The sequence below is a fragment of the Primulina eburnea genome, chromosome 11 (assembly GCF_022965805.1).
Source record: "Primulina eburnea isolate SZY01 chromosome 11, ASM2296580v1, whole genome shotgun sequence".
In the NCBI taxonomy this organism is placed as follows: domain Eukaryota; kingdom Viridiplantae; phylum Streptophyta; class Magnoliopsida; order Lamiales; family Gesneriaceae; genus Primulina; species Primulina eburnea.
This window is the reverse complement of record NC_133111.1, coordinates 12,546,184-12,618,272: the sequence shown is the minus strand read 5'-3', so window position 1 is coordinate 12,618,272 and position 72,089 is coordinate 12,546,184. Positions and strand designations below refer to the sequence as shown.

Here is a 72,089-nt window from a genome sequence, read left to right as displayed (position 1 = left end):
ACTACCTTCTGAAGAACAACGGCTTGGTGGATGAATCTGTTGAAAATCATTTAAATTCAAGGTATTTGATGCAAAAAATGTTCAGCAGCCAAAGAAAAGGCTGGACATTTCTCCTGAGCAATTAATCAAAGTAAAGAAGGAGATTGGGATGCTGGAAGCTCCCAAATCAATAAAGAAGGCAAAGACCAAGGACTTGGCTCGGAAAAACACAATAAAAAATAAACTGGTTGTCAGTGAAACTGAATCGGAGAAAACTCCACCGAAAATCATAAAGACGCCAAGGTCCCAAAATACCAAGCCAATTGCTGCTGTGGAAACTGTCGCAGCTGAAAGATTGAATCCAATTGGAGCTGAACAGCCTATCATTGCCATACCTATCAGGGCAATTCCAGTTAAATCTTCAACTGAACCTCAGCAACCTCCTCCAACTGCTCCTCAAAAGAAGATTATCACCAAATCTGGTGAAAAACTGAAACCAGTTGTAGTGAGAGCACCACTCATCACCGTAGCTAGACCAACGGTCTTACCAATGGCCATACCAAAGGGTGTGGTGATTCGAGAGGTGGATTCCACCACCTCTGGGCTGAGCATCTCTCATCGCCTTGGAAACAATCATTCTGAAGATAGTGAAGGCTGTCACCATTGCACAAGCGCTGGAGAGGAGGACATATTTCTTTGATCTGATGCGTGTCAAGAAGCTAGCTGAAGTCACAGCTCAGCTACGCATGAACTATGATCCTACTAGTCCAACTGCCTACAACGACATGACAGTGTTTCAGCAGCTGGACTAGAATCTCTATTCATTGCAGATGAAGATCAAAGCTTGGGAAATGGATCAACAGTTGTATATTCCAGTAAATTCCCAAAGTCCCACCTCAAGGGAGCAGGGTGAACCTTAAACGAATCTGTCAGAGTCATCCAAGAAATCAGTTGCTGAACAAACTTAACAAATAACTGTTTCTTCTTTTAAAGATGCTCAACCTTCATAGTCTGCTCCTAAGTCTCCTCCAGCAGGTCTTCGGCTACACACAGATGCTGATTTGTCTTTGGTCAATGTGGACGAAGTGATACAATCAGTTGCCGGTGAAATCCAACTGATTCTTACAACTGATCCATCAGTCGAAGACCAGAGCACTAAAGAACAACCAACCTCAGAGGTTGTGTTACAAGTAGAAAAAGAACCACTTCAGTCGGCTGCCACGACTGAACAATAGAATCCAACTGAAATGGCTCAGTTGAACTCAGTCCAAATTGAAGATGTGCAAGTGCCAACTGTAGAGCCAACCAGCTCTACTGCTGATCAGCCCTCTTCCTCAGTTCAAGACCCTTATAATGAAACAAGTGAAGAAATAGCTCAAGCTGAGATTGTATTTCGCCTTAGTTATTTTCAATAAAGAAGACAAGGAAAAAGAACAAGAAACGTCTGAAACCCTGTGTCCTAAAATACCAGTGGTTACTGATATTATGATCGAAGAAATTCAGTCCAGCTTGCACAATCTTATTTAAACTATTTATGATATTAAGTAAACCAAACTGCTGCATACGTTAAGATTGATTCTACCAAGGAGAGTACTTTGAATTGCCTTAACCAGGTTACCAAAGACATTACTGACTTATTTCTCCAAATGGATCAATTGAAAAAGGACAGAGTGACAGTTCCAGATCTTTTCCAAACTCAAGGCATGCATACCAATAGGATTTATTTCTTACACACAAGCATGACAAAGATAATGGATTTGATGCAGGAAAAAATGTTAAATGCTATATACCAAGTCAGTTTAGAAGTCCGTACTTTATAAAATAAAGTTGGCGGTGTTGATAGAAAGGGAGAAGAAGAGCAGCAACAACTATGTAAGAAGAGACCAAGTCAACCAACTGATCAAGAACCAGTTGATAAAAGAGCTAAGAAATAAAGATCAGTTAGAAGACAGTCTCTAGTAAGTTATTCTTTGATTTGGCGGAATTCTTTCATTTAGTGAGAAGACATTCTTTTATTCTTTCATTCTATGTATGAATCTGTATAGTGAAAGATTTTTCAATGAAAGATTATTTTATCTAAGTTTTATCAAACAACTAAAGGGAGGCAATTGTTGGAATCTTAATTTCGGAGTTTGATAAATTGAGCGTGAAAAGATTGAAGAACTAATCAAGACAGCTGAAGGTAACCAAATTGAAGATATGTAACTGAATGTTGCCCGAACTGAAGATTAATGCACAAATAATCAAAGGCAACTGAACTGATCAAAGCTAACTGAAGCTGTGCAGTCAACTAGACGATCAGTTAAGACTGATCAGTTACATAGCAATTAATTGTTAATCCTATCGGTTATAAAGAGTCAACTAATAAATCAGCTTGACACGTCATCAATTAAAGAGCGTAGCCAACAACCGACAATTTATACAAAGCAGACTGTAACTTGCTGTGGGAGCACCGGATATCAGAAATAACACAGTGTACGATTATCAAAAGAATGTTGACGTGTCTACTCGGGACAAAGCAATGGATATAAATTATTCAAATACATTCAATATTACTTTTGGAAGCAAAGCCTATAAATAGCTGAGAAGATCAGCTGAAGAAGAGTGACACACAACAACAATAGTTACCAACTGATCAAGAACTCTGCGAATATTCATTATGAGTTAACTTTCGATTTAAATATTTCAAAGCTCAGTTGTGAGGCCCGGGGCCGAAGAGGGCGGGGGTTGATCGTCGGTGCCATCAGTTGCACGGACAATGAGCGGCTCCTGGCAGGCTTCTAGGTGGAGGGAACATGAATGAACCGACCCACATAGGAATGAGAGGGATTCCGAGACTGTTCAATGTAATGGACTGTACTGTTGAAGCGGGCTTAAAAGATTTTATTGGTATTACTCATATCACGAAGGTGCATCTTCTTTTCGGTAGCTCATCACATAAGAACTCTAAAGTTAAGCGTGCTTGACTTGGGGTAGTTTTGGGATGGGTGACCTCCTGGGAAGTTTACTAGGGTGCGTGTGAGTGAGGACATAAGCACGCTGGAAAGACTTGTCTTGATACAGTGAGGACAGTCGTCGAATCTAGGGCGTTACAAGTGGTATCAGAGCCTACCTCTCTTAGTACGGTGTGGTTCGGTGACGAACCAAGTGGAAGCTGGTGGGCATGTGAGGCCCGGGGCCGAAGAGGGTGGGAGGTGATCGTCGGTGCCATCAGTTGCAGGGACAATGAGCGGCTCCTGGCAGGCTTCTAGGTGGAGGGAACATGAATGAACCGACCCACACGGGAATGAGATGGATTCCGAGACTGTTCATTGTAATGGAGTGTACATTTGAAGAGGGCTTAAAAGATTTGATTGGTACTACTCATATCACGAAGGTGCATCTTCTTTTCGGTAGCTCATCACATAAGAACTCTAAAGTGAAGCGTGCTTGACTTGGGGTAATTTTGGGATGGGTGACCTCCTGGGAAGTTTCCCAGGGTGCGTGTGAGTGAGGACATAAGCACGCTGGAAAGACTTGTCTTGGTACAGTGAGGACAGTCGTCGAATCCGGGGCGTTACATCAGTTATACAAATCTCACGCTTATCAGATATATTCTTAGCTTTCAGGCTATATTTCAAGAACTAGCACAAACACTTACTGTTAACATATTCGATATTTTGATATCAGTTGTGCGTAGAAAAATACATCAGTTGTGTACTGATAATATTGTATTGATACTAAGTGTTTCAGTTTGGCAATGTTAAGTCCAAACTGAAGTGGGTTATTACAGTTTCTGTAATAATCAAATTCTTTTAGTAAAAATCCTATCCTTGAGACAGAAGGGGTGACGTAGGAGCATTTGAAGTCTCCGAACATCCATAAATCTTCGTGTTCTTTATTTCTCAAGTATTTAATCTGTCCTTCAATTTATTTCTGCACTTTACGTTAACTGATAGACATTGACAACAAGATTATCGAATTCAGTTTATCACTAAACTGATTCACCCCATCGAAAAGATTTGAAAATCGTTAATTGTTTATTCAACCCTCCTTTCTAAACATTTTCACCCGTTCAATCGATCCAAACAAGTTCGAACAACTTCCTTTTTGATGATATCCCACAAAGAATTGAGAATTGAGCCAAGTAGCCATCTAGATTTGTTGTACTATCTGCTGACATAGAGAAAATAAACCTTCCCGATTTCCTCTTCTAGGGAAAAATCGATAAGTCGAGCAATCTCCCCATCCTGAACAATCTTGGGAATAATATCATGGTTAGGCCGATTTAAAGCCAAGTCTTTGTCTGTTTGAAGACTCTCAAATAATTGAACTCCTGATTCTTGAATTTGCAATGGATTTTCTAAATATTCATCATTATTCCAAATTCTGTAGATCTTGTAGATGGCCATCTTTTTTTAACCGTGTTATGGAAAAATATAGTAGTCTTTTCACTTTCAACCAACCATCAAGAAGATTAATTTTGTTTCCAAAATGTCTCTTCAATGGCTAGTGCATTGGCGAGAGCTGCTTGATCTACCGACAACCCCTTATGTCTTTTGGCAGATGGATCAACTCAAAATCTTGAGGATTAGCTCAAGAGGAATCTATGCTATGAGAAACCACAATAATCGAAGCGTCATCACCGGAGGAGTAAAACCCTAGCTCACGAACCTAATATTTTATATCTAGGAAGCTCATCCCTTTTTGTCTTAAAAGAACAAAAAATGAAGCTAAGAGAAGAGATAAAAGATTGAACAAATTAATATGCAATAAATGACCCTTGAGTTAACCAAATTGAACCTTGAGTATGTATAAAGTTTGACCACATTGATGGCATTACTTGGACTACAAGGGGTGGCCAAAAAGGAGAGATGAAAAGGCATTCTTGCACCTACAAACAAGGCATCATATGCTGAAGAAAGTGTTAGAAAAATCTATCCCAAAAAGCCTCTTAAATTTTTGCCCCTCCCTATCAAAACAACTCTCGGCCGACGCAATGAAGGAGGAAGATAGAAGAGTTTTTCTGGCTATTTCGTGCCGTGAATTGTTGTCCCCATTGTCGATAAGTTTTTGTCTGAGTTTGGTCATGATTTATCCACGTTTAACGAACTTCGAATCACAGCTTCCAAAACACTGTAAGTTGGATTTGTTATATATTTCCTTGTAAGTTAACCTTTGCAAAAGTACTTTTATGACATGCTCGTAAGTGTGTCTAATTACTTTGGAAAAATTCTAAAATATCTTTTAAAATCTCGATCGATATACAATATGTTCATTTTGTTTTCGATTTTCTTCGATTTTGTTGAGTCCATTCACCATTCTGATAAGTGTTGTTTGATAAATCCGATTCTGTGGTGCACTGTTACAATTCGAGTTGGATATGGAACGATGATTGTAAATTCTGTCTAGCCTCTATCAGTGGGTATAAAATTGTATTCTGGCTCCCATCAGTGGGTATAAAACTGTGTTCTCGTCTCACCCCTTAGAGGACTAACATAAGGGGACAATTTGACCATGGATAACGAGATAAATAAAAGTGTTTCGTTTGTTCTGATTTTATCTGTTCTGATTTCTTCTGATTAGATATGTTTCACTTTTTGATTCTGATATGTTCTAATATGATAAGTCGATATAATAAGTTTTGAGTATCTGTTTACAATATGGATTTTAAATTTATCTCTATATGTATTTATGAGAATCGATCAACCCCCACTTGCCGAGTGTTTCTCAAAACACTCACCCCATTACATTTCTTCCCAGATAGGAATGAGGAACAATTGAAGATGAGGAACATGAGACGTTTTGGGAGGTGATAAGAGTGATGGTCCGAAGACCATTCGTTTACTTTCAGTATTACAACTTTTGTATTTCGCTTCCGCAACATTATTGATGCAATTTCCATTCCATTGTCATTGTATAAGACAATAGTTATTTATGAAAATGAATGGTTATTGGCTACGAGGTTTATTGTTATTTAACAATTCCGGATGTCACCGATGCCTCGGCCCCTGGGCGTGACTTTTAAGTAGTATATGAACCGCCAGGTTCATTATCCTGCTTGGATTTTGATAGATAAAATTTGATGAAGGCAAAATCCTTATGCGTTCCTATCTGAGACAATCTTACAAATCAAATTCATTCACGTCTTGTGCTATCATCTCATCCTTCAATAGATTGTTTTAAGAAAATTCTATCTCATTCGATCTTTCTGCAGTTCCAATTTCCTCAAATTGAAAATTTCACAAAAATATTTGTTCCAAGCCAAATTTTGCATTTTACCATTCTATCCTTTATAAAGTTACTTGATGCTATTCTAAAATTTTACCTCGATTTATTCTATGAAATGGCGGCTCCCCGTACTCGTGCTCAATCTGCCCTTCGCATGCGACATCTCACGATTGACAATCAAGCTAGAGAAATTGCGACCCTGAAGTTTCAACTCTCTAGGGAGAAATAATAAAAGCAAGAACTTATAGAAACCAAAAATCTACTCCAGAATAATGTGCAACGACTCACCCATTACCTCGACTTGGCCGAAAAAAAACTTCTTATGGTCCCTACCGATTCAGCCCGTATCGAGTGCCTAGCCACCTTGAACCGAGAGCTGCTAGTGAGAGTTGAGACTGAGAAAGACCTCGTTGTTCGTCCTCATCACCAACACAAAGAAATCGCTAACAAGCAAGAACGATATATCTCCAAGCTTCATATTGCTATGGATAGGCTTCAAGATCAAAAAAACTATTTGCATCTCATAGTGGAGAACATGGAAGAGGAGGAGGAAGAACCTTTGGATGTATTCGATGATGATAATGAGGATGGAGACATGATAGACTAGGCTAGACTAATATTATGATAGTAGTAAAAATTATGCTATGAAAAAAATAAGTGTAATAACTTATTCCTAAATAAGAACTTTATCCTTCTAAAAATTATTGCATTTACATATTTTAAATGATAAATATTTTATAAAACCTATGAATTAAAATTTTTAAACCTTGATAGGAAAACGAACATGGATCCCCAGATCATTATAGCCGAACTCCGAAGACAAATCCAAGAAAAAGAAACATAAATAGAAACATTGAAGGCAAGAAATGACAAGCTCGAGAGAGATAACTACCAAATAGATGTAAATAATATATTCTTGGATAATGACATTTAGGAGACACCTGAAGAAGCAAAGAAGTTACAAGAAGATGTTGGACGCTATACCGCCTACCGTCGCTAAAATCATAATCCATCGCTAATTAGCGACGGTTTGTCGCTAAATGACAACAGTTTAAAACTGTTGCGAATCTGTTGTCGTTGGTACTAAAAGACAACAGTGTTAAAGAACAAATCGAGGAACATGAAATCAATGAGAAAGTAAACCAATCCATAATTTAGCAGCTACAAGAGGAAGTAGAAACTTTGACGGATCACAACACTCTTTTAGAACACCACATCAATCAACTAAAAAATGATATGATCAATATGGAAGACATCGTGAGTGAACTCGAAGAAAATTGAGAAGAAAACCCTATGGAAGAAGAAATTGACAAAGCTGTGGGGATGGGGAAGTATTGGACGAGTAGATTGATCCCTAGAATAATAATTGATTGTATTTAAGCCGATTAAGCTGGTAACTTTTTCTATTAAAAGAGTGACCGAATGCACTTTAAAAATTAATTGATTATGCATTATTACAAACAACTTAATAAACTATATGTTTATAGGAAATGGCGGTAAGACCACCCGAAAACAACCGTAACCCACGTAGCGCCAACTGTTTCAATCAAAATGAAAATGGAAAATAGAATCCACCACCATCACCAAGTATAAATCTTAGCCAAGAGGATATGATGGCAATAGCTACTATAGTAGCTAAAACACTACAAGGAATTGTGAACCCAAATGCTAACGCCATTCAGCCACCACTAGAACCACAACATCGTGAAATTAAGTATCACTACGAATCCTTTTGAAGGAACCGGGTCCTAACCTTTAATGGAAATCCTGATACATAAGTTAGCCATAAATGGCCTAAGAATGTCGAAACCCAACTTTATTTACTAGAAGTACATGAAGAACTGAAAGTGGAAGTAGTGACACCGTTTCTTGAAGGTCGGGAACGCAAGTGGTGAGAAACAGTATCACCATCTTTGACTGAAATTTAACAGATCACATGGCAAATATTCGGAAGGGAATTTTTGAAGCAATACTATCTAGCAGAATTATGTCTACAAAAGTTAAGTGAATTTGAAAGTTTCAAGCAAACGTCATACATGATAGTGATGAAGTGTAACGCTCGAAAATACGTCCACTCAGACCGCATGTATGAAAATTATTAAATTTCTAAATTTTTTTAATTAAATAATTTTGGATGCATGAATGATATATTTTGAGTGACTAAATGATTAATTGTGTAATTTTGATAGAATTCATAATTTTAAGTTTTCAAAAGAATATCGGTGGTTGGCCGGAACGGAGGATCGGAGAAGATAAAGCTTTTAAAGATTTAAAAAGCTACATTTTTATTTAAGAAAATATTTGTTTTAAATATTTTCAGAATTATTGTATTTTTAAGGTCAAATTTGAATTAACTAGTAGGAGTAAGGAATTTTATATAATTTTTAAAGGATTTTTTTTCGTAATAAATATTTTTAAATCCTTTTAATTCAAGCCTAATGATTTTATTAATCTTAATGGGCTTAATTAATTATTTAAAAAACTTGGCTTAATTAAGCCCATTAGTTAAATGTTTAGTAAACCTTTTTAAATTCTTTTTAAAAATGTCCTACACACACCTAAACACCTAAACACATTCACGCCCCCCACGAAACACACAAAATCACATAAAAAAATTGAAAATAATGGAAAATGTGCAGCGGCCATAGGATTATTGGGCAAGGGAGTTTTCGATTTTTTTTCTCCTTCGTTCTCCGGTTTTCTTCTTTGTTCTTTCTTCCAACAATGATCACCCGACTCTCTCGCATCCCAAGATGAATTTTCGAGGGATTTTGACAAGAAAAGGGTAGAAACAAATAGAAATTGTCCTCTGTTCGTCACTGACGTTCCTCCGCTACGATATTCGTATTTCGAGCATTTTAAAAGCAAAGACAAGTCTTAATCTTCTTTTACTCATATTTCACACCATATTATGTATGTTTAATCATTTGTGCATGAAAAATATATATCCCTCCATGTATTTCGTTTTTATGGCTTCTGCATACCAAAACTTTGATTTTTATGCATTAAAACTAATGCTTATTATGCACAAAGGGACTGCAATGGTAGGGCTATGTGAAGAGACATTTTTCCACATGTTTAAGGGTCCTTAGGTGCATGTTTAAGGGTTGCACAAGATAGGATAGAAATATGAGCGAAAAAAATGAGTTTCACGGGCAAGGGTTTTTCGGCTAGGGTTCCTAGAAGTGTACGTCCTGGCAAGGCCTTGAATGCTGTAAAATATGTTACAATGTTTATTTCAAATGTTTATGAAATTTTATGATGAAACGAGAACACCAAAATATTTGTTGCATGCTTAGTTTAAAAGAAAAATGATTTATATGTATATATATGAATTTTTATAAGTGATTAAAATATGAAACATTGGAGGATGTGAAGTGATTGTGACTAATACGACGATACAATGATATGATTGGAGATATCGTGAGGGAAAAGGCTCCAGAGGGAGCCCGTTTACGAGAGAAGGTCCAAGGGAAAGCCCAACGACCGTATTTCCATTGACATGATATGATGATATGATAAGCCAAGGCTCAGTTGACGGGTGAGTGTCGCTGATGTCCCCGCCGCCAGTACTGTGGTTACACGTAGATGGATCTATCGACCTTCAGCTGATAAGAAAATCACAATTGACAATCTGAATTCAATAAAAAGAAAACGTATACGTAAATGATGAAAAAGAGAAATGTATACGATGAAAATAAAAAATTTTAAGCTATTAATGTTCAGGAAAAGCTATTTTAAGTAAAAGTAGTTTCACTGTTGCATGTGGATGTATATGTATTATTTATTATCATGATTCGGGTTTGCTGAGTCAATAGACTCACTAGGTGTGATTGATGCAGGTCAGCTTGATAATAATGGAGGTCTTGATGTTGATCTTACTGGACTGAAGGTGCACATAACCCAATGATCGCCGCTAGTTTTCCGCAACTAAAATTAAGTTTATGATTTAAGCTACTTTAAGGTTTTTATGACGTTAATGATTTATGCTTTTGAGGGGTTTTGAGTGATTAGGATGTTTTATTCTTATTTTGAAGAATGTTAAATTTAGGTTTGGTTGAAGTTTTACGACTTTATGCTTTGAATTAATTTCTTATGGATTTTGAAATAATATTTCGTTGGTTTATTTTTAAACGGTGCAAAATATTATTATTTTAAATGCTTAGTGTTTCAACCGAATGAATTAGAAAGAAGAAAATCTAGTACTTTGTTAAGAAAAACGAGTAGTGGATGTTTCAGTTGGTATCAGAGCAACGTTCCTGTAAAGGGTTGTGCCACCGCCAGTTTTGGAAAGTTCATTCGTCAAGCCTCAAGTCTGTAAGTTTAAAGATTTTAAATGTTTTAATATTATCACATGTATGTTTACATGGTTTATACGTTTAAGGTACATGTTTAAACAATTTTTGAAGTTAAATGGTATTTATGTTCAAGTTTGCATGATAAATAATTTTTAGGATTAAACCTGTATCGTTGCATGATTTTTCTTAAAGTAAAAGATTAGATGCTTTAGAATTTTGCGCATATTACAATATGAAATAAGAGATTATATTATTTCCATGCATGCTGATTTTGTGGTGGAATTGGACATGTTTAAGAATTTGTTTAATGGGCCTTAGGAAAGATTGAAAATGATTGGACTATATTGATTTTTGGGTTTAGTACTGATGTTCTACTTTTTGGATCATAAGTTAATCGTAAAGATTATGAATGCTTTTGTGACATGTAAATTTTCTAAGAAAATGCTGAGGATTCGTGGTTACTAGTTGAGTTAATTTTAGGGAATTACATACAAGGAATAATGATTCCAAGACGGAGATGATTTTTAGAAGTATAAAAATGTATAATTTGGGATTTTAGGTTTTGATAGAAAGGTTAGATTGGTTACGAGAATTGATTTTGGGTTTAATAAGCTTAAAATTATTGAACGTTTTGCTACTGGAAACCAATAGAATGAAATGAGGAATGCCAAGGACTTATGGGTTAATTGTAGAATTTTCGAAATTCAGGACCAAGTGGATAATTTTCGAGGAAATTAGGAAGTTATTTTGCAATTGTTAAGGAAATTATGGACTAGTTTAGCAATAAGTAAGAATTGAATGGTTTAAATGATAGGAATTTCTGATGATTTAGGCTTGAAGGATAATTAGAACCTTAAAATATCTTAGTTATAATGCTATAAGAAATGGTAATCAAGGGTCTTGTAGAATGAATCAATATAGGGTTTGAAAATCTAAGAGTTTGTGGAATAATGTTGTGGCAAATTAAGAATTTAGACCGAGGACAATCTAAGGTAGAGTTGATAAATTAGTTAAGTTTAGGGAAGAAAATATTAGGTTTCGAATTTATTCGGGTTAAAAAGCGCTTCATGGTTTAGTTATTAAATCGAAAGGTTCGGGTTTACGTCTAAGAAAAATATTAGAAGTCAAATTTAAGCTACAGGATGATTTGGGATAAGCTCGAGTCAATAAAGGTAAGAGAAAGTCAAAATCGAGATTTTTTTTGAAAGTCATTAAGAAATTTAGAATTAAGTGGATATGTGGGTTGAAATTAGGTTGTGTAAAGACCATATGGGTTTTGTAAGTTTGAATTACAAGTTATGAGATGTGTGCTTATATGAAAATTTTGGGTCGAAATTTAAGATTTGCAATAATTTTATATTTGGGATGTACTTGTAGATAGTTAAGCTACAATAGGTTGGTGCCGTAAGATAAAGATTCTATTCAAAGATCTTAGACTAGTATTATGATGAAGTTGAGATAAGGAATAACTATTAAAGGTATTACCAAGATAAAATTCTATTAGTAAATTTCAATGCTAAGATATCTTAAGTTGAACTGCATCAATCCTAATATTTTGGGTCTAGAGCCTTAGCATACATTGAGTTCAATAAATTTAAGAAATGATGCTTAGATTCTAATGTTGAAATATAATAGGTTGATGAACATCTTGGGTATAGTATAAGTAAAGTAAGATACGATAAGTTTGGACCTCCATTTTTAATACTGGAATGGAGAAAAGTCGAAATTCGATGTTATAATAAAACAAAACTAGGTCATCATAGGTTGTTTTAATTCACGATTCGCAAACGAGGATCTAGAAGGCAAAGTTAATTAGGATTGATGAGATATAAGGATAGCCTAAAACTTATTTTTATCAGAGTGGCGAAGCGGAATCGTGGATTATTGGGATACTAGAATTAAGAGTTTAAACTTTTTGATTATCGAGAATAAGCGAATTTCGGAGAGAAAATTCAATTTAAAGGGGGTATATTGTAACGCTCGAAAATCAGTCCACGCAAACCGCATGTATGAAAATTATTAAATTGCAAAAATATTGTAATTAAATTATTTTGGATGCTTGAATGATATATTTTTAGTGACTAAATGATTATAATTGTGTAATTTTGCTTGAATTCATAATTTTATGTTTTCAAAAGAATATCGGTGGTTGGCCGGAACGGAGGACCGGAGAAGATTAATGTTTTAAAGATTTAAAAAGCTAAATTTTTATTTAAGAAAATATTTATTTTAAATATTTTAAGAATTATTGCATTTTTAAGGTCAAATTAAATTAACTAGTGGGAGTAAGGAATTTTATGTAATTTTTAAAGGATTTTTTTTGGGAATAGATATTTTTAAATCCTTTAAATTCAATCCTAATGATTTTATTAATCTTAATGGGCCTAATTAATTATTTAAAAAACTTGGCTTAATTAAGCCCATAAGTGAAATGTTTAGGAAACCTTTTTAAATTCTTTTTAAAAGAGTACTACACACACCTAAACACCTACACACACACCCCACGAAACACACACACAATCATGTAAACAAAATTGAAAAGAATGGAAAGTGCAGCGGTCGTAGGAGTCTTGGGCAAGGGAGTTTTCGAATTTTTTTCTCCTTCGTTCTTTGCTTTTCTTTCTCGTTCTTCCTTCCAACAATGATCACCCGACTCTCTCGCATCCCAAGGTGATTTTTGGTGGGATTTTGACAAGAAAAAGGGTAGAAAAAAAATAAAAATCGTCCTCTGTTCGTCACCAACGTTCCACCGCTACGGTATTCGTATTTCGAACTTTTTAAATGCAAAGACACGCCTTAATCTTCCTTTACTCATCTTTCACACAATATCATGCATGTTTAATCATGTGTGAATTAAAAAATATATCCCTCCATTTATTTTTGTTTTGATGGCTTGTGCATACCAAAACTTTGATTTTTATGCATTTAAAATTATTGTTATGATGCACAAAGGGGCTATCATGGTAGAGCTATTGGAAGAGACATTTTTCCACATGTTTAAGGGTTGGACAAGATAGGGTAGCAAAAGGAACCAATAAATTGAGTTTCATGGGCAAGGGTATTTCGGCTAGGGTTCCTAAAAATACACGGCTCTTAGCTATTGTTGGCATGTGTTCAAAGGCCCTAATAGAGTCTAGTCATGGTCCTATACGGGCTGTGCAAGGGCTGGAAGGAAAGGGTGAAGGGTGCTAGCCTTTTTAGTGTCATGGATGGCATTGAGGGACGTGGGTAGGGCTGTGCTTGCATGGGTTGTAGAGACTGCTCCAATAGGTGGTTAATGGCTTTTTCATGGTCCTAGGAAGGATACAAAAGGGCTGGTTGGTTCGGCCAAGGGCTAGTGTCGAGGCAAGATAGGGTTCGAACAAACTAGGGCTTTGAAAATTAAGTTTAGAAAATTCAGTATCTTCCTAGGCTTGTTCAAGGGTTTTAAATGGCTTGGTATGGGTTTTGTATGGTATAAGTATGTGATAATAAGCTTTGGCTCAAGTTTGGTAAAGTTTGGTTAAGTTTCGAGTCCATTCGGGTCAAAACCGGGATGTACGTCTAAGTTGTTGAAACGAATTGGAAAATTAGTCGAGGGACATAAGTTTACGTCTAAGAAATAAACGGGTGTTTTTTAAGGTGACATGTTAAGTTTGGACTGATTTTGGTCATCGTTTCGAGGTCTAAGGATAAATATGGAAAGTTTGGCTTCTAGGGGCAAAACGGTCATTTTTCATCTGAAAAATGTTAGACATCCTGGCAGCTCCCTGAATGCTGTAAAATATTTTAGAATGTTTATTTCAAATGTTTATAAAATTTTATGATGAAACGATAACACTAAAAGATGTGTTGCATGCTTGATTTAAAAGAAAAATGATTTATATGTATATATATGAATTTTTATAAGTGATGAAAATATGAAAGGTTAGAGGAGGTGAAGTGATTGTGATTAATACGATATTACAATGAAATTATTGGAGATATCGTGAGGGAAACGGCCCTAGAGGGAGCCCATTTACGGGAGAAGGCCCCAAGGGGAGCCCGACGACCATATTTCCATTGAAAAGATATGATGATATGATAGGACAAGGCTCAGTTGACGGGTGATTGTCGTTTATGTCTCCGCCGCCCAATGCTATGGTTACACGTAGATTGATCCATCGACCTTCAACTAGTACGAAAGTCACAATTAACGATCTGAATTCAATAAAAGAAAAACGTATATGTATATGTTGAAAAAGGGAAATGTATATGATGAAAAGAAAAATGCTTAAGCTATGAATGTTCATTAAAAGCTATTTTAAGTAAAAGTGTTTTCACTGTTGCATGTGGATGTATATGTATTATTTTTTATCATGATTAGGGTTTGATGAGTCAATAGATTCACTAGGTGTGATCAATGCAGGTGAGCTTGATAATAATATAGGTATTGATGGTTGATCTTGCAAGAGTGAAGGTGCACATAACCCGAGTACCGTCGCAAGTTTTTCGAAAATAAAATTAAGTTTATGATTTTAGCTACTTTAAAGCTATTATGACATTTATGAGCTTATTTTGAAGAATATTAAATTTAGGTTTGGTTGAAGTTTTACAACTTTATGCTTTGAAATAATTTCTTATGGATTTTAAAATAATAGTTGTTAGGTTTATTTTTAAACGGTGTAAATATTCATATTGGAAATGATTAGTGTTTTTGGCAAATGAAGTAGAAAGAAAAAAATTCTAGTGCTTTTTTAAGAAAAACAATTAATGACATTTCATTGAGTATACATCAAGTTTAATGATCTTGGAACCTATGTTCCAACCATTATCTCAAATGAAACTCTAAAGATTCACTTTTTTGGAAATGATTGAACAACCAAATTCACTTAGTTTTGGCTGTATTTAGGCCTACAAATTTCACTGACTTAATAGGTGCGGCTATTAGCACGAAAACCGACATCAAGCGGTGAGAAGAGGAAGACAAAAACAAAAGGCCTTTCATCAGTCAATGATTGAGCAAAACTTGCACTGTAAAATCCTTAATAATAATGTATGATATTCAAGCTCGAAATAATCGCAAATGCACGATGTCAAGTAATAATATAATGTACTAGAATACGAGTATCGTTCCACTAGAGATTGTATTTTGCAATTATTATTTCAAGTTATCAAATCCTTAGCAACGAAATGTGAATGATTGTTTTCTACTACTGTATTAAAAAAAAACTCAAAGAGAAATTTCAAGAATTAAATAATGAGATATGTAATTTAGAATGGTCAATTAAAATTCAATGAGAAATGAATTTGGTGGTAATCTCGGTTCACTTACCCCTCGTTATTTACTTAATTCACTTGACAGTGATTTACGCTTTTGACAGGATTTCCTACACAATTGAACACGCCCTCTCGAGCTATGCCAAACTAATTCTACTCAGAGAAGTATTTAAATTCCTTTAATTACTTATCAGAGGTGAATCACATACCGATCTATGAAATCCCCTAGTTTTCGACCCTTAGGACTATAACTATCAACATGTATCCAACTTCATATTTCTATGTAAATTGTAGATCCACGGACTATGCTACTCGTTCCTATCACAAGCTATTCTCTCGAACTCACTCGGGATATGAGATGATTATTATTGTTAATTACACTTTAATAACATAATGAAAACAGTAGCATACTCAAGAATAAATCGATAGTCGAAACATAAACTACTTAAATCAAAGTTCGGGGTAGGATCCCCTTAATCCCAATAAATATAAAAGTTTGGCTACTAGAATCCAGAGTAAAAATAAGCAAAAGAAAGTTTAAACAATAAATTCTAAATTAGAAATACTATATTTGAAGAAAAACGTGAAGAACGATGCTTGGAATCTCGATAATCTTCAACTCCAAGCTCCTTTTTTCTACAAAACTTTTATCTCTTTCTCTAGACCCCTTGGCTGCTCAATGACGCTAAATTTCTTCCTTTCACTTTTACATAGAAGTCATGGCCTCCAAAATAAGGAAACAAATCGACCCTAGAATCTTTCCAAAAATCAAATGCGCCCGAGCGCGCATAAGTTTCCTCCTGGGCTGATGTCCCTCGTAAATTTTCTCCAATACACATTTTTCAGGATCCTGGGAGGCTGCAAGTTTCCGCAAGGGCGGATATCTCTCGGCCCTCTCTTCTTTTTATTCACGAGTTGCCTGCATTTTCAACCACGAGACATATGAACAACTAAAAACATAAATCATGACAAAAACACCACAAAATGCATGAATCTAACCGATATATGCAACATAATGGGACATCACATAACATAAAAATCACCTAAAATCCACCTGTATCAGTCAATCTGCTCAAAGCGGTCCCAAATTCAAGCGACCAAATCATTCGAGTGGCCCCTCAAAAGAAACCTTTACCAACGTTGTCAACACGGAAGCAAAGTTTTCCTATACGGGCTGTGCAAGGGCTGGAAGAGAAGGGTGGAGGGTGCTATCCTTTTTAGTGTCATGGATGGCATAGAGAGACGTGGGTAGGGTTGTGCTTGCATGGGTTGTATATAATGCTCCAGTAGGTGGTTAATGGCTTCGTCATGGTCCTAGGAAGGGTACACAAGGGCTGGTTGGTTCGGCCAAGGGCTATTGTCGAGGCAAGATAGGGTTCGAACAAACTAGGGCTTCGAAAATTAAGTTTAGAAAATTCAGTAACTTCCTAGGCTTGTTCAAGGGTCTTAAATGGGATATGGGTTGTGTATGGTATAAGTAGGTGAAAATAAGCTTTGGCTTAAGTTTGGTTAAGTTTCGAGTCCATTCGGGTCAAAACCGGGATGTACGTCTAAGTTGTTGAAACGAATTGGAAAATTAGTCGAGGGACATAAGTTTACGTCTAAGAAATAATTATGGGTGTATTTTAAGGTGACATGTTAAGTTTGGAATTATTTGGGTCGTCGTTTCGAGGTCTAAGGATAAATATGGAATGTTAAGCTTCTAGGGGTAAAACGGTCATTTTACACCTGAAAATTGTTAGACGTGCTGGCAGTGCCCTGAATGCTGTAAAATATGTTAGATTGTTTATTTAAAATTTTTATTAAATTTTATGATAAAACGATAACGCTAAATGATGTGTTGCATGCTTGGTTTAAAAGAAAAATGATTTATATGTATATATATGAATTTTTATAAGTGATGAAAATATGAAAGGTTGGAGGAGGTGAAGTGATTGTGATTAATACGATGATACGATGAAATGATTGGAGATATCGTGAGGGAAAAGACCCTAGAGGGAGCCATTTACGGGAGAAGGCCCCAAGGGGAACCCGACGACCGTATTTCCATTGACATGATATAATGATATGATAGGCCAATGCTCAGTTGACGGGTGAGTGTCGTTTATGTCCCCGCCGCCCAGTACTATGGTTACACGTAGATTGATCCATTGACCTTCAGCTAGTACGAAAGTCACAATTAACGATCCGAATTCAATAAAAAAAAACATATATGTATATGTTGAAAATGGGAAATGTGTATGACGAAAAGAAAATTTTAAGCTATGAATGTTCATTAAAAGCTATTTTATTTAAAAGTATTTTCACTGTTGCATGTGGATGTATATGTATTATTTGTAATCATGATTAGGGTTTGATGAATAAATAGACTCACTAGGTGTGATCGATGCAGGTGAGGTTGATAATAATGGAAGTCTTGATGGTTGATCTTGCAAGACTGAAGGTGCACACAACCCGAGGACCGTCGAAAGTTTTCCGCAAATAAAATTAATTTTATGATTTTAGCTACTTTAAAGCTTTTATGACGTTTATGATTTCACGCTTTTGAGAGATTTTGAGTGATTAAGATGTTTTATGCTTATTTTGAATAATGTTAAATTTAGGTTTGGTTGAAGTTTTACAAATTTATGCTTTGAATTAATTTCTTATGGATTTTCAAATAATAGTTGGTTGGTTTATTTTCAAACGGTGCAAAATATTCATATTTTAAATGCTTAGTGTTTTGGCCAAATGAATTAGAAAGAAAAAAACTTCTAGTACTTTTTTAAGAAAAACAATTAGTGACGTTTCATGGAGCATACATCGAAGTTTAATGATCTTGGAACCTATGTTCCAACCATTATCTCAAATGAAACTCTAAAGATGCATCGTTTTAAGAAAGGATTGAACAACCGAATTCACTCAGTTTTGGCAGTATTTAGGCCTACCAATTTCGCTGACTTAATAGGTGCGGCTATTAGCGCGGAAACCGACATCAAGAGGTGAGAAGAGGAAAACAAAAACAAAAGGCCTTTCGTCAGTCAATGATCAAGCCAAACTTGCACTGTAAAATCCTTAAGAATAATGTTTGATATCAAGCTCGAAATAATCGCAAGTGCATGTAGGGGTGATCACGGTGCGGTTTTTTTAAAAAAAATCAAACCGAATTGCCATATGCGGTCGGTTAGTATTTTGAAAAATTAATCGCGGTTTTACGTAAAAAAACCAGCCTTGCGGTTTTGAGTGGTTTCAAGCGGTTGCGGTCGGTTTTACGGTTTTTTTAATGAAAAATATTAGAACACAGATTCTAATTTATTTGAAAACAATAACAATATATTATTTTCAAATATAAAATATAATTCAAAGCATATAACAATCAAAATAGATTAACCAATAATTAAGATTCAAAACTAAGTTAATAATTTAACAACACATTCACAACAAAAATGACATTTACACTATTTTATCATTTTTTTACCTTCAGACTACAAACACAATATTGTAGCAAAAAAAAATACTTTAATAAATGACTAATATAAAGAATAATTAAGAAAAAGATAAGTTTTATTTGTAAGAATAATAATTTTAAAGAGAGTTAGGATATAATGAATAATGACTTCTTTATTTGAATATGTTGTTTACAAATTATTATAATTCTAGGCCGAATATTATGGCAAGCGGTTTAGGCGGTGAGATTTGGTGCGGTTTTTGGCAAAAAAAAATAACCGAACCGCGTATGCGGTGCGGTTTATGATTAATATTTTTAATCACGGTTTTTATAAAATATTATGAAAAACGGTGCGGTGCAATTCGGTTCGGGCGGTTCGGGCGGTTAATAAAAATATTTGATCACCCCTAAGTGCATGATGTCAAGTAATAAATAATGTACTAGAGTACGAGTATCGTTCTACTAGAGACTGTATTTTGCAATTATTATTTTTTCAAGTTATCAAAATCTTTAGCGACGAAATTTGAATGATTGTTTTCTACTACTATATTAAAAAAAACTCAAAGAGAAATTTCAAGAACTAAATAATGAGATTTATAATCTAGAATTATAAATTAAAATTCAATAAGAAATGAATTTGTTGGGAATCTCGGCTCACCTACCCCTCGTTATTTACTTAATTCACTCGAAAATGATTTACGCTATTGACAGGATTTCCTACACAATTGAACACGTCCTCTCGAGCTATGCCAAATTAATTATACTCAGTGAAGTAATTAAATTCCTTTAATTATTTATCAAAGTTGAATCACATGTCGAATATCTATGAAATCCCTAGTTTTCGACCCTTAGTATTATAACTATCAACATGTATCCAACTTCATATTTCTATGTAAATTATAGATCTACGGGCTATGCAACTCGTTTTTATCACAAGCTATTCTCTCGAACTCAGTCACGATATGAGATGATTATTATTGTTAACTACACTTTAATAACATAACGAAAAACAATAGCATACTCAATAATAAATCGATAGTCGAAACATAAATTACTTAAATAAAAGTTCAGGGTAGGATCCTCTTAATCCCAACAAATATAAAAGTTTGGCTTCTAAAATTCATAGTAAAAATAAGCACAAGAATGTTTAAACAATAAATTCTAAATTAGAAATATTAGATTTGAAGAAAAACGTGAAGAACGATGCTTGGAATCTCGATAATCTTCAACTCCAAGCTCCTCTCTTCTACAAAACATTTCTCTCTTTCTCTAGACCCCTTGGCTGCTCAATGACCCTAAATTCCATCCCTTCACCCTTCCATAGCAGTCATGGGCTCCAAAATAAGGAAACAAATCGACCCTAGAATCTTTCCAAAATTCAAATGCGCCCGGGCGCACATAAGTTTCCGTCCGGGCGGATGTCCCTCGTAAATTTTCTCCAATACACATTTTTCAGGCTCCCGGGCGGCTGTAAGTTTCCGCCTGGGGGGATATCTCTCGGCCCTCTCTTCTTTTTATTCACGAATTGGCTGCATTTTCAACCACGAGACATATGAGCAACTAAAAAATGAATTATGAAAAAACACCACAAAATGCATGAATCTAACCGATATATGCAACATAATGGGACATCACATAACATAAAAAATACATAAAATACACCTATATCAATCAATCTGCTCAAAGAAGACCCAAATTCAAGCGACCAAATCATTCGAGTGGCCCCTCAAAAGAAACATTTACCAACATTGTCAACACTGAAGCAAAGTGGTCCTATACGGGCTGTGCAAGGGCTGGAAGGGTAGGGTGAAGGGTGCTAGCCATTTTAGTGTCATGGATGGCATAGAGGGGCGCGATTAGGGCTGTGCTTGCATGGGTTGTAGAGGCTGCTCCAGTAGGTGGTTAATGGCTTCTTCATGGTCCTAGGAAGGGTACACAAGGGCTGGTTGGTTCGGTCAAGGGCTAGAGTCGAGGAAAGATAGGGTTCTAACAAACTAGGGCTTCGAAAATTAAGTTTAGAAAATGCAGTAGCTTCCTAGGCTTGTTCAATGGTCTTAAATTGCTTGATATGGGTTGTGTATTTTATAACTAGTTGATAATAAGCTTTGGGTCAAGTTTGGTAAAGTTTGGTTAAGTTTCGAGTCCATTCGAGTCAAAACCTGGATGTACGTCTAAGTTGTTGAAACAAATTGGAAAATTAGTCGAGGGACATAAGTTTACGTCTAAGAAATGATTATGGGTGTACTTTAAATTGACATGTTAAGTTTGGAATGATTTGGGTCGTCGTTTCGAGGTCTAAGAATAAATATGGAAAGTTAGGCTTCTAGGGGTAAGACGATCATTTTACACCTTAAAAATGTTAGACGTCTGGTTGTAAGGCTTGAGATTTAGTAGTCTTCATTGATGTGAGACTCAGAAGATATGAGTATGCATGTCATGAGATGAGAGTATGAAATGTGGCAAGAAATGAAGACCGCACCCGCGCTTAAACATAGACCGCACCTGCGGTCATTAATTCTGAATTTTTGAAGGTGATGCCGAAGCTACACCGCACCCGCTGTGAAAGAGTTACCGCACCCGCAGTTGATGGCCAGTAGGGTAGGAATTTTGGTACGAACAGACACCGCACCCGCGGTCACAAAGGCACCGCACCCGCGGTCGTCGAATTTGAAAAATGAAAAGACTTGCCGAAGCTTGAGCGCACCCGGGGTTATTAAGGAGCACACCCGCGGTCACACGTGTTAAGTGAAAAATAATGACACTTGCTTTGAGCATTCAATATAATGCTGAATCTTCATTTTCTTCACTCATTCAACAGCTGAAAGAACCGAGAAGCTCCAGAGAAATTCCTCAAAGCTTCAACCATCTTAGAACTTTGATTTTACAAGATTCAACCATAAGATTTTCGATCCGAATTCATTTCTGTACTCCTCTCATCAAAGGCTTTAAGGGGATGTACGTTTCATTCAATTCCTGCATGATTTGAGATATTGAGGTCGGGGAAATTGTGAATTACAGTAGAGTATATGTTCTTGTGATATCGGAGAGCATATATTTGAAATCAGATCTAAGAAATGGTACCACATGCATTTGTTATGAAATTACAGCATATATGTGATGAGTTTATGTAGCATATTGATGTTATTAGATGTATATGCTTGTGCTACAAGTTGGTGATATGGATATATTGATGTTTGCCTTGTTAGCATTACCGGTATCTTGAGATTACGCTGTTATGCCGTCGAAATAACATCAGGATTGAGTATTACACTTCACATAAACAAGTTGAGTTATTGATTGATAGAATGTTATCCGACATTGATATTTCAGATTTGATATATTGACAAATTCGACTTCGAGACTTCGACCTCGGCAAAGACTACGACAAGAAAGGTATAATTCATGTGACTTTGGGGAGATATAACTCAAATGAGATTCAATTTGAGTTTCCCAACAAAATCACATACTAGAATAGTTGTTTATCTTCTGACGTGATTATGATTTGTTTATAGATTTATATACAAATCTTTTGATATGATTATGCATTTATAGATTTATATTCATGCATTTAAGATAGGAGAGTCATTGGCAGATTTTCCAAATTTCTAGATGTTCGGTGTATCGACGCATAAGAGCAGACTTTCTCCGATTGTAGACATTCGATACAGACATTAACGAAGTCAAGGAATAAGACGTACCGTCACCCCGATTGGGAGGGTAGGTGGCAAACAGTGACATCTTATTCGCACCGGGATCCCTAGAATTAGAGTGAGTCGAGTCAAGACATAATTTGATTTGAATTGCATGATTATGTAGATTGGTTTCATAGACTATGGAGCCCATTGCTAATGCTTACATGCATGATTTATGATTATGTATTAGCATGCATACATGTTTTATACTAGGATTTGTTCTCACCGGAGTTTCCGGCTGTTGTTATGTCTGTATGTGTGCATAACAACAGGTGGGGCAGGATCAGGTTCACGACAGAGATGAGATCGAAATAGAGTGGTGACTTCGGGCGCAGAAGATTGCTAGTGGTTGTTTTACTAGACTTGTACTACTTATGATTAGTAGTTGATATTGAACTCTAGTTTGTACGGATGTATTAGAACAAAACATGTATTTATGTTTGTTGTAATTAAATAACAAAAGATCTTATGTTTAGTTTATATACATTTGATTTAGTGGTAAAAGCAAAAATTTGACCCACATTTTATAATAAAGATCCAATTAGTCCCGTAAAGAATTGAGTTGGAGCCCGGGTCCCCACAACAGGTGGTATCAGAGCAATAGGTTCTGTGGACTGAGATAGAATAGAATGAGCGGGGTAGATCGAGTCATCTTTCTTGCTATTGTATGTTAGCATGATTTATTGCTTTTCTTATTATATGTTGTATGTGTTATTTGAATTGATTACATCATATACTTATCAAGCCTGAATCAGAACCGATTCTCGATCAGAGGTATATGATCAGAGGAGGGCTGATACAGATTGTATAGACTGTATATTAATCTGTTTGATATTCAGATATGCCGCCTAGAAGAATACCACAACAAACTGCAGGTCAAGTGCCAGAACAGGGTAGTACGTCCGGTACTCAGATGGACGTGACTGCTACACCAATGGAGACTTTTTTGAAACGGTTCCAATCTTTTCGACCACCGACTCTGAAAGGGACAGAAAATGCAGTGGATTGTGAGAGCTGGCTAGACGATATAGGGATGTTGTTTGAATCTCTTGCCTATACAGATGAACGAAGAGTGAAATTAATTGGGCATCAGTTGCAAGAAGTGGCCAAGAGCTGGTGGCTTACAACGAAACGAGCATTGGAGCATAGAGGTATCGATATTACTTGGAAAGTATTTAAAGATGAATTTTATCAACGTTTCTTTCCAATGTCATATCGGAAGGATAAAGGGGCATAATTTACAAATCTATGACAAGGGCAATTGAACATTGAAGAATATGTTTCCAAGTTTTCTTCCTTGCTCCGATTTGTGCGACACGTGGCAGGAAATGACGAGGCGGTCGCGGATCAATTCATCAACGGTTTAAACCCTGACATCTTTACTTTGGTGAACACGGGGCGACCCAATACTTTTTCTGATGCACTGAACAGAGCAAAACGAGCAGAGGCTGGCTTGATTAGGCAGCGAGGGGCTTCTTATAGTGTTCAGAGTCAGAGGCAGCCACAGCCCGCCGTAAAGTTTCCACCACCTCCTCCTCGATTTGATAGTGGAATCAGTAGTAGAGGCAAGAAAGATTCTTTGAAGGTTAAAGGCAAACAGTTTAAGAAAGCAGGGAGCAGTTCATCGAGCTCCAGTGGATCCCGACAGAGAGGTCAGGGTCAGAGTTCAAGGTATAGTGGTGTTTATTGCAGTTCGTGTAGAGACAAGCATGCCACTGAGCAGTGTCAGGGAGTCATGGGACGCTGCAACATTTGTAGACAGGGTTTGTCCCAAGAGAGGTGCACAGCGATCCCAGATTGTCGGGTCATCGGCATCAGTGCCTCAGATTGAGAGACAAACGTCCGTACATTCATTCCAGCCGCCATCTACACAGTCCCAGCAGAGACCAGGAGGTAGCCAGACCGTGAGCCAACATCCCAGACAGCAGGCTAGGGTGTTTACGCTGACGGAGGAGCAGGCACAGGAGGCATCAGATGATGTTATTGCAGGTAACTGTTTTTGAAACATCTGCCCTTTTTATTGCTATAAAAGTACTGGAAATTTTTTATTTTTTTTTCTTAACACTCGATTTTTGGCCATGACATATAACACATGAAAATATTCTTATAAAATATTTTACCCTTCTAGAATAAAACCTCAAACAACTAGTATCTAAAAATTCAAGTGAAATAGTCATAAAGTAAAATGTCTACTGTTTTACCAAACCTAAAAAGCAATAATTTGAAAATTAAAGTCCATACTAATGTTGGGTCGATAAATTAGAGGATATTATTATTGATTTTGTGCTTCAGTAATATCAATTAATTTGAGAGTGCAGTCTTATCTTTTTAGTGGAATAGAATAAGATTAATAAATTATTTTGATAAATCATGAGTTGATTGGATCAAATTAATTTATTGGAGCTTAATTTAATTGAATCCGATCAGGTCCCTTTGGTGGCTCTAATATAAACTCGGATAAATTATATGAGTTATAATTTATGGTATATGTGGGATAAATTTATCTAGACAGAATTATACATGGAAGTTTATCAGCTAATCTTCTAGATATGGTATAATATATTCTGTCCATTTAAATTTATATTTTAAAAGATATTCTAGTTATCTTTTTGTTACAAGATATCACAAATATATTGTATATATATATGTGATATTGTAACTTGTGACCACACACAATCCTACGTTTAGAGTTTGAGAGAACACCAGAGAAGGCTTGGAGGTTTGAAGCGTAGATCCAGTGCAGAGGAAGATCGTAAGCACGCTTCAAGGGTAATCTCTAATTTCCTGTGTGTTGTAATTAATTGATTCGTGTTAAATACGTAGAACAATCAATCCTGTGAAAAAAAGAGAAGATTGAAATCACAAGAAATTAATTTTTGTGATCCGATCTTCTCGGTCTTGTCTAACAAGTGGTATCAGAGCCACGGGTTTTGATATTGTTTTGTGTATTTCGAATTAATTAATTATTTATGCATGTTTTAGTTTAAAGCAGTGTTAGTTTTATGTGATTATGGTTTGAATGGATTGATTTATTTAATTTTTGAACAGTTTATGGCCTTAGTTATTTTGGTGAAATTGTATTTCGTATTTTCGAGTCTATAACCAAGGGGGTGGATTACGACTCCATGTTTCCCTTTGTTTATTTTTGTGCAATTTTATTGTATTTTTTCGGATTTGGGCTTTTCTGTTACTGTTTAAAGAAATGGAGGGCCGTATGCAATTTCGATTAAAACTACAAGGACCAGATTGCAATTTCGTCCAAAGAATTCCAGGGACCGGAGTGCACCTTCTTCAAATCGTCAGGGGCCTGTTCTGTAATTTCCGAAAACCACCATGAAAGTGCAAATCTGGATCGCGAAATCTGGAACGCCACGGCCGCGAGGGTGAGGAACGAGTGCGAAGTGATTTACTTCACGTTGGAGTGGGCGCGATTGAGATTCGAAAATCACAAAATTTTTCGCGCTGGATCTTGGAAAAATCGGGCACCGATTTTCGTTTTCGAAATGGGTTTGGTGTCTCGGTGGTTTCCGGATGACTAGCGCGGTGTAAATCTTCGCATTGGCAAGTTTCCGGCGATTCCAGCTGCGGCGTGGGGGCAGCGGCGGCGGCGGCGTTTTTTTGCTGCAGGGTTGAAGAAAAGTCGAAACGGGTTCTGGGTCAAAAGAAAAGTCGAAACGGGTTCTGGGTCTCGGGTTTCGGGTCATGGGCTTCGGGTCGGATCTGGAGTTTTTCTTGGGCCAAACAAGTTGCTGGATCAACTTGGGCTGGACACTTTTAAGAATTGGAGTGTTGGGCCAATTTTTTGGGCTCAATTAGATCTTTAATTTTATTGTGTCTAGGATGGGCCATAAATTTGTTCTTGTTTAATTATTGCTTATATTTTATCATTCATGTATCATGCCATGTAGATTGCATAAACACCGCTTTAGGTACCATATTTTCATGCATAAAATTTTATTTATTCAATTTTTAGAGAATAAATATTTTGATTAATAATTAAACTATTTTAATAGTTAAAATAGTCATGATTTTATTAATTGGATAAAACCCAAAATTAAAGTTTAAATATTAAGTGTGAGAGGGTATATTTTTTAATAAGCCCACGGTCTCCCTTATTAGTCCATTAGTAAGAATTATGTATGCCTCGTGCCAATTTTATTGGTCTCCCTATAGGAGGGCTACATTGTTTCGGTTACTTGATTGGACTAATTATTATAATTATTTTATAGTAAAATTAATTGTGACCACCCTATAGGTGACATAATTAATTTGGTACTTGATAAATAATTAATTTAAGGGTATACACTTAAGTCAATGATATTGTGAGAATTTCCTATAGAATATTTTTACAATATTTTTGATGGCCAAAATCAAGCAATACTAAATTGATATTGCATGAGTTGCTAGATATATTGAATTTAGTGGGAGGGTCCCAGCCTAGCTATAAATAACATGTTTTTTCCTAAAGAAAAAATTATGTATTTTGGAGTTTTAGGTAATTTGCTGTGTTGTAGTAGTTTTTGGGATCTACAAATGCATTTCATGCATAACACGAAATTTTAATTATTGCATTGCTCATTTAAATTTATTTTAATTTCAGAAAAATGTCTGGAAATTCATTGTCTATGATTTTAACCAACAACCAACTAGTCGGAGAAAATTACATTGATTGGAAACGTAATTTATTGATTGTCTTAACTGCGGAGAAACACAAGTTTGTGCTCAATGAACCCTGTCCATTGGTGCCTACGACGGAGTCCACGACAGCTCAAATGCAGGCTTATGATAAGTGGATCAGTTCTGATGAGATGGCCCGTTGCTACATTTTGGGATCCATCTCAAATGTGCTGCAACAGAAACATCAGAACATGGACACTGCTACGAAAATCATGGATAGCCTCCAAGAAATGTTTGAGCATCAAGGACGTCAGGCACGACAAGCAGCCATTCGAACCATTATGAACATGCGCATGAAACCTGGGACGCCCGTGAGAGATCATATGCTTGCATTAATCGCTCAGTTTAACGTGGCTGAGGTGTTAGGGGCTGAAATCAAATCAGAGACTCAGGTTGACATGGCACTTGAGACTCTCCCTGAGATGTTCTCACAGTTTAAAGTTAGCTATAACATGAATAAGCTAAACATGTCCCTGATTGAGCTGATGAAGGAACTCCGAAATGCTGAAAGTGTTCTTAAGACTAAAACTGGTGATGCATTTGTTGTTGCTTCTGCTGGGCCGTCTTATTCCAAGCCGAAAGGTAAAAATGGGAATAAAAGGAAGAAGCCCAACAAGAAGGGTCCACAACAAAATGAGAAGAAAGTCAAGGTAGATGGCAAGCCTAAGGGAAAATGTTTCCATTGTGGAGAGAAGGGTCATTGGAAGAGAAACTGCCAAGGATATCTAGCTTCCAAGAAGCAGGGTAGTGGTGAGTTATCTTTTATTGAGTCTTGTTTAGTGGTTGATTCTACTGATACTTAGATTGTAGATTCTGGAGCCACTAATCATATATGCAATACTTTGCAGGGGTTCCAAGTAACCAGAAGCCTCAATGAAGGGGAAAATACTCTAAGAGTTGGCACAGGGGCTGTGGTGTTTGCAAAAGCTGTTGGAATTGTTTATCTTTATTTTTCGAATAATAAACATTTGGTTTTAAGACATTGTTATTATGTTCCGGAGATTACTAGAAATTTGATTTATGTTGCTTTATTGTTTAGACAAGGATATTATGTCCATTTTTCACAAATGGTGGTTGATATTACCTTGAATAAAGCTCTTATTTGCAAGGGACATTTGAATAACGATTTATATGTCTTAAAACATGATGACAGCTCTTTGCATCACATTGAGTCCACCAAACGAATTAAATTGTCTCCCACTAATGAAACTTATTTGTGGCACTTGAGACTTTGTCATATTAACCTTAATAGAATTCAACGGTTGGTAAAGGATGGTCCTTTAAGTAATTTAAAGGTGGAATCCTTGCCTGTATGTGAATTCTGTTTGGAAGGTAAGATGACTAAGAAGTCTTTTAAATCTAAAGGACATAGAGCCAATGAAATTTTGGAATTAGTGCACACTGATGTATGTGGACCAATTAGTGTACAAGCTAGAGGTAGATTTGAGTATTTCATCACCTTCACCGATGATTACTCTAGATACGGTTATGTTTACCTAATGTCCCACAAATCTGAATCTTTTGAAAAGTTCAAGGAATTCAGAAATGAAGTGGAAAAACAATTAGGTAAGAGCATAAAAACACTTCGATTAGACAGAGGTGGGGAGTATCTATCCAGTGACTTTAGAACATACTTATCAGATAATGGGATAATATCTCAATTGAGCGCACCAGCTACACCTCAGCAGAATGGTGTCTCTGAAAGGAGAAATAGGACCTTGTTGGACATGGTCAGATCTATGCTAAGTTTCTCTAAGCTCAGTACATCCTTTTGGGGATATGCTATCCAAACTGCAATATACTTATTGAACATGGTTCCTTCTAAGTCTGTCTCAAAAACACCCCTTGAATTGTGGAATGGGCGCGTGCCTAATCTAAGACATATTCGGATATGGGGATGTCATGCTTATGTGCTAAAGAGAAAGATGGATAAAATAGAACCTAGATCAGAATTTTGCATGTTTGTTGGATATCCTAAGGGAACAAGAGGATATTACTTCTATAGTCCTCAAGACAAGAAGGTATTTGTAAGTACAAATGCAACCTTCTTAGAGGACAAGCACATAGAAGAGAGTGAATCAAAGAGTAAGGTTCTTTTGGAAGAGATTACTGAATCATCTACTCCAGAGATCTGCACTGAACCTACTCAGTTTGAATTCACATTTCTACCACCATTAACCACTGGCTTCCAAACAAATGAAGTGGTAGAAAACATTGGTTCCAATGATCGGTCACCCCATCATATCCAAATGGAGAATGAAGGAAATGATCAAGAAGAGAACTTAAGACAACGACAATCAATTCCAATCAACCAAGAACCTCCACAGCTTAGACGTAGTGGGAGGGTCATTCGACAACCTTCTAGATACTTGCTCTATGGAGAATCGTTTGATGCGGTTTCCATTGAACAAAAGGAGGATCCCATCACGTACAAAGAAGCTATGGAGGATGTTGACGCTGACCAATGGAGGAGTGCCATGGAATCAGAAATGAGATCCATGTACACTAACTCCGTCTGGGTTCTTGTAGACATTCCTGAAGGTGTGAGACCTATAGGGTGTAAATGGGTCTACAAGAGAAAGAGAGGAATAGACGGAAAAATAGAGACCTTTAAGGCTAGATTGGTAGCCAAAGGTTTTAGCCAACGAGAAGGAATCGATTACGATGAAACCTTCTCACCTGTGGCTAGAATTAAGTCTATTCGGATTCTCTTATCCATTGCAGCTCATTTTGATTATGAGGTGTGGCAAATGGATGTCAAGACAGCATTTCTTAATGGAAATCTTGACGAAACCATTTATATGGTACAACCAGACGGTTTTATTCACAACGGTCAAGAGCATAAAGTATGCAAACTGAAAAAGTCTATTTATGGACTTAAGCAGGCGTCAAGGTCTTGGAACATCGTTTTTGATCAATCTGTGAAAGATTATGGTTTCGATCAAAATCTTGATGAGCCTTGTGTCTATAAGAAAATTTTGGATGACAAGGTGATTTTTCTTGTGCTATATGTGGATGACATCCTACTTATTGGGAATAATGTAGGGGTGATGACATCTGCTAAAAATTGGTTGTCTCAACAGTTTGACATGAAAGACTTGGGAGAATCAAGTTATGTTCTAGGTATCCAGATCCTTCGGGATAGGAAGAACAAACGGATTGCTTTATCTCAATCTTCATATATTGATAAAATATTGGTGAGGTATGCAATGCAAAATTCCAAGAAGGGTGAAACACCTTTCAGACATGGAATTCACTTGTCAAAGGACCACAATCCCAAGAATCCAAGTGAAGTGGAATACATGAAAAGAGTTCCTTATGCTTCGGCTGTAGGAAGTCTTATGTATGCTATGCTATGCACTCGACCAGATATTTGTTATGCTGTTGGGATTGTTAGTAGATATCAGTCAAACCAAGGACCAGAGCACTAGATTGCTGTAAAGCATATTCTCAAGTATCTTCGCAGAACTAGAGGGTATATGTTGGTTTACTCGGCTTCAGAGTTGGCACCTGTGGGTTATACTGATTCTGATTTTCAAGCTGATAGAGATTCTCGTAAATCCACATAGGGATATGTATTCACATTGGGTGGTGGTGCCGTTGTTTGGAGGAGTATCAAGCAATCATGTATTGCTGATTCCACAATGGAAGCGGAGTATGTAGCGGCTTGTGAAGCATCAAAAGAAGCTGTTTGGCTGAAAAAGTTTTTGCTAAGCCTTGAGGTTATTCCTGCTGCATCAAATGCCATTACTTTATATTGTGATAACAGTGGTGCAGTGGCAAATGCAAAAGAACCAAGAAACCATCAGCGTGGAAAACACATTGAACGAAAATATCACTTAGTGAGGGATATTGTTCAACGAGGAGACGTGACAGTGTGCAAGATAGCATCTGCTGAAAATCTTGCTGATCCTTTCACCAAAAGCTTACCTGCTAGAGCTTTTGAGGAACATATTCAAAATATGGGTGTACTAGACACGACTCATTTACTCTAGGGCAAGTGGGAGGAAAATGTTCGATAGTATGATGCCCATTGAGTACTTTTGTTATATGTTGATGACATTTTGAAATTAAAATAATCTTCATTTATTTGTTTAAATAAATTTACTTTGAGCAATGCATATGTCCATTGAATTGTTGTATTATTATAAATTGAGTGTTTAAGTCGTTAAACACGGAAAGATTCAATTTGTAATTCAATCCAAAGTTTTATTGTCCACGATCGGTAAATAAATAAGGACAAATTATTTTGATAAGATCGTCTCAATTTTATTGAAGCCTATCTTTGGTTTGGTAATAAAATTGAGGATACATTTTGTTGTATTGGACTGGACCACGTGAGATTTGAATTTGATTTGACCATACTAATTCAAATCACTTGATTGTCGTACATAACACCTTAATCCTGAGCGGATAATGAACTTTTATTACTAACTTGAAGTTCTTTGATACATCAATGAGTGAGACCAAACCATTGGTCAATATCTCGATGTTTTGGGAATTAAAGTGAAATAACAAAGAACATATATTCGTAATATGGAATCTGTCACCTAGTCAATAGGTATGATCATAAACTCACAAGTTCTTCTATAGACAGTAAAATCTGAGCTCAGTAGTTCAACATTCTTGTTGAATTAATTATGTGATGTGATCACATGGGACTGTCAAAGAGAAGATGAGGGTTGAGAAGCTATGAATATCTAATATGGGTTATATGGTCATGATACCCTGTTTTAGATGTTCTAATTGATCGACATGGGTGATATGTTGGGTCGATAAATTAGAGGATATTATTATTGATTTTGTGCTTCAGTAATATCAATTAATTTGAGAGTGCAGTCTTATCTTTTTAGTGGAATAGAATAAGATTAATAAATTATTTTGATAAATCATGAGTTGATTGGATCAAATTAATTTATTGGAGCTTAATTTAATTGAATCCGATCAGGTCCCTTTGGTGGCTCTAATATAAACTCGGATAAATTATATGAGTTATAATTTATGGTATATGTGGGATAAATTTATCTAGACAGAATTATACATGGAAGTTTATCAGCTAATCTTCTAGATATGGTATAATATATTCTGTCCATTTAAATTTATATTTTAAAAGATATTCTAGTTATCTTTTTGTTACAAGATATCACAAATATATTGTATATATATATGTGATATTGTAACTTGTGACCACACACAATCCTACGTTTAGAGTTTGAGAGAACACCAGAGAAGGCTTGGAGGTTTGAAGCGTAGATCCAGTGCAGAGGAAGATCGTAAGCACGCTTCAAGGGTAATCTCTAATTTCCTGTGTGTTGTAATTAATTGATTCGTGTTAAATACGTAGAACAATCAATCATGTGAAAAAAGGAGAAGATTGAAATCACAAGAAATTAATTTTTGTGATCCGATCTTCTCGGTCTTGTCTAACAACTAAACCTCTCAAAAATCTCTCAAAAGCATTAGTAAATAGTCTTAAAAATCTTTAATCATAAAACATGAGTCAAAAGTCATAATGCGGAATAATAGAAGCGCTGGTCCTCGAGTTGTGTGCACCTTCAGTCCAGTAGTATCACCCGTCAAGTCCTCCCTCAGAACCACCTGCATCCATCACACCTAGTGATTCTAAAAACTCAACACACCATAATCTTTATAACGAGTAATACGTAATACAGTCAACATATAACGGTGAAAAATATTTGTACTTAAAATATCGTTTTCATGAAGATGCATAAATTTAAACATAACATTTTCATAAATATTATCATGATGCATTTCATAAACCTTAACCTTTTTCCTCAACATGACATGACATAAACATTTTTCATGATCATAAACATTTTTTCTTTTTCCTTTGTTGAATTCAGATCGTTAATTGTGACTTTCCTCAATCCTCAAAAATCGATGGATCCATATACATGTAACCACAGTACTGGGCGGCGGGGGACATCAGCAACACTCTCACCAGTCAACTGGGCCCTGGCCAAGCATTATCGAATAGAAATACGATCGTCGGGGCTCCCTCTGGGGCCTTCTCCCATGAATGGGCTCCCTCTGGGGCCCTCTCCCCTCACGATATTCTCATTCTTACCTCAAACCTCATATCCTCATAACCTCATGTTCGTAATAATGGAAACACGATCGTCGGGCTCCCACTCGGACCATCACCCTCACGACATCGCCATTATTAACGAACTAGTCACAATCACTTCACTTCCTTCAACATTTTTCATTCACGTCACTTTATAAAAATCATGAATAACATAACATTTTTCATTTTGAAAGCAAGCATGCAACATGTATTTTAAATGTCTTCTTTAAATCATAAAATTTCTTTAGACATTTTAAAAAAATCATAATTTAATCATGAACAATTCATAAACATTTAAAAATAATCATATTAACATAAAAACAGCATTTAGGGCACTGCCATGACGTTTACTAATTTTTAGGTGTAAAAAGACCGTTTTACCCCTAGATGTAAAATTTCATGTTTTTGATTTTTTCTTAATTCCATTGACTCTAACATGTCCCAAATAATTATTTAAGCTTACATGAATTTTATCATATTTTTATTTGGCATAAGCGATGAATTTTAAATTAATCTTTAACTATAACATATTAACGCGTTTTAATCCCGAATTAAACCAAATCTTAATATAAAATTCCCAAATTAAAAAATTAGACTTTTAATAATTATTTGAGCTTAAATATAATTTTCTATAATTTTATTCCGCATAAATCTAGGCGTTTCCCGATTTGTTTTTAAACTTAGACGTACTTCCCGGTTTTGACTCGCATGGAATCGAAACTTAACCAAAACTTACCAAACTTGGACCAAAGCTTAATAACACATAACTAACCCATATACAACCAAATTACAGCCCATTAAATCCATTGAACATGCCTAGGAAGCTACTGAATTTTTCTGCACAAGAGTAATAGTCCTAATATGATTCGAATCTAGGCTAGCTTCGCCTCTAGCCCTTGATCACCATGTCCAGCCTCTACCCATCCCTCCTATGCAGCCTACTTAAGTCTAGCGGACCCTCCCTAACCGCATCTAGCAGCCGTGACACTCAAAGACTCCTAGTTGAAGAGTCATTTCCCTTAAAGAGTCTATTTTCGTTTTTATTTTTTTCCCTAATTTTTCCAGCCCTTAAACATACACCTAGGGACCCTTAAATATGTGGAAAAACATCCCTTCAAGTACCCCTACCATGGCAGCCCCTTTGTGCATCATTATGATGAGTTTTAAAATATGAAAACACTTGTTTTGTGCATGTATAGCCATAAAAACGAAAATATAAAAGTTGTGTCATGTTTTTCATGCAATCATGTATCAAACACATAATATGGTGTGAAAGATGAGAAAAAGGAGATTAAGGCGTGCCTTTGCGTTTAAAACGCACGATTTTACGTTGACAAATCGAAGAACGACGACGAGGAGGGCCAAATCTTGAATACCCTTGAAAGCTTTCAAATTTTCTTTACCAAATATGATGTGTGTGTGTGCCGTGAATTCATGTGGGAAAGAATTGGTGAAAGTGGCGTGAGTTTTCTTGAGTGGGGAAGGGTTATGGTAGGTTATGAGGTTAAATTATACTTTAAATACTTAATTAATCTACTAACATGGATTAGGCCCATTAAGTAGTTAATTAGGCTCAGTTAAGCTCATTAGCGAGTAATCACAATATTAAAAATAATATTGTTTAAATAAGTTTGTGAATTTATTGGCCGGGTTGCCAAAACGTTCGCGTTTTTGTTAAAAATCCAACACCGATCAAATTTAAGTCCCGACGTATAAAATCACCACAAAACCCCTTATTTTCAAAATTAAGAAAAAGCATTACCCATATTTTAAATAATTAAAAATAATTATTTATTAAAAACATTTTCTACTTTTTTCAGCCCTCGATCTCCGTTCCTCGATCGCAACTCGAATAACATTTAAAAATACATTTTAATAGAACCATGTAGAAAATATATTTTAAACATGTAAATATGCACAACATTTTTAATTAATGCAATTAAAACAATTAACTAAAATACAAAGGAATTTAATAACTTATATGCATATGGTTCGCGTGGATCTTAAAATTTTCGGGGCGTTACAGTTTTCTTTTCGGTTATCCTGCATATGTGTTGATAGACACAGGTGCATCCCATACATTCATCTCTGAACGTTTTGCATTATTGCATTCATTCTCTGTTGAGTCATTGTCGACTGTAGTATCTATTTCTTCCCCGCTGGAAAGTGGTCTGATATCTGTGACTTCAGTTACACATTGCATACTACAGTTTGAGGGGCATGAGATCGATTTAGACTGTGTTGTACTTGGCTTATATGATTTTGATTGTATAGTGGGTATCGATATGTTAACTAAGTACAGAGCCACCGTAGACTGTTTTCACAAGATTGTCAGATTCAGACTGGAAATGACAGAAGAATGGAAATTCTACGGTAAGGGTTCCAGATGTCGGATTCCCTTAGTGTCTGCTCTGACTATGAGTAGATTGTTGCAGAAAGGAGCAGAAGGGTTCCTTGTCTATTCTGTAGATCTACAGAAATCGAGCCCGGCATTGTTAGATTTGCCAGTAGTACGGGAGTTTGCAGATGTATTTCCTGATGAAATTCCAGGGTTACCTCCAGCCCGAGAGGTAGATTTCAGTATTGATCTCATTCCAGTTACCGTTCCTATTTCGAGAGCCCCGTATAGGATGGCGCCGATAGAGTTGAAAGAATTGAAAGCACAGTTGGAAGATCTTCTAGCCAAGGGATATATCAGACCTAATGTCTCTCCTTGGGGCGCACCAGTGCTATTTGTGCGAAAGAAAGATGGCTCGATGCGATTATGTATAGATTATCGACAATTAAACAAAGCAACGGTGAAGAATAAATATCCATTGCCGCGTATCGATGATTTATTTGATCAATTACAAGGATCATCTGTCTATTCTAAGATTGTTTGCGATCGGGATATCACCAGCTCAGAGTTCGAGATGTTGATATACCGAAGACAGCATTCCGAACCAGGTATGGACATTACGAATTTATTGTCATGCCTTTCGGTTTAACGAATGCTCCAGCGGTGTTTATGGAATTGATGAACCGCTTTTTTCAGAGGTATTTGGATGAGTTTGTTATTGTGTTTAGTGATGATATTTTGGTGTATTCCAAGAATAGGAATGAGCATGCAAAGCATTTAAGAATTGTATTGCAGACACTGAGAAATGAAAGACTGTATGCTAAATTGTCAAAGTGCGAGTTCTGGTTGAAACAAGTTGTCTTCTTGGGTCATATCATATCTGGAGACGGTATTTCTGTGGATCCGAGTAAAGTTGAAGTTGTTATCAGTTGGCCGAGACCGACTTCTGTGCCAGAGATACGCAGTTTCATGGGTCTAGCAGGGTACTATAGACGATTCATCAAATATTTCTCCAGTATTGCGAATACCCAGTTGACACAGAAGAATACGCCATTTGTGTGGTCTGAGGATTGTGAGTCTAGCTTCCTAGAGTTGAAGAAGAGACTGACCAGTGCACCTGTATTGATGATTCCTTCAGGTACTGGTGAGTTCGTTGTGTATTGCGATGCATCTCACAGAGGGTTAGGATGTGTTCTTATGCAGCGAGGCCATGTGATCGCATACGCCTCGAGACAGTTAAAGCCACACGAGACTCGATACCCAATTCATGATCTTGAATTGGCGGCTATCATTTTTGCATTGAAGATCTGGCGTCATTATCTATATGGCGAGAAGTTTGAGATTTACTCTGACCATAAAAGCCTAAAGTATCTATTTTCTCAATCAGAGTTGAACATGAGACAACATCGATGGCTTGATCTAATGAAAGATTTTGATTGCGAGATCAAGTACTATCCAGGAAAATCAAATGCAGCAGCGGATGCCTTGAGTCAAAAGGTATGTTCGTTATCCTTATCGACGATAGGTGTTTCAAATATGATTGAAGATTGCTGTTTATCTGGATTAGCATTTGACACAGATAGTAGACCACTACGACTTGCTACGATTCGAGTTGAACCAGATTTGATTTCAAGAATCAAGGATGCTCAAAGAACTGATCAGAATGTGCAGAAGTCGATTCAGATGGTCAGATCAGGACATTAGTCCGAATATCAGGTACATGATTATGTTCTGTACGTGAATAACCGTCTTGTAGTGCCAGATGTTCCAGAATTGAAACGACAGATTTTGTCAGAAGCGCACTGTAGTCGATTTAGTATTCATCCTGGTGGCAGGAAGATGTACAGCGATTTGAAGACACCGTTCTGGTGGAAACAGATGAAGTCAGATATTGCCGAATTTGTGTCGAAGTGTTTGAATTGCCAACAGGTGAAGGCCGAAAGAAAGAAGCCCAGAGGTTTACTTAAGAGTTTGTCTATCCCTGAATGGACATGAGATCACATTTCCATGGATTTCGTGACGAAGTTACCTCGATCATCCCGGGGCTGTGATGCGATTTGGGTCATTATTGACAGATTGACCAAATCAGCGTGTTTTATTCCATACAGAATGACATACCGACATAATCAGATGGCAGAATTATATGTCAGAGAGGTTGTCAGACTGCATGGTGTGCCGAAGTCTATCGTATCAGATCGTGATCCACGATTCACTTCACACTTTCGGCACAGTTTGCAGCTGGCTCTAGGTACGACTTTACACCTGAGTACTGCTTATCATCCTCATACAGACAGACAGTCAGAGCGGACTATCCAGACTTTAGAGGATATGCTGAGAGCTGTAGTACTAGAGACTTTGGTACTAGTTGGCAAGATTCACTACCTTTGTTTGAATTCTCGTACAACAACAGCTATCAGACGAGTATCGAGATGGCACCGTTTGAAGCTTTGTATGGAAAGAAGTGCAGATCTCCGTTGTATTAGGATGATATATCTGAGGTACCAGAACTTGGGCCTGACATGATTCGTAAAATGACTGAGAAGGTAAAGATAATTCAGAAGCGAATGAAGACAGCGCAAGACAGACAATCCAAGTACGCCAATATCAGACGTAGACCGTTAGTATTTGAACAAGGAGACAGAGTATTCTTGAAGATCTCTCCTTTCAAAGGCATTGTCAGATTTTCCAAGCGTGGAAAGTTGTCTCCTAGATTTATCGGTCCGTATGAGATTCTTGAAAAGATTGGCGATCGAGCATATCGACTTTCTCTTCCTCCTTCTTTACATGGGATACACGACGTTTTTCATGTATCGATTGTTGCGTAGATATATGCCAGATAGTTCTCATGTCATTCAGCCTGACAACGCCGAGCTTGATCAGACTTTGAGTTATGTTGAGCAACCGATACAGATTCTGGATCGGAAAGAAAAGCAGCTCAGGACGAAGACTATTCCGCTTGTGAAAGTCCAGTGGAGTCGTCATGGCATCGAGGAAGCGACTTGGGAAACAGAAGCAGATATGAGATAGAAACATCCCGAGTTATTTACATGATGTGAGTATTTTTTTCAGTTTTAATTGTATTGCTTTCCATATTTGATTCGAGAGATAACATGCGATTTCGAGGATGAAATCACTTCTTAGAGGGGGAGAAATGTAAGGCTTGAAATTTACTAGTCTTCATTGATGTGAGACTCGGAAGATATGAGTATGCATGTCATGAGATGAGAGTATGAAATGTGGCAAGAAATGAAGACCGCACCCGCGCTTAAACATAGACCGCACCTGCGGTCATTAATTCTGAATTTTTGAAGGTGATGCCGAAGCTACACCGCACCCGCGGTGAAGGAGTTACCGCACCCGCGGTTGATGGCCAGTAGGGTAGGAATTTTGGTACGAACAGACACCGCACCCGCGGTCACAAAGGCACCGCACCCGCGGTCGTCGAATTTGAAAAATGAAAAGACTTGCCGAAGCTTGAGCGCACCCGGGGTTATTAAGGAGCACACCCGCGGTCACACGTGTTAAGTGAAAAATAATGACACTTGCTTTGAGCATGCAATATAATGCTGAATCTTCATTTTCTTCACTCATTCAACAGCTGAAAGAACCGAGAAGCTCCAGAGAAATTCCTCAAAGCTTCAACCATCTTAGAACTTTGATTTTACAAGATTCAACCATACGATTTTCGATCCGAATTCATTTCTGTACTCCTCTCATCAAAGGCTTTAAGGGGATGTAAGTTTCATTCAATTCCTGCATGATTTGAGATATTGATGTCGGGGAAATTGTGAATTACACTAGAGTATATGTTCGTGTTATATCGGAGAGCATATATTTGAAATCGGATCGAAGAAATGGTACCGCATGCATTTGTTATGAAATTACAGCATACATGTGATGAGTTTATGTAGCATATTGAAGTTATTAGATGTATATGCTTGTGCTACGAGTTGGTGATATGGATATATTGATGTTTGACTTGTTGGCATTACCGGTATCTTGAGATTATGCTGTTATGCCGTCGAAATAACATCAGGATTGAGTATTACACTTCACATAAACAAGTTGAGTTATTGATTGATAGAATGTTATCCGACATTGATATTTCAGATTTGATATATCGACAAATTCGACTTCGAGACTTCGAACTCGGCAAAGACTACGACAAGAAAGGTATAATTCATGTGACTTTGGGGAGATATAACTCAAATGAGATTCAATTTGATTTTCCCAACAAAATCACATACTAGAATAGTTGTTTATCTTCTGACGTGATTATGATTTGTTTATAGATTTATATTTAAATCTTTTGATATGATTATGCATTTATAGATTTATATTTATACATTTAATATAGGAGAGTCATTGGCAGATTTGCCAAATTTCTAGATGTTCGGTGTATCGACGCATAGGAGCAGACTTTCTCCGATTGTAGACATTCGATACAGACATTAACAAAGTCAAGGAATAAGATGTACCGTCACCCCGATTGGGAGGGTACGTGGCAGACAGTGATGTCTTATTTGCACCGAGATCCCTAGAATTAGAGTGAGTCGAGTCAAGACATAATTTTATTTGAATTGCATGATTATGTAGATTGGATTCATAGACTATGGAGCTCATTGCTAATGCTTACATGCATGATTTATGATTATGTTCTCACCGGAGTTTCCGGCTGTTGTTATGTCTGTATGTGTGCATAACAACATGTGGGGCAGGATCAGGGTCACGACAGAGATGAGATCGAAATAGAGTGGTGACTTCGGGCGCAGAAGATTGCTAGTGGTTGTTTTACTAGACTTGTACTACTTATGATTAGTAGTTGGTATTGAACTCTAGGTTGTACGGATGTATTAGAACAAAACATGTATTTATGTTTGTTGTAATTAAATAACAAAAGATCTTATGTTTAGTTTATATACATTTGATTTAATGGTAAAAGCAAAAATTTGACCCACATTTTATAATAAAGATCCAATTAATCCCATAAAGAATTGAGTTAGAGCCCGGGTCCCCACACTGGCAGTGTCCTGAATGCTGTAAAATATGTTAGAATGTTTATTTCAAATGTTTATTAAATTTTACGATGAAACGATAACGCTAAAAGATGTGTTGCATGCTTGGTTTAAAAGAAAAAGTATTTATATGTATATAAATGAATTTTTATAAGAACGATACTTGGAATCTCGATAATCTTCAACTCCAAGCTCCTCGCTTCTAAAAAACATTTCTTTCTTTCTCTAGACCCCTTGGCTGCTCAATGACCCTAAATTTCGTCCTTTCACCCTTCCATAGAAGTCATGGGCTCTAAAGTAAGGAAACAAATCAACCCTAGAATCTTTCCAAAAATAAAAATGTGCCCGGGTGCACATAAGTTTCCGTCTGGGCGGATGTCCCTCGTAAATTTTCTCCAATACACATTTTTCAAGCTCTCGGGCAGTTGTAAGTTTCCGCCTGGGGGGATATCTCTCGGCCCTCTCTTCTTTTTATTCACGAATTGGCTGCATTTTCAACCACGAGACATATGAGCAACTAAAAAAATGAATTATGAAAAAACACCACAAAATGCATGAATCTAACCGATATATCGAACATAATGGGACATCACATAACATAAAAAATACGTAAAAGCCACCTATATCAATCAATCTGCTCAAAGAGGACCCAAATTCAAGCGACCAAATCATTCGAGTGGCCCCTCAAAAGAAACATTTACCAACATTGTCAACACTGAAGCAAAGTGGTCCTATACGGGCTGTGCAAGGGCTGGAAGGGAAGGGTGAAGGGTGCTAGCCTTTTTAGTGTCATGGATGGCATAGAGGGGCGCGATTAGGGCTGTGGTTGCATGGGTTGTAGAGGCTGCTCCAGTAGGTGGTTAATGGCTTCTTCATGGTCCTAGGAAGGGTACAAAAGCGCTGGTTGGTTCGGTCAAGGGCTAGAGTCGAGGCAAGATAGGGTTCTAACAAACTAGGGCTTCGAAAATTAAGTTTAGAAAATGCAGTAGCTTACTAGGCTTGTTCAATGGTCTTAAATTTCTTGATATGGCTTGTGTATTGTATAAGTAGGTGATAATAAGCTTTGGCTCAAGTTTGATAAAGTTTGGTTAAGTTTCGAGTCCATTCGAGTCAAAACCTGGATATACGTCTAAGTTGTTGAAACGAATTGGAAAATTAGTCGATTGACATAACTTTACGTATAAGAAATAATTATGAGTGTACTTTAAGTTGACATGTTAAGTTTGGAATGATTTGGGTCGTTGTTTTGAGGTCTAAGAATAAATATGGAAAGTTAGGCTTCTAGGGGTAAGACGTTCATTTTATACCTTAAAAATGTTAGACGTGCTCGCAGTGGCTTGAATGCTGTAAAATATGTTAGAATGTTTATTTCAAATGTTTATTAAATTTTATGATGAAACGATAACGCTAAAAGATGTGTTGCATGCTTGGTTTAAAAGAAAAATTATTTATATGTATATAAATGAATTTTATAAGAACGATGCTTGGAATTTCGATAATCTTCAACTCCAAGCTCCTCTCTTCTACAAAACATTTCTCTCTTTCTCTAGACTCCTTGGCTGCTCAATGACCCTAAATTTCGTCCTTTCACCCTTCCATTGCAGTCATGGGCTCTAAAGTAAGGAAACAAATCGACCCTAGAATATTTACAAAAATCAAATGCGCCCGGGCGCACACAAGTTTCCGCCTGGGCGGATGTCCCTCGTAAATTTTCTCCAATACACATTTTTCAGGCTCCCGGGCGACTGTAAGTTTCCGCCTGGGGGATATCTTTCGGCCCTCTCTTCTTCTTATTCACGAATTTCCTGCATTTTCAACCACGAGACATATGAGCAACTAAAAAACTGAATTATGAAAAAACGCCACAAAATGCATGAATCTAACCGATATATGCAACATAATGGGACATCACATAACATAAAAAGTACGTAAAATCCACATATATAGGTCAATCTGATTAAAGAGGACCCAAAGTCAAGCGGCCAAATCATTCGAGTGGCCCCTCAAAAGAAACCTTTACCAACATTGCCAACACTAAAGCAAAGTGGTCCTATACGGGCTGTGCAAGGGCTAGATGGGAAGGGTGAAGGGTGCTAGCCTTTTTAGTGTCATGGATGGCATAGAAGGGGCGCGATCAGGGGTGTGCTTGCATGGTTTGTAGAGGCTGCTCCAGTAGGTGGTTAATGGCTTCTTCATGGTCCTAGGAATGATACACAAGGGCTGGTTGGTTCGGCCAAGGGCTAGAGTCGAGGCAAGATAAGGTTCTAACAAACCAGGGCTTCGAAAATTAAGTTTAGAAACTGCCGTAGCTTCCTAGGCTTGTTCAAGGGTCTTAAATTGCTTGATATGGGTTGTTTATTGTATAAATAGGTGATAATAAGCTTTGGCTCAAGTTTGGTAAATTTTGGTTAAGTTTCGAGTCCATTCGAGTCAAAACAGGGATGTACGTCTAAGTTGTTTAAATGAATTGGAAAATTAGTCGAGGGACATAAGTTAACGTCTAAAAAATAATTATGGGTGTATTTTAAGTTGACATGTTAAGTTTGGAATGATTTGTGTCGTCGTTTCGAGGTCTTAGAATAAATATGGAAAGTTAGGCTTCTAGGGGTAAAACGTTCATTTTACTCCTGAAAAATGTTAGACGTGCTGGCAGTGCTCTGAATGCTGTAAAATATGTTAGAATGTTTATTTCAAATGTTTATTAAATTTTATGATGAAACGATAACGCTAAAAGATGTGTTACATGCTTGCTTTCAAAGAAAAATTATTTATATGTATATAAATGAATTTTTTTAAAAACGATGCTTGGAATCTCGATAATCTTCAACTCCAAGCTCCTCTCTTCTACAAAACATTTCTCTCTTTCTCTAGACCCCTTGGCTGCCCAATGACCCTAAATTTCGTCCCTTCACCCTTCCATAGCAGTCATGGGCTCCAAAGTAAGGAAAAAAATAGACCCTAGAATCTTTCCAAAAATCAAATGCGCCCTGGCGCACATAAGTTTCCGCCTTGGCGGATATCCCTCGTATATTTTCTCCAATACACATTTTTCAGGCTCCCGGGCGGCTGTAAGTTTCTGCCTGGGGGGATATCTCTCGGCCCTCTCTTTTTTTTATTCATGAATTGCCTGCATTTTCAATCTCAAGACATATGAGCAACTAAAAAAATTAATTATGATAAAACACCACAAAATGCATGAATCTAACCGATATATCGAACATAATGGGACATCACATAACATAAAAAATACGTAAAATCCACCTATATCAGTCAATCTGCTCAAAGGGGACCCAAATTCAAGCGACCAAATCATTCGAGTGGCCCCTCAAAAGAAACCTTTACCAACATTGTTAACACTGAAGCAAAGTGGTCCTATACAGGCTGTGCAAGGGCTGGAAGGGAAGGGTGAAGGGTGCTAGCCCTTTTAGTGTCATGGATGGCATAGAGGGGCACGATTAGGGCTGTGCTTCAATGGGTTGTAGAGGCTTCTCCGGTAGGTTGTTAATGGCTTCTTCATGGTCCTAGGAAGGGTACACAAGGGTTGGTTGGTTCGGCCAAGGGCAAGAGTCGAGGCAAGATAGGTTTCTAACAAACTAGGGCTTCAAAAATTAAGTTTAGAAAATGCAGTAGCTTCCTATGTTTGTTCAAGGGTCTTAAATTGCTTGATATGGTTTGGGTATTGTATAAGTAGGTGATAATAAGCTTTGGCTCAAGTTCGGTTAAGTTTCGAGTCCATTCGAGTCACAACCGGGATGTACGTCTAAGTTGTTGAAACAAATTGGAAAATTAGTCGAGGGACATAAGTTTACGTCTAAGAAATAATTATGGGTGTATTTTAAGTTGACATGTTAAGTTTGGAATGATTTGGGTCGTCGTTTCGAGGTCTAAGAATAAATATGGAAAGTTAGGCTTCTAGGGGTAAAACGGCCACTTTACAAAAAATGTTAGACGTGCTGGCAGTGCCCTGAATGCTGTAAAATCTGTTAGAATGTTTATTTCAAATGTTTATTAAATTTTATGATGAAACGATAACGCTAAAAGATGTGTTGCATGCTTGGTTTAAAAGAAAAATTATTTATATGTATATAAAAGAATTTTATAAGTGATGAAAATATAAAATTTGGAGGAGGTGAAGTGATTGTGACTAATACGATGATATGATTGGAGATATCGTGAAGGAAAAAGCCCTAAAGGGAGCCCATTTACGGGAAAAGGCCTAGGGGGAGCCTGACGACCGTACTTCTATTGACATGATATAATGATATGATAGGCCAAGGCTCAGTTGTTGGGTGAGTGTCGTTTATGTTCTCGCAACCCAGTACTATGGTTACACGTTGATGGATCCATCGACCTTCAGCTGGTACGAAAATCACAATTAACGATCCGAATTCAATAAAATAAAAACGTATATGTATATGTAGAAAAAGGGAAATGTATATGATGAAAATAAAATTGTTTAGGCTATGAATGTTCATTAAAAGCTATTTTAAGTAAAATTATTTTCACTGTTGCATGTGGATGTATATGTATTATTTGTTATCATGATTAGGGTTTGTTGAGTCAATAGATTCACTAGGTGTGATCGATGCAGGTGAGCTTTATAATAATGGAGGTCTTGATGGTTGATCTTGCTAGACTGAAGGTGCACACAAAACGAGGATCGTCGCTAGTTTTCCGCAAATAAAATTAAGTTTATGATTTAAGCTACTTTAAGGTTTTTATGACGTGTATGATTTTATGCTTTTGAGAGATTTTGAGTGATTAGGATGTTTTATGCTTATTTTGAAGAATGTTAAATTTAGGTTTGGTTGAAGTTTTATGTCTTTATGCTTTGAATTAATTCTTATGGATTTTCAAATAACAATTGGTTGGTTTATTTTTAAACGGTGAAAAATATTCATATTTTAAATGCTTACTGTTTTGGTCGAATGAATTAGAAAGAAAAAAAAATTCTAGTAATTTTTTAAGAAAAACAATTAGCGACGTTTCATGGAGTATACATCGAAGTTTAATGATCTTGGAACCTATGTTCCAACCATTGTCTAAAATGAAACTCTAAAAATGCATCGTTTTAAGAAAGGACTGAACAACCGAATTCAGTCAGTTTCGGCTGTATTAGGTCCTACCAATTTCAATGACTTAATAGGTGCGGCTATTAGCCCGGAAACCGACATCAAACAGTGAGAAGAGGAAAACAAAAACAAAAGGCCTTTCGTCAGTCAATGATCGAGCAAAACTTGCCCTGTAAAATCCTTAATAATAAAGTATGATATTCAAACTCAAAATAATCGCAAGTGCACGATGTCAAGTAATAATATAACGTACTAGAGTATGAGTACCGTTCCATTAGAGACTGTATTTTGCAATTATTATTTCAAGTTATCAAATCCATAGCAACGAAATGTGAATGATTGTTTTCTACTACTATATTAAAAAAAACTCAAAGAGAAATTTCAAGAATTAAATAATGAGATATATAATATAGAATGGTCAATTAAAATTCAATGAGAAATGAATTTGTTGGGAATCTCAGTTCACCTACCCCTCGTTATTTACTTAATTCACTTGACAGTTATTTACGCTTTTGACAGGATTTCATACACAATTGAACACGTCCTCTCGAGTCATGCCAAACTAATTCTACTCAGTGAAGTATTTAAATTCTTTTAATTATTTATCAAAGGTGAATCGCATACCGATCTATGAAATCTTCTAGTTTTCGACCCTTAGGACTATAACTATCAACATGTATCCAACTTCATATTTCTATGTAAATTGTAGATCCACAAACTATGCTACTCGTTCCTATCACAAGCTATTCTCTCGAACTCACTCGCGATATGAGAAGATTATTATTGTTAGCTACACTTTAATAACGTAATGAAAAATAGTAGCAAACTCAAGAATAAATCGATAGTCAAAACATAAATTACTTAAATCAAAGTTCGGGGTAAGATTCCCTTAATCCCAACAAATAAAAAGTTTGGCTACTAGAATTCATAGTAAAAATAAGCAAAAGAATGTTTAAACAAAAAATTCTAAATTAGAAATAATAGATTTGAAGAAAAACGTGAAGAACGATGCTTGAATCTCGATAATCTTCAACTCCAAGCTCCTCTCTTCTACAAAACTTCTCTCTCTTTCTCTATACCCCTTGGCTGCTCAATGACCCTAAATTCCATCCCTTCACCCTTCCATAGCAGTCATGGGCTCCAAAATAAGGAAACAAATCGACCCTAGAATCTTTCCAAAATTCAAATGCGCCCGGGCGCACATAAGTTTCCGTCCGGGCGGATGTCCCTCGTAAATTTTCTCCAATCCACATTTTTCAAGAGCCCGGGCGGCTGCAAGTTTCCACCTGGGTGGATATCTCTCGGCCCTCTATTCTTTTTATTCATGAATTGCCATAATTTTCAACCATGAGACATATGAGCAACTAAAAACATAAATCATGACAAAACACCACAAAATGCATGAATCTAACCGATTATGCAACATAATGAGACATCGCATAACATAAAAAACACGTAAAATTCACCTATATCAGTCAATCTACTCAAAGCGGTCCAAATTCAAGCGACGAAATAATTCGAGTGGCCCCTCAAAAGGAACCTTTACCAATGTTGTCAACACAAAAGCAAAGTGGTGTTCTACTTGTCGTCAGAATCATCTAGGAGAATGTTATATAAAGACAGGAGCTTGTTTCAAATGTGAGAAATTTGGACATCAGATTAATGAGTGTCCTGAGAACAAAGACAAAGGAACTGGACCAAACAAACTTAATGAAAACAAGACTAATACTCAAGTGCTCGCTATGACTCAAGATGAAGCGGATAACACCAATGATTTGGTTGCAGACACGGTTCTACTCAATGAAATTCCTGCTTATGTCTTGTTTTATTGTGGTGCTTACTCACTCATTCGTATCTAAATGATTTGCTAGAAATTTAAAACTTGAGTATGAAACTCTTAGTGAACCGTTAAGAGTTCCAACACATGCTAGCAAAACAATTGAAACCCATAAGGCACACCGAAGCTGTAAAATTTGCATCAGTGAACAGGGCTTTGAGCAGAACTGATTCTACTCAATATGATTGAGTTCAACATCATTCTGGGCATGGACTGATTAGCCAAGCACCATGCCTTGGTAGATTGTCAAAATAAAAATGTCAAACTTCAGACTCCAAATCGGAAGGAAATCATATATCATGGAAAGTCCAAGAAACAAAAATCTCTTCTATCTGTATCACAGACCTGGAAGGCCATAAAAGGCGATGGAGAAATTTACCTTGCAATGATCAGTGATGTCAGAGAAAATGTTACCCCAAAGTTAGAAGATACTCCAGTCATTCAGGAATTTCTAGACGTCTTTCCCGAGGAACTGCCCGGTGCGATACCCGATGGAGAAGTGGAATTTGAAATTAATTTGGTCCCTGGTGCTGCACCAATTTCAAAGACACCATACCGAATGTCTCCAGCAGAATTAAATTAGTTATAGGAGAAACTTCAAGGGTTATTGGATAAGAATAAAATCCGACCTAGTGCATCCCCGTGGATAGCCGCAGCACTGTTCGTGAAGAAAAAAGACTGAAGCATGAGACTATGCATTGACTATAGAGAGTTAAATAAGATCACAAGAAAAAATAAGTACCCTCTCCCAAGAATAGATGTTCTTTTCGATCAGCTAAAAGGAGCCAAGATTTTTTCAAAACTCGATATAAGATAAGGCTATCATCAATTGAAGGTCAAAGTGGAAGATATCCCTAAAACAGTCTTTAGGACAAGATATGGATATTATGAATTCATGGTAACATCGTTTGGTCTAACAAATGCTCCTGCAACATTCATGAACCTCATGAACATAGAGTATTATTCAAGCCATACCTTGATAAATTTGTGGTAGTTTTCATACATGATGATATTCTTGTGTACTCACCGAGTGAGGAAGACGACATGGAACATCTGCATCTCACCTTGCAGACACTTCGTGAAAATGAACTCTATGCCAAATTCAAGAAATGTGAATTTTGGCTAAAAAATGTTGCTTTCTTGGGCCATTATTTCTGAATTAGGAGTGTTATTGGACCCTAATAAAGTAGAGGCGATCATGGACCAGCCTCGACCAAAGATTGTAACTTAAGTAAGAATTTTTCTGGGTTTAGCTGGCTACTATAGAAAATCTATTGAAGGAATTTATTCGATAGTCATTTCTCTTACCAAACTCACACAGAAGAATTCAAACTTTATTTGGAATGAAGTGTTACGACTTTGATTGTTGCACTCCCAAAAGCAGGTTGTCCACAAGTAATATAATTCGGTGAGTCCGAATATCGTATCCACAGGGAAGCAAAGGTAATTACAAGTCCACTACAATGTCTTTTTGTTTTTGTTTTTGTTTCTTTTTAATTTTTATTGAATCTTTAATGGGTAAATTTTAATTGTTCAAATTTTAATTTAAGTAGTTGAGATTAAAGGATCCACTCTTGGCATTTTAATAAAATTAACATTAATGAACAATATTGAAATCCACTTAATAAAATGGTTCCAATATATTAAATAATCATATTTATGTTATGTTATATATTATTATCTTATAAGTATATAATATATACCAAAACTTATAAATGTGGTCAAGTATTTATTGTGCTATATATATATATTTGTAAACACTAAATCAAGGTTCCCACTTTAAATGGTTGGTAAAACCAAACTACCATTTAAATGGTACCAAGAAAATATTATTATGATATATTTATATATAGTAAATCAAGGAATCCAAGTTAAATGGTTGGTAAAACCAAACTAACATTTAAATGGTTCCAAGAATTTAATATTATAATATATTTATATATAATAAATCAAGGCATCCACTTTAAATGATTGGTAATACCAAACTAACATTTAAATGGTTCCAAGAATTTAGTGTAACATATAGCAACAATAAATCAAAACTCTCACTTATAAGTAGGGTATAAAATTGCTTAAAGAAATAAATATAACATAAACAATAAATAATGATTAAATAATATAAAACATAGGTTCTTACCTTTTAATAACCTTATTATCATGCCAAGAATTTCACCTTATCATCTCAACTTTAGGAAGTTAGCTATTCATCATTCAAAGTGTAAAACATTGAATATGAAATTAACATGCTAATTATATTTAAATGAAGAAATAAAATAAAAATATAGAGAGAAATATTATGAACTCAAAGGTTTGTTCATAGAATGAGTGATATCCCAATACTTTACAATGCACCCCTATTTATAGCCAAATTTGGGGAGACAACCACAAATAAAATATTATTTTTTACACACAAGTCTTCATTGGTGTTCCAAGAAATTAATATTATATTACACATCACTTTCGAAAATCTTCTTCTCCGAATTTGCTTCTTCACATAAAATGAAACATGTGGATAATTGAGTTGTCTAGTTGTAGTATTTTTTTCAAACCATTTGACCAAGTAATTTGAGATATATGATCAAAATACTAGAGCATGGTAAAACTGCCACTCCTTTGGTAACTTTAATTGTTGCTTAATTTGTTCCCACTTGTGAGAGGATTTTTATCTCATGCTTGGCAACAATATTGTAGATCTTATAATCAACTTTCTACAGGTCCAAGAATCATCTTAATCTCATTTGCAACGCCAAGGTTATTCTTGTTTTATCGAACCTGTAAAGAATAGTAAAAACTTATAATTACACAACAACTTATATTTTATACAATTTATTATAAAACATATAATATTTAAACATTTAATAAAACAAAAACTACATATTTATATTATAAAACATTTAATTAATGTACAATTTTTATGCTTATCACACCTCCCAACCAGCTTATTGCTAGTCCCTAGCAATTTAAGCGTTAATAGCAATACAAAACATATTGATTAATTTAAATAGAAAAGTAATCAGAACTATCTAAGTGTTTAAATTAAATTTGAAAACTGTCAAAGTTATATCAAGATCATCATAATTATAATTTATGAAAAAAATTGAGATGATTAATTCAAAGCTTATTTCAGGTAGTTAAATGTACACGGCCTTCAGAAATTCCTAGTAAGAGTCTCAACTCCATATCCTCACAGGTTAATAAATGTTTCAATTTATGGCAACGATTTCTCTCATGGAGTTGGAATACAGATAAATGCTTAGAAAAATGGTTTACAGAATGTAGACAGACAAACGAGCCAAACTAATCAAAAGATAGGAAATCCATTGATTTAAAATCCAGTTGTTCTTATTATATATATATTTTTTCCTGATTTTTTTTTTACATCATGGAATCAAACTAAGTTTATGCTTCTTGACCACATATTTATTTTATTTGTACAATGTATTTCTCTCTCTCTTTCTTTTTTTATTTGTATTTTATGAGAGAAAAATGGGTCGCAGCATATAACTTAAATTACATAAATCTTCAACATCTTTCTTTCTTTTTTTTCTTCGCTTTTTTTTTTTCAGGAAATATCAATTTTTTTTTTCAAAATAAGAACTCAAGATCTAAACAATTGATAGCCTCTCCGATGATCAATAAAGGCTCGCAAGCTGTTTTCTCAATCCTCTCCATTCACTCACAAAATATGTGTGAGTTCAAAAATTTTAGGCACTCTTATAAGGTATATCTTGGGCCATATACTTTAATACCTAATTTTATCACAATGGTTAATCACTCAAAAAGATTTCATAAATCATATTTTTATATTGATCAGAATATTAAAAATGACCTTTTTTCAAATAAAAATTTAAACATTCTTAAATAGATTAATGCATGTTCTAATTTAAATCTTTCAAATATGTAATGTATGACATTTTTGCAAAAATTACTAAGGTACAAACAATAAACATGGTTTTATTTTAAAATAATATTTAATTTTTTTTTTAAAATGTGTTCTCTCCCCAATCAGAATATGACATTGTCCCTAATGTCAAAATAGCTATTAATAAAGAGTACATAATGAAAGAGATATCACCTGGAATTTTATTGAAGATAACAAACTGAAACAAACGCAAACCAATCCACGACTTTTGAATCAATGATCCAACTTCCTTTTCTTACTGCTTGATTGCGACCAATTGATTTTTGTTATCATCGGATCAGGCTTATGAACAAAAGCTTCCAAATCATCAATTAATTGATCGGCAGTCGAAGCACAGATGAGCATCCGTCGTGAATTTTCTGAAATGAAATTCTGTTCCACAGCTTTATCAAGAAATGTCAACAAACTGTCATAATAATTATTGATATTCAACAAGCCCACAGGTTTATTATGGATATTAAGTTGTGCCCAAGAAACAGTGTGAAAAATTTCTTCTAATGTACCAAAACCACCTGGTAGTGCGATAAAAGCATCAGAATTTTCAATCATTTGAGTGATTCTTTCATACATAGAAGAAAATTTTAATTCCTCCCCAATCATAACACCTGTAATATTTCCTTCAGCTAAAGCTATAGGAATAATACCCAAAACCTGACTACCTCCAAGATGAGCAGATGTTGAAACAGATCCCATTAACCCAATATTACCTCCCCCATATACCAAGTGAATTTTTCTCTCAGCCAATATCTTTCCAAGATTATTCGCTGCTTCTACAAACACTTCATTTTTTCCAGGACTCGACCCACAAAATACACAAATATTTTTCAATGTTTGTGCAGAGGATCCAGCCATGTTTTTACTTTCTTTTTTTTTTCTGCGAAAATAGAGAGAAAGATGAGAGATTTTATAGGGGTAATATGTTATCATGACAAAACTATGGGTCACAGCTGTAAACAGAATAAATAGTAAAAACAATAATGACACACATGCATATAAACAGTAGTGTGATTGTGGCTCACAATTTTCCTCTGGTTTTACGTCCAGAAACGGCTTCAACGCCTTCTATGAGTCGAGGATATGCTTCCCATCCAATTTTCTTATAAATTGGCAAACAGGGTCTTTTTTAGTCAGATTCCCAAGACTATGACGCTCATCTTGGAATTGTTTCCATAAACGGAGAAGTTCAATATGCACATGTCCACTAGAATGCGTCTCAAGAGTCAATATGATGTTATCTAAAGACTCCTTACTCAGCCCATTCTTAATGAAACCAATTTTATCTTCTCTGTTATCGGAAACACATCCCAAAGATCTGCATCGTTTGTCACAAGTCCATCTTGCACACTTATGACAAACCCCTAACCTTTTGGCCCTTCGTTTTTTCGCATAAGTGCTTTTTCCCAATCCAGGCAAATATCGAATGAGCAATGATTGTGGAACTTCTCCTCCTAATCGGACCTTAGCTTCTATTACAAGACGAATATCTTCTGGAATTCCTTTTTGCATTAACAATCTCAATCTTTCACACCTTACTGCATAAATTTTTCTTAGAACATTTTCAGAAACAGAGGGAAAATATTTACAAATTTTTGAGAGAATTTCATCCATTTTGAAAAGAAAATAAATGATTTTTTTTATTTTTTTTGTATCAGCAATTGTGGGAAACTGATTTAACCGACTATGAGAGTCACAGAGTACCGTTATCCGACATTTGACCGGGAAAATAAAAAGATTAAGGAAACCTGAAATAAAAACAAACAAAATTAAATGCAACATAAAAATTTAAGGATCAGAAAGGGAAATAAACTCTTCTTGAAAGATTTCATTTTCCAAAAATGGTTTAAGCCTTTGTCCATTCACTTTAAAAACATCACCGTTTTTAGGATTTTCAATATCCACAGCTCCATAAGGATACACATGCTTTACAACATATGGGCCTGTCCATCTTGATCGTAATTTTCCTGGGAATATGTGAAGTCGAGAATTATAAAGCAAAACTTTTTTACCAATCTCAAAAGATTTTCTAAGAATTGTTTTATCATGAAATGATTTGATTTTTGCTTTATAAATCCTTGAATTCTCATACGCATCATTTCTGAGTTCATCAAGTTCATTAAGTTGCAATTTACGCAATTTGTTGGCATCATCCATGCTTGAATTTAAAGTTTTGATCGCCCAATAAGCTTTATGTTCCAATTCTACATGCAAATGACAATGTTTTCCATAAACCAACCTATAGGGAGACATATTCAATGATGTTTTAAAAGCTGTTCGATATGCCCAAAGTGCATCATTAAGTCGCATAGACCAATCTTTTCTATTTGAGTTGACACTTTTTTCCAAAATTTGCTTTATCTCCCTATTAGCTAATTCAACTTGTCCATTTGTTTGAGGATGATAAGGAGTAGTTATTTTGAAAGTAATACCATATTTTTTCATTAATGAAGCAAATGGTTTATTAACAAAGTGAGTTCCCCCATCACTTATCATAGCTCGAGGAATTCAGAATCTACTAAAAATATTTTCTTTCAAAAATTTGATGACGATTTTATGATCATTTGTTCGACATGGAATTGCCTCTATCCATTTGGAAACATAATCAACTGCAACTAAAATATACAAGTATCCAAACGACGGTGGAAAAGGTCCCATAAAATCAATTCCCCAACAGTCAAAGATTTCAATTTCAATGATAGGATTTAAAGGCATCATGTTTCTTTTTGAAATTGCACCCAATTTTTGACAATTTTCACAGATCTTGCAGATTTCGTGGGTGTCTTTAAACAAAGTGGGCCAATAAAATCCACACTGCAGGATTTTTGCAGCTGTTTTCTTTGAAGAAAAATGTCCTCCGCATGCTTCTGAATGACAAAATTTAATGACACTACTTACCTCATTGTCGGGTATGCAACGTCGAAAAATTTGATCTGGACAGTACTTGAACAGATACGGATCATCCCAATAAAAGTTTTTTACCTCATTCAAAAAATTTCTCTTATCTTGGGAACTCCATTGCGGTAGTATTTTTCCTATCACAATAAAATTTACTATGTTAGCAAACCAAGGTGTAGTAGTAACTGAAAATAGATGTTCATCAGGAAAATTATCGTTAATTGGTGTCATTTCAAAAGATGATCCTGTTACTAGTCTCGATAAATGATCGGCTACGACATTCTCGGTTCCTTTTTTATCTTTGATCACAATGTCAAATTCTTGGAGCAACAAAATCCATCGTATCAGTCGTGGCTTTGCATCCTGTTTCGTCAACAAATATCTAATAGCAGAATGATCAGTAAACACAATATTCTTTGATACAATCAAATAAGAACGAAATTTATCTAGTGCAAATATTACAGCAAGTAGTTCTTTTTCAGTTGTGGAGTAATTCATTTGAGCATTGTTTAAAGTTCTACTTGCATAATATATCACATAAGGCTTACCGTTTCTTCTTTGACCCAGTACTGCACCGACTGCATAATCACTCGCGTCGCACATGATTTCAAATGGTAAAGACCAATCAGGAGGTTGCATGATAGGAGCTGATGTTAAATGTCGAATGATTTTATCAAAAGCATTTTGACATTCTTGAGTCCACTCAAATGAACTGTCTTTTGTTAAGAGGTTACAAATGGGTTTAGAGATTAAACTAAAGTCCTTTATAAACCTCCTATAAAATCCAGCATGTCTCAAAAATGAGCGAATTTCTTTAATGGTTTTTGGAGGGGGTAAATTGCAATGACATCAACTTTTGCTTTATCAACTTCAATTCCATGAGATGACACGACATGTCCCAATACAATTCCAGAAGTAATCATGTAATGACATTTTTCCCAATTTAAAATAAGACCTTTTTCCTCGCATCTTTTTAAAACTTTTTCCAAATTTTCAAGACAATTATCAAATGTATTCCCAAAGACAGTTAAATCATCCATGAAAATTTCCACACAATTTTCAACCATGTCGCAAAAAATGCTTAGCATACATCTTTGAAATGTTGCTGGGGCATTGCATAATCCAAATGGCATCCTTCTAAATGCAAATGTTCCAAAAGGACATGTGAATGTAGTTTTATCTTGATCTTCGAGTGCAATGGGAATTTGATAATAGCCTGAATATCCGTCAAGAAAACAGTAGTAGGGATGACCAGCTACTCTTTCTAAAATTTGATCCAAAAATGGTAATGGAAAATGATCTTTTCTAGTGGCATCATTTAATTTTCTATAGTCAATACACATCCGCCGACTAGATGGGACTCGACTTGTTAACAATTCACCTTTTTCATTTTTTATCACTGTGATGCTAGATTTTTTTGGAACTACTTGTGTTGGGCTTACCCACTTACTATCAGAAATAGGGTAGATAATCCCAACATCAAGTAGTTTGAGAACTTCAGTTTTCACAACATCTTTCATGTGTGGATTTAATCTCCTTTGTGGTTGTTGAGATGTTTTTGCATTATCTTCTAAGTGAATTTTGTGTGTGCAAATTAGTGGATTAATGCCCTTAAGATCTTTTAGTGTCCAACCAATTGCATTTTTATGTCTTTTAAGCATATCAACTAATTTACCTTCTTGATCACTTTCTAGTTTGGAAGAAATTACCACTGGATATGTTTCATCTTCTCCAAGAAATGCATACTTCAATTCTTCTGGCAAGGGTTTTAACTCCAATATTGGTGGTTCGTCTTTGTTCTCATATCTTGCATCAAATTCTTTATCTGATCCTGTTAACGAGTGATACCTGATAAAATCATCAAGATCAATTTCAATATTTTCTTTAACAGTTTCAATTGAAAAAATATCTAATTGATCACGAGTACTCCCTTCTTGAATGTTTTCTTCCACAAGAGTTTCAATAAGATTTTCATCTTCACTTTCATCTCCTTTGTCATGTGGTTGCTTACAAAGATTAAAAACATTGAGCTCCAAGGTCATGTTACCAAATGACAACTTCATTATTCCATTCCTGCAATTTATAAGAGCATTAGAAGTTGCTAAAAATGGACGACCCAAAATTACAGGAATTGCATTACAAGCTTCGATAGGTTGTGTATCTAAAACTATGAAATCGACAGGATATACAAAGTTATCAACTTGGACCAACACGTCTTCTACCATACCTCTTGGCACTTTAACAGATCTATCGGCAAGTAAAAGTGTTACCGAAGTAGGTTTTAACTCGCCTAGATTGAGTTCTTGATAAACTGAATATGGAAGTAAATTGACACTAGCTCCAAGATCAAGCAAGGCTTTTTTAATCTTTCGTTCTCCAATAATACAAGAAATAGTAGGACAACCAGGGTCTTTGTATTTCAAAGCATTATTATTTTGAATGATTGCACTTACTTGTTCTGCTAAAAATGCTTTCTTTTTCACATTCAATTTTCTTTTCGCAGTGCACAAGTCTTTCAAAAATTTGGCATATGATGGTACCTGTTTTATTGCATCTAATAAAGGAATATTAACTTTTATTTGTTTAAAAATATCATATATATCAGAATTCAAATTTGATTTTTTGTATTTTTCAATGCATGAGGGAATGGTGGTGACACTGTCTGTTGAACCTCCTCTTCGGAAGTTATGGGTTCCACTTCCTTACCCTTTGAAGTTGATTTATCATCATCTTCACAAGATTCAAGAATGGATTTTTCCACAACCTTACCATTTCGAAGGGTAATAACAGATTTTACCTGATCCATCGGTTGAGTTCCAGAAGTTCCAGTTTGTGAATGATGATCCTTGGGATTAGGCAGAGGTTGTGAAGGAAATTTACCTTTTTCATGAACATTAAGTGCAGATGCAAATTTAGCAGGAGTATCTTTTAAATCTGTCATGGTTTGAGCAGTTTGAGTATTGATAGACTCTTGCTTTGCAATGAAAGAATTCAATAAATCTTCCAAATTCTTTTTAGGTGGAGGAACATAAGGTGCATAATTTTGAAAATTTTGTTGATTTTGAAAATTTGGTTGCGGAAATTGTGTAACATTATCATTCCTCCAACTAAAATTTGGATGATTTCGCCAACCAGGATTGTAATTTTGAGAAAATGGTTCAAAATTTGGCCTTTTGAAATTGTTCAAAACATTGACTTGTTCATGGAGACATTCTTTAAAAGAGGGTAAAGTGGGACAATCTTTTGTAAAATGATCACTTGTATCACATATGTGACACGCAATTTCTTGAACAGATTTTAATTGACCATTCTTTTTCAATTCAAGTGCCTCAACTTTTCAATTCAGCTAATGAATCGAGATACTCAATTGCTTCGTTTGGATCTTTATCTTCAAATGTTCCATTACACATAAATTCAACCATTTGCCTATCTTTAGGTGTTAAGCCTTCATAAAATTGAGAAACAACTCTCCAAATTTCAAAACCATGATGTGGACAAAGATTAAGCAATTCTTTGTATCTATCCCAACACTGATAAAGAGTTTCTCCTTGTTTTTGAGTGAAAGTGATGATTTGCCTTTTGAAAGAATTTGTTCTATGAGATGGAAAAAACTTTTTCAGAAATTTTTGTTGCAATTCATCCCAAGTTCGAATGGATCCCGATCTAAGATTTTGTAGCCAAGTTTTAGCTTTATCTTTTAAAGAAAAAGGAAAAATCTTAAGGCGAATGGTGTTCATGCTGCAATTTAGATCATTATATGTGTTGCACACTTCTTCAAACTCTCGTAAATGCATGTATGGATTTTCAGAATCTAAGCCATGAAAGTTGGGTAAAAGTTGGATAATACCCGGCTTAAAATTGAAATGAGATGCATCAGGGGGAAAACTAGACATGAAGGTGCACTAGTACGTGTAGGATTCATGTGATCTCTAAGTGTTCTTCGTCTATCATGATCATGTTGAGATTGAATTTCATCTTCATTTTCTTGGATGGGTTCTTCCGCCATGTTTTGTAAAAATAAAGGGTTGTTTCGAATGAGTCGACCACTAAATTTACGTGACCAAATGCTCATGTAAATGCAAAAGAAAAAGAAAAAAACACACAAAAGCAATAAAAATTCAAATAAAGAAAAATAAACTATAAACAATATTAAATAGACTTGAAATTAAATTATACTTCCCCGACAACGGCGCCAAAAACTTGTTGCGACTTTGATTGTTGCACTCCCAAGAGCAGGTTGTCCACAAGTAATATAATTCGGTGAGTCCGAATATCGTATCCATAGGGAAGCAAAGGTAATTACAAGTCCACTACAATGTCTTTTTGTTTTTGTTTTTGTTTCTTTTTAATTTTAATTGAATCTTTAATGGGTAAATTTTAATTGTTCAAATTTTAATTTAAGTAGTTGAGATTAAAGGATCCACTCTTGGCATTTTAATAAAATTAACATTAATGAACAATATTAAATCCACTTAATAAAATGGTTCCAATATATTAAATAATCATATTTATGTAATGTTATATATTATTATCTTATAAGTATATAATATATATCAAAACTTATAAATGTGGTCAAGTATTTATTGTGCTATATATATATTTGTAAACACTAAATCAAGGTTCCCACTTTAAATGGTTGGTAAAACCAAACTAACATTTAAATGGTACCAAGAAAATATTATTATGATATATTTTTATATAGTAAATCAAGGAATCCAAGTTAAATGGTTGGTAAAACCAAACTAACATTTAAATGGTTCCAAAAATTTAATATTATAATATATTTATATATAATAAATCAAGGCATCCACTTTAAATGATTGGTAATACCAAACTAACATTTAAATGGTTCCAAGAATTTAGTGTAACATATAGCAACAATAAATCAAAACTCTCACTTATAAGTAGGGTATAAAAATGCTTAAAGAAATAAATATAACATAAACAATAAATAATGATTAAATAATATAAAACATAGATTCTTACCTTTTAATAACCTTATTATCATGCCAAGAGTTTCACCTTATCATCTCAACTTTAGGAAGTTAGCTATTCATCATTCAAAGTGTAAAACATTGAATATGAAATTAACATGCTAATTATATTTAAATGAAAAAATAAAAGAAAAATATAGAAAGAAATATTATGAACTCAAAGGTTTGTTCATAGAATGATGGATATCCCAATACATTACAATGCAACCTTATTTATAGACAAATTTGGGGAGACAACCACAAATAAAATATTATTTTTTTACACATAAGTCTTCATTGGTGTTCCAAGAAATTAATATTATATTACACATCACTTTTGAAAATCTTCTTCTCCGAATTTGCTTCTTGACATAAAATGAAACATGTGGATAATTGAGTGTCTAGTTGTGGTATTTTTTTCAGAATATTTGACCAAGTAATTTGAGAGATATTGTGACACCCCGATCCTCTTTTAAAATAAATACGCAGCGGAAATAAAATTTTCTCTTTAAAATATACGGAAGGAGTTTCAAAATACATTTCATCAAATATCTTTACAAAATAAATACATGATCATTTAAATGACATAACAAAAACAAAACATCATTCCTATGATCATGCCAAAATCCTCCTTCCAACGGTGTATGCATATGACCCCCAATCCACAGTCAACGTCCCGGGTCACAACTCTGATCTGCATCACATGAAAATAACTGGAATGAGAATAAATCTCAGCAAGTGGAACTCTTATATAACAATGAACAATAACTCTGTAAAACATCTCTTTGAAATCATAAATACCATCAACTCTGAACTGTAAACTTTGAATATCAATAACATAGCAATAGCATAAAAATATGATGGTATTTCTCTTTTGCTCTGGGGATTGATATCAATAGTATCTCTGCTCTGGGGTTGCTCGTATCCCAAATCGATATAAATACCGATAACTCTGAGGGATATAAGCCTCTGGGCGATGATCATCTAATATTGCATGCAATCTCTGACTATGTATTTATCAATCCGAAAACATTTAAACTCTTCTCTGGTTTTAACAATCACTTTGAACTCTATATATCTCTTTGTATTCCCTTTAATCAATAATGAGACATACAATGCCTCCAATACATATAACAATACATACTATGGATCAAATGAAAGAGAATAACACAATAAACTCTTTGAAACACATACATATAAAATCATGTGAGCAAAAGGAATGAATTTCCACTTACAAACCACAACAAACACCTCAACTTAGCTCTTGATCACCACCTACAACAAATAATCCACAAATAACACCAATATCAACTAAATATCCAAGATTACAAGCTAAATAATCCATAAATCCACATAAACAACCAACCTAAACAACTCTTAATTTACAACCTTAACAGAATCGCACCAAAAGCTTACCCAAGCTTCCTAGCACCAAGGAGAACGTCGATCTCAAGTCGAAATTCCAAACAAACGCTTGAATCGAAGATAGGAAGTGAAAGAAATGACCAAAAACCCTTGCAATGGAGAGAAATGCGAAAATGAGAAGGAAAGAAAAAGGAAAAGTGATGGCCAACCACTCCAAAATCGACTAAATATCTCGCCCATACCTTCACCGCGGGTGCGCCAACACAAGGACCGCGGGTGCGCAATGGCTACGGCATCTCAAAAAAATCTGGAACTCGAACAGCGCGGGTGCGGCACTGCAAACAGCGCGGGTGCGGTCTCCACCGCGGGGGCGGTCACTACAACGCCGCGGGTGCGGTGTGCTCACGGCAAAACACTATTCCCATGCAACAAAAATCAAACCGAAACGCTGAAACGAACAACCAACATCATCTAATACCTCAAGACAATAAAACTAACAATACTATAGCCCAAAAATACAACTCTGAACATCTAATCAAATATCCCAAATAACAAACGAAACTTAAATCGTACCGTACACCGGGCTCGGCTATTACAATCTCCCCCCCCTTAAGGGAATTTCGTCCGCGAAATTGACGTCACGGCACGAACAACTCAGGATACTTCTCTCTCATCTCATCCTCTGGTTCCCACGTAGCCTCCTCTAACAAATGGTTCCTCCAAAGAACTTTGACAATGCCGATCTCTTTGTTCCTCAGAACTCTAACTGTGCGATCCAAAATCTGAATCGGAATCTCTTGATATGTCAAATTCGGCGTCAAGTCCAATGGCTCATGGCGAAGAACATGGGAAGGATCTGTAACATACTTCCTGAGCATCGAGACGTGAAACACATTATGAACTCTGTCAAGATCAGGAGGTAGGGCTAATCTGTAGGCTCGATCGCCAACTCTGTCCAATATCTCGAATGGACCAATAAATCTAGGACTCAACTTGCCCTTCTTACCAAATCTCATCACACCCTTGAGAGGTGCTATCTTCAGAAACACGTGGTCGCCAATCTCGAACTGCAAAGGTCTGCGACGAACATCTGCATAGCTCTTCTGTCTGGACTGGGCAGTCTTCATCCTTTCTCTGATAACAACAACAACATCAGCAGTCTGCTGGACCAACTCTGGTCCCAACATCTTCCTCTCACCAACCTCGTCCCAATACAAGGGAGACCTGCACTTCCTGCCATAAAGTGCCTCATACGGTGCCATGCCAATCGTCGCCTGGTAGCTATTATTATAAGTGAACTCAGCCAAAGGCAACAAAGAATCCCAGCTACCTGGAAAGTCTATAGTACACGCTCTGAGCATATCCTCAAGAATCTGAATGACTCTCTCTGACTGACCATCACTCTGAGGATGATAGGCTGTACTGAACGCTAATCGCGAACCCATAGCTCTGTGCAAACTCTTCCAAAACTCTGAAGTAAATCTGGGGTCACGATCAGACACGATCGACACAGGAACACCATGAAGTCTGACAATCTCTGCTATGTAGTCCTCGGCATACTGGTTCATCGAATACGTCGTCTTGACTGGAAGAAAGTGCGCTGACTTAGTCAATCTATCAACGATAACCCAAATAGAATTGAAACCTCTCCGCACTCTGGGAAGACCAGTCACGAAATCCATCGTAATATGCTCCCACTTCCACTGAGGAATCGGCAACGACAACAATGTCCCAGCAGGTCTCTGGTGCTCAATCTTCACCTGCTGACAAGTAAGGCACTGAGAAATGAACACGGCAACATCCTTCTTCATACCTGGCCACCAGTAGAGTCGACGAACATCCTGATACATCTTCGTACTGCCTGGATGAATCGAATACGGCGCGGTATGAGCCTCTGTCAGAATATCTCTACGAATATCGTCGCCAGAAGGAACACAAATACGACCTCTGAAAGTCACCAAACCATCACCATTCAAGGCAAATTCTGAATTACCTCTAATCTCTGCTCTATCTCTCAACTCTGTCAACTGAACATCAGTCGACTGCTCTCTACGAATCCTGTCCGTCAATGAAGATCGAATAACTAACGCTGAAAGACGAGCAATGGTGCCTGGAATCACCAGATCAATATCCTCTCTCTGCAAATCCATCAGCAACGGTCTCTGAATCAAAGAACTCAATGAAGCACTCGACTTGCGGCTTAAAGCATCAGCCACAACATTCGCCTTCCCTGGGTGATAACTGATAGTTACATCGTAATCCTTGACAAGCTCTAACCACCTCCTCTGTCGCATATTGAGCTCTTTCTGCGAGAACAGATACTTCAAACTCTTGTGGTCTGTGAAGATCTCACACTTTTCGCCATACAGATAATGTCTCCAAATCTTAAGGGCGAAAACCACAGCTGCTAGCTCCAAATCGTGCGTCGGATAATTCTTCTCATAATCCTTCAACTGGCGAGAAGCATAGGCAATGACCTTACCTCTCTGCATCAACACTGCACCGAGACCCTTCTTCGACGCATCGGTAAAGACCACAAAATCCTCTGAACCACTGGGCAATGCGAGAATAGGAGCTGACGTCAATCTATCCTTCAACTCCTGAAATGCGCTCTGGCAATCTATAGACCACTCGAACTTCACAGTCTTCCTTGTCAGATTGGACAATGGCAGGGCAATCTTGGAAAAATCCGAAATAAAACGACGATAATAACCCGCCAAACCAAGGAAACTGCGTACCTCTGAAACAGTCGTAGGAATAGGCCACTTCTGAATCGCCTCTATCTTCATCGGATCAACAGCAATGCCATCCCTCGAAACGACATGGCCTAGAAAAGAAATCTGATCCAGCCAAAACTCACACTTCTTCAACTTAGCAAACAACCTCCGCTCTCTCAGCAACTGGAGAACAACTCTGAGATGCTCTGAATGAAGCTCTCTGGTCTTGGAATAGATCAATATATCGTCGATAAAGACAATGACGAAGCTATCCAAATACGGCTTGAACACACGGTTCATCAGGTCCATGAAAACAGAAGGGGCATTGGTCAAGCCAAAAGACATCACGAGAAACTCATAGTGACCATACCTGGTCCTGAAAGCCGTCTTAGGGATATCAGACTCCCTAACCCTCAACTGATAGTAGCCAGACCGAAGATCAATCTTCGAGAAAACAGTGGCACCCTGGAGTTGGTCAAATAGATCGTCAATCCGTGGCAACGGATACTTGTTCTTGATCGTCACTTTGTTGAGATCTCTGTAATCGATACACAGACGCAAAGACCCGTCCTTTTTCTTAACAAATAGAACCGGAGCTCCCCAAGGCGAAGAACTCGGACGAATGAAACCCTTATCTAGAAGATCCTGCAACTGCGTCTTCAACTCTTTCATCTCGGTAGGAGCCATCCTATACGGAGCCTTAGAAATAGGAACCGTACCTGGAGCAAGATCAATAACAAACTCTACATCTCTATCCGGCGGCAAACCCGGAACATCATCCTCAAACACATCCGCAAACTCCCTCACCACATCAATATCATCAATATTCAACTTAATCAGTCTATCCATATCCACAACAGATGCTAGAAAAACATCACAACCTCTACACAATAGCCTCTCAGCATCAAGACACGAAATAAAAGGAAGGACCAGCGAAGTACCTGAGCTGGCGAGAACTCCTCCCTGGCCATCATCTGCAAAAGTCACCGTCTTAGCAACGCAATCAATAACAGCACGATAGGTCGACAGCCAATCCATGCCAAGAATAACATCAAAGGCAACCATCGGGATCACAATCAAATCAGCAAAGACCTCTCGATCAACAAAACGAACGGGGCACGCATACACTATGGAAGTCGGGCACAAAACATCTCCCGAAGGCAAAACAACACTAAGCTGGAGGGGAATAACAGAAGGAACTATACCCAAAGATCTCAAAAACAATTCAGACATAAAAGAATGAGTAGCACCAGTATCAATCAAAGTAGTAGCTACTCTGCCTGAAATTAAAATGGAACTAGAGATTACAGAAGAATTACGATTAATACCTTCCTTAGTCATCGAAAAGATACGACCCTGCACCTTCTCCTGGCTAGCTCCCCTAGGACAATCTCTGGAAATATGGCCTGGCATGCCACAACGATAACAAGAACGAGAGCCAAATCTACACTCTCCACGATGGGGTCTGCTACACTTGGGACACAAGGATCTCTCAGAATCAGATGGAGTAACTGGCGCTGACGGTGGCCTAGGACTCTGATCCACCTTGCCCTTCCCCTTGAATCGATCTCTGCCACGCTGACCTGAACTCTGGCCTCTTTGAACACTAGCCTGGTGCCTCGCCTGTCTCTCCCTGGCGATATCCTTCTCGTCCTGCTCTGCTAGCAACGCCTTGGACACAATCTCCTTGAAAGTCACAGCCTTGGACATATTGATATCACGCCTGATCTCCGCTCTAAGGCCTCGAATGAAGTGAGCACCTTTATCTTTATCACTGGTAGCAATGTACGGAGCAAAAAGGCAACCCTCCTCGAACTTGAGAATATACTCGTCCACATTCAAGCTCCCCTGACGAAGCTCCAAGAACTCTGTGACCTTCCTCGCTCGCAGTGCATCAGGAAAGTACTTGTCGTAGAAAAGCTCAGTAAACTCAGACCACTTCAACGTAGAAACATCAATGCCAACCTTGGTCGCATTCCACCACAAACGTGCAGCTTTAACCAGCATGAAAACAGCACAACTGATACGGTCTCTGTCCTCATAGTGGAGATGATCAAAAATCGCCTCCAAAGCCTTGACCCACTCTACTGCAGCTAAAGGATCGGAGCTGCCTGGAAACTCGGGTGGATCCATCCTCTTAAACGCAGAAAAGATAACATCAGAACCAACTGCTACTGGAGCAACCTGCCCCCTACCTTGGTCTCTGCCCTGGCCTGCTCCTTGCAGTCTAAGCAACTGCTGGATCTGCTCACTGTGAACCTTAGCCTGCTCCTTCAGTAACTTGCCGAACTCGTCGACAACTCTCGAGGACGAACTATCCTCCCCCTCTGACGCCTTACGCTTAGGAGGCATCCTCTACTCTACAATGCTCACAAGATACCAATCAATACATAACAATAGATAGATGCAAAGAAAACATACCCGGACAGTTGAAAGTAGACGAAGTCATATGCATTGGTCCGAAGAACACCGCTCTGATACCACTAAATGTGACACCCCGATCCTCTTTTAAAATAAATACGCAGCGGAAATAAAATTTTCTCTTTAAAATATACGGAAGGAGTTTCAAAATACATTTCATCAAATATCTTTACAAAATAAATACATGATCATTTAAATGACATAACAAAAACAAAACATCATTCCTATGATCATGCCAAAATCCTCCTTCCAACGGTGTATGCATATGACCCCCAATCCACAGTCAACGTCCCGGGTCACAACTCTGATCTGCATCACATGAAAATAACTGGAATGAGAATAAATCTCAGCAAGTGGAACTCTTATATAACAATGAACAATAACTCTGTAAAACATCTCTTTGAAATCATAAATACCATCAACTCTGAACTGTAAACTTTGAATATCAATAACATAGCAATAGCATAAAAATATGATGGTATTTCTCTTTTGCTCTGGGGATTGATATCAATAGTATCTCTGCTCTGGGGTTGCTCGTATCCCAAATCGATATAAATACCGATAACTCTGAGGGATATAAGCCTCTGGGCGATGATCATCTAATATTGCATGCAATCTCTGACTATGTATTTATCAATCCGAAAACATTTAAACTCTTCTCTGGTTTTAACAATCACTTTGAACTCTATATATCTCTTTGTATTCCCTTTAATCAATAATGAGACATACAATGCCTCCAATACATATAACAATACATACTATGGATCAAATGAAAGGGAATAACACAATAAACTCTTTGAAACACATACATATAAAATCATGTGAGCAAAAGGAATGAATTTCCACTTACAAACCACAACAAACACCTCAACTTAGCTCTTGATCACCACCTACAACAAATAATCCACAAATAACACCAATATCAACTAAATATCCAAGATTACAAGCTAAATAATCCATAAATCCACATAAACAACCAACCTAAACAACTCTTAATTTACAACCTTAACAGAATCGCACCAAAAGCTTACCCAAGCTTCCTAGCACCAAGGAGAACGTCGATCTCAAGTCGAAATTCCAAACAAACGCTTGAATCGAAGATAGGAAGTGAAAGAAATGACCAAAAACCCTTGCAATGGAGAGAAATGCGAAAATGAGAAGGAAAGAAAAAGGAAAAGTGATGGCCAACCACTCCAAAATCGACTAAATATCTCGCCCATACCTTCACCGCGGGTGCGCCAACACAAGGACCGCGGGTGCGCAATGGCTACGGCATCTCAAAAAAAATCTGGAACTCGAACAGCGCGGGTGCGGCACTGCAAACAGCGCGGGTGCGGTCTCCACCGCGGGGGCGGTCACTACAACGCCGCGGGTGCGGTGTGCTCACGGCAAAACACTATTCCCATGCAACAAAAATCAAACCGAAACGCTGAAACGAACAACCAACATCATCTAATACCTCAAGACAATAAAACTAACAATACTATAGCCCAAAAATACAACTCTGAACATCTAATCAAATATCCCAAATAACAAACGAAACTTAAATCGTACCGTACACCGGGCTCGGCTATTACAGATATGGTCAAAATACTAGAGCATGGTAAACCTGTCACTCCTTTGGTAACTTTAATTGTTGCTGAATTTGATCCCACTTGTGAGAGGATTTTTATCTCATGCTTGGCAACAATATTGTAGATCTTATAATCAACTTTCTACAGGTCCAAGAATCATCTTAATCTCATTTGCAACGCCAAGGATATTCTTGTTTTATCGAACCTGTAAAAAATAGTAAAAACTTATAATTACACAACAACTTATATTTTATACAATTTATTATAAAACATATAATATTTAAACATTTAATAAAACAAAAACTATATATTTATATTATAAAATATTTAATTAAAGTACAATTTTTATGTTTATCATGAAGCATGTGCGAAAAGTTTCGAATCCCTGAAAACGAACCTGACCTCTACACCAGTATTAGTACTTCCCGAAGAAGGCAAGAGTTTCATAATTTACAGTGATGCGTCAATAGGAGGGCTAAGATGTTTACTCATGCAGGATGGAGAAGTAATTGCTTATGCATCAAGACAATTAAAATCATGTGGGAAAATTTACCAACCCATGATCTTGAGTTAGTTGCAATTGTATTTTCTCTAAAGATACGGTGACATTATCTTTATCGAGTCAAATGAAAAGTATTTACTGATCACCAGAGCCTCAAATATGTCTTCACTAAAAAAGAATTAAACATGAGTCAAAGAAGGTGGATTGAACTTTTGAAAGATTACGATTTATCAATCTATTACCATCCGAGTAAGGCGAATAAGGTAGCAGATGCTTTAAGCCGAAAAAACATTGGGATGGTGAGCTTATCCACTTTTTCAACACAACCATGCCTTCTAGAATCAATCAAGTTGAAACAAAACCAAGATCCCTCCATCACAAAGACGAAGGATCAACTTCATGAAAGAAAAACCCAAGAATTTCAGACTCATGAGAAAGGTATTCTATGGATAAAAGAACGTTTGTGTGTACAAGAAGTCGATGGAATTTGTGGAGAAGTAATGTCCGAGGCTCATAAGTTGAAATTTTCAGTCCACCCGCACCAAGATGTACCGAGATTTGAAAAAGAATTACTGGTGGAATGGAATGAAGAAAGATGTAGTTGTCTTTATTTCCAAGTGCCTAACCTGTCAACAGGTCAAATATGAACATCAATGACCTGGAAGCTAAACATCAACAACTTCGAGGACTTCTGCAACCATTATTAATACCAAAGTAGAAATGAGAACATATTTCCATGGACTTCGTGGTACGGTTATCAAAATCAAGACAAGGTCATGATGGGATTTGGGCAATCGTTTACGGATTAACCAAATCTGCACATTTCTTATAGGTTCGAATGAACTACAACCTAGGTAAACTAGCCACCCTGTACATGGAAAACATAGTAAGATTACACGGGGTTCCAACAAGTATATTATCCGACAGAGACCCAAAATTGGTAACCTGATTTTAGAAAAGTTTTCAAAAAGCCAGGGGAACCAAAGTCACTCTCAACACGTGCTATCACCCTCAAACAGATGGACAAACTGAAAGGCAAATTCAAACCCTCGAGGTCATGTTAAGAGCGTGCGCTCTGGATTTTATTGGGAACTGCAGCGAACATGTACCTCTGATCGAATTTGCTTATAATAACATATCTCACAGTAGTATCAAAATGGCTCCGTATGAAGCACTGTATGGTCGAAAGTGTAGGTCACCTTAGTTGTAAGGTCAGGGAAATTTAAATTTATATAACCTGAATGCATGTAATCTAGGGTTTTATTTAACTTATGTGTTTAATTATTTTTATGCATTTTGTGCATAATTATTTCATGATAGGATTTATTTCATGATATTTTTAAAAGTTCATGTATTAGGGTTGTTAGATGCATATGCATTTTGCGCTCGAACAATGATCAGAGATCGGGGATTTTTCAGAAAAATTATTTTATGAAGGGATTAATTTTTATTAATCAATAGGGAGTTTTTTTAAGTGTATTTTTTAAAAAATGAGATTTATTGGGTATTTTTATCCGCAGGATTTATTTTTACCCGATACACAAATTTTGTCGAATCAAATGACTTTTTGAGGGTTCGAGCAAAAATTTTCAAAAACTTACAAAAAAGAATTATTTTTCAGGAGTGTTTTTGGGCTTGACGGGTTTATTTTTAAGCTTAATGAACTCCAAATAATTTTAATCCTTTTTGAATACCAACTTCGGGCCCATTACTAATATGATTATTATTTAATTACTACCCTAAGCCTCCCTAAACCTAAACCTAATCACACCAGCCGCCCACACCCCTCCACTCATCATTTTCTCTCGGCTTTCAGTAGCCAACTCCAAGCTTCCATCGACCAACCATTTTTCTTGCAAGAAAACTCCTTCTCGTCTCTTCCGTTGCCTCCCAGACGTGCAAAGCTCATAGTTTTCGAGCATAAAACATCAATGCACGCCAAGTAATTTTATGTAGGCATCATATATGCTATATACATGATGTAATGTGTTTATTTGTTTGTGGAATTCTCGATCCAAAGCATATCATGGAAATCCCTCGGTTTTTGCTTAAATACATGCATCCTTTTGTTCACTACTAACGTTTCTTCATGTTGATGTTCAAGGGGTTGTTTACTGCTGTTGCTAGGGGCCGAGACAAGTCATGGTTTAAGGAAAATAGTGTTGGAGTTGAAGGTTGCTGGAGTTGTAGGGAGATCTGATCGAGTTTGTGTCATTTGTGGTTGTTACGACTAGATCGGGGTGGTGGGGAAAGTTCCGGTTGTAGGGGAGCCTAACCAGGCCATGGTCGGCCCTTGAGGGGGTTGAGGCATGGCCAAGAAGGGCTCAACAGGGGTGTCTAAGCGTATACGGAGAGTGAGGGCTAGTGGCCGCGGGTGCTTACTTGTGTGTTTTTGAGTGTGCGAGGGTTGAGGGCTTGCATGGGGCTGTAGGCTCATTTCAAGTGAGTCCAGTAGCGTCCTAGGGTGGCCTAGGCGAGGTCAAGTCATGGCTGGTCCTCGATAGTTCGGTCTAGGAAGGATAAAACGTGAGTTCGGTGCACTAGGGTTTCGGTTGGTGACTTGCTGATTTTTTCAGCAGTCATTCAGGGATCTGTCCGAAAGTTTAAGGGTCAAATTTTGATTATTTTAGGGCCTTTTAGAATAGTATTAGGTATGGTAAAAATTTGGGAAAATTTTGGTTAAGTTTCGAGTCGATTCGAGTTAAAACCGGGAACCCGTCCAAGTTTTTAAAACGAATCGATTAAGTTTTAAAACAGGCTCGATTTTACGTCTAAGATATACTTTTAATAATGTTTTGGGATGATTTAAGGAGTTTGGTAAGCTTCGATTCGAAATTTAGAGGTCCAAGGGTAAAATGGTTATTTTGGGTTTCTAGGGGCAAAATGGTCATTTTTTGCACCCGAGTCGAGATTTTTGCCATGGTAGCGCCCTGAGCACATTTTTATCATGTTTTTAAACGTTTTTGCATCATGATTAAGATTTTTATGAATTTATGAAATATACGTTGCATGCATGATTTTAAGAAAATTTACGCATGTGCATGATTTTGATAAGTGATGAAAATACTGATGTTTTGAAGGATGGGAATTAGTTGTGGCTATCGAAGTATATGTAAATGTTTAAGACGTATATGTAAATGATGATGATGAGGCCTAGGCACAGTGGTTGGCTAATACTGTCACTGATGTCTGACAACTGCCGAGTACCGCGGTTCTATGTATGATGGATTCATCGTAAATGATGAATGATGTACGACAGTCACAACTAATGAACTGAATTCACCAAAGGAAATGATGTATAATGATGGATGATGATAACGATGAACGATGAATGATGATAATGATGAATGGTTTTGACATGTAATGATTTCATATGGCACATCATCATTTATGCTTTTTAAGTGCATGAAAGGTATGTTGATTACAGTATATTTTCACAGTTGTCTGCTATGTATATGTACTTTTTATTTTTGGTACATGTGTGTTGTGTCTTTAGACTCACAAGGCATGTGTGATGCAGGTGAGCTTGATATCGAGGGGACTGGAGGTGCCGAACTTTGAAGAGGCAGGTCTGGTGGGGCGACACGACCCCATGACCACATGTTTTCCGTACATTTATGATTTTATGAGATTGAGAGGATATGAGTATTTTAATATACGCTGAATTATTTCATTAACGGATGTTAGGATTTTTACTTGTTTATGCTTACGTTATATTCTTATTGGCAAATACTTACGATTATTTTAAAAAGATATTATTTAGTAGTGTTTCTGTGGAGACCCGGACGCTAATTCATTTCTTAATCGTCTTTGGGACTAATATAATCAATTATAATAAACAGGATCTAATTT

The 72,089-nt window shown here is 36.5% G+C and overlaps 1 protein-coding gene and 1 pseudogene across 1 annotated transcript; one reads left to right on the top strand and one right to left on the bottom strand.

The window, feature by feature from the left end:
• Nucleotides 1-27,448: 27,448 nt before the first annotated feature.
• LOC140805405 (uncharacterized) lies at nt 27,449-28,324 on the top strand. The gene has a single exon (XM_073161676.1). It carries the CDS (start codon nt 27,449-27,451, stop codon nt 28,322-28,324), a length of 876 nt encoding a protein of 291 aa, XP_073017777.1.
• A 14,367-nt stretch (nt 28,325-42,691) lies between these two features.
• Nucleotides 42,692-58,968, bottom strand: LOC140805404 (uncharacterized; annotated as a pseudogene).
• Between the last annotated feature and the right edge of the window lie 13,121 nt (nt 58,969-72,089).

What these genes read in the sequence shown, in the direction of transcription:
- LOC140805405 (XM_073161676.1), top strand. Translation starts at nt 27,449, where the DNA reads ATGTCTGGAAATTCATTGTCTATGATTTTAACCAACAACCAACTAGTC.